General features: G+C 43.9%; 3 protein-coding genes across 3 annotated transcripts; 2 read left to right on the plus strand and 1 right to left on the minus strand.

Annotated features, from left to right (window-relative positions):
• Window positions 1-1,129: 1,129 nt before the first annotated feature.
• Window positions 1,130-8,387, plus strand: LOC101617292 (putative uncharacterized protein ZNRD1-AS1). Its single transcript, XM_045155776.1, has 3 exons — window positions 1,130-1,347; window positions 1,525-1,600; window positions 7,632-8,387. Exons 1-3 carry the CDS (start codon window positions 1,130-1,132, stop codon window positions 8,385-8,387), a joined length of 1,050 nt encoding a protein of 349 aa, XP_045011711.1.
• Window positions 8,388-16,606: 8,219 nt separating this feature from the next.
• Zfp57 (ZFP57 zinc finger protein) lies at window positions 16,607-24,018 on the plus strand. Its single transcript, XM_045157379.1, has 4 exons — window positions 16,607-16,662; window positions 19,728-19,854; window positions 20,768-20,851; window positions 22,856-24,018. The coding sequence occupies exons 2-4, from the start codon at window positions 19,728-19,730 to the stop codon at window positions 24,016-24,018; spliced, it is 1,374 nt and encodes a 457-aa protein (XP_045013314.1). The 5' UTR covers window positions 16,607-16,662.
• Window positions 24,019-24,621: 603 nt separating this feature from the next.
• On the minus strand, window positions 24,622-39,034 carry Mog (myelin oligodendrocyte glycoprotein). Its single transcript, XM_045156058.1, has 8 exons — window positions 38,953-39,034; window positions 37,224-37,571; window positions 31,582-31,695; window positions 29,619-29,639; window positions 27,499-27,519; window positions 25,831-25,947; window positions 25,536-25,560; window positions 24,622-24,649 (listed from the first exon to the last, which is right to left on the minus strand). Exons 1-8 carry the CDS (start codon window positions 39,032-39,034, stop codon window positions 24,622-24,624), a joined length of 756 nt encoding a protein of 251 aa, XP_045011993.1.
• Between the last annotated feature and the right edge of the window lie 24,143 nt (window positions 39,035-63,177).

Raw genomic sequence — 63,177 nt, forward strand, 5'->3', positions numbered from 1 at the left:
CAAGCACCTTTAACTGCTGTGCCTTCTCCCTTGCCACCTCAATTATTCATTTTTTTTCAAGATAGGGTCTCATTCTAGCCCAAGCTGACCTGGAATTCACTATGTAGTTTCAGGGTGGCCTCAAACTCATGATGATCATTCTATCTCTGCCTCCTGAGTCCTGGGATGAAAGGCATGAGTCACTACACCCAGCTTTTTTTGTTTGTTTCAGTTATTGATTTTAAATGAGTTGTTGAAAGACAAAAATTTACTTGTTTAGGGAAAGGCAAAATTACTGTAACAGAGTAGATTAGGAAGAATTTATAGAAAATAAGGGGTTAGCCAGGTATGGTAGCACATGCCTTCAGTTCCAGCATTTGCTTTAAGTTGTAGTACAGCCTGAGGTCAAGTGGTGAATTTCAGGTCAGCATGGGCTAGAATGATACCCTATCTGGAAAAAAAAGAAAAGAATAATAGGTACTTACTTTCAAGAACTGATGACCACTATTTACTGAAAACTTGTGATCTCCTTACATCTCATTTGTATTTGTTATGACCCTGAGACTTTGTCTTGTTTCTCCCTTTTGTCTAATTTTTTTTTTCAAGGTAAGCTTTGACTCTAGCACAGGCTGGTCTTGAACTCATTGCAATTCTCTTACCGCAGCCTCCTGAGTACTGGGATTCAAGGTTTGTGTTGCCATACCCAGTTTATATTCTCCATTTTATAAATTAGGAAACTGACATAGAAGTTAATTGACTTGTCCTGAGTCATACACCAAGGAAGTAGTGTGATTAAGTTCAGATTTATCTATCAGTTGTCAATGCCTGAGGTTTGAACTGTATGTAAATTGTGTAAAAGTTGCAGAGATGTATACCAGACATCTTCAGTGGCTTTAATATGACCTCACAATAAACTCAGGTTAGACCAGTACTGACACATAAAAAAGTTAGTAATCTTCATTTGTGGTGCCATCAGACTGCTTTATAAATAAACCCAGAGTAGCCACAATTTCACACCTAGAGAAGGTCAACAGGGAATTGTCTTGTAATGGATTTAGGGTAAAGGGAGTCTGTCAGCACAGAACAATCTAGTAAAGGAGAAGGTAGTCGCTTAAGAGCAGAATTTCAGAAAGAACATTAGAGAGCAGAGATGCTGTACATGCTGATAGAGACACAGAGAGCCTGGCTGGAGAAATTGCAGAAAGAAGAGCTGAAAAAACTGGAGTCTAGAATTAGTTCAGAAGACTTGGAGACTGAGCCATCTGGCACTGGTGTCACTGGGCAACCCCTTACCAAGGATCCTGTTTCTCCTCTCTGGCAGTCCCAAATCCAAGATTCAGAATGGTTCGAACTGAGTCCACAGGAGAAGTATGCTTTTCCTTCATATGAAAGTAAAGATCCTCCTTTTATGCAGCGGGGACTTCCCATGGGAGAAATGGCCCTTGTTCTCAGCTGAAACAATTTAGTTCTTTGAGCTGGATAATAGGTGAACAGATGTGTTGTCACCTCATAATTCTAATCCATCTTTTTTCTTTTATCTTTCAGATTGGCTTGGGTGAATGCATCTAAAGACCCTAGAATTGATGTAGGTCAACAGTCACCTCTGGAGAAAAGGATCGTGGTAAGTAATCTTCCTACCATAGACTTTAGAACTACTCAGAAAAATAATTATAGGTTTGCCAGGCATGGAGGTCCATGCCTTTAATCCCAGCACTTGGGAGGCAAAGGTAGGAAGATAAACTGTGAGTTTGAGGCCACCCTGAGACTACAGAGTAAATTCCAGTTCAGGCTGGGCAAGAGCAAAACCCTACCTTTAAAAAACAAATGGAGTCATAGATTTAAAATTCTTCTGTCCAAATGACACCTTGAAGTTATATTTGTATATTAGCAATGTTTCCCAGCCCTTTTTACATTTATAGAACACAAGCTCCCAGAAGTACTTATATGCTTATATATGTATATATATAAATTTATTTTACTTTTTATTTCCAGGTAGGGTCTTGCTCTAGCTGAGGCTGACCTGGAATTCACTATGTAGCCTCAGGGTGGCCTTGAATTCATAGCGATCCTCCTCCAAACTCTGCCTCCAGAGTGCTGGGATTAAAGGTGTGCACCACACACCTGGCTTATTTATTTTTCAGGTTTTGTTTGTTTTTGTTTTTCGAGGCAGGGTCTGACTCTAGCTGAGGCTCACCTGGAATTCACTGTGTAATCTCCAGGCAGCCTCGAACTCACGGCAATACTCCTACCTCTGCCTCCTGAGTGCTGGAATTGGAGGTGCCACCACACTGGACAATTTTTCAGTTTTTTAAAGGTAGGGTCTCACTTTGGCCCAAGCTGACCTGGAATTCACTATGCAGTTTTAGGCTGGCCTCAAACTCCTTTCATCCTCTCTCCCCCCACCCTCTCCTCCCTTGTGCCCTCCCAACCCCAACATAGCCTCCTTTCCACTTTCAAACTACATGTTTCTTTTTGTCTTCTCCCTTTTATCACTTCTTATTCTCCTCTCATGGTCTCCTATCTTGAATTATAGCCTATACTCACATACATACATACAGTAATTAATGGAATCCACGTGTGAGAGAGAACATGTGATTTTTGTGTGTCTGAGCTTGGATGACTTCACTTACTGTAATTTTTTCCAATTTCCTCTATTTTCCTGAAATGTTTACAATTTCATGTTTCTTCCCAGCTGAGTACAACTCTACTGTGTATATGTACCACATGTTCATTGTTTAGTCATCAGTTGAAGGATGTCCAGATTGATTCCATTTTCTAGCTATTGGGGTGAGGTGAAATCTCAAAGTGGTTTTAATTTAAATTTCCTTAATGGTTAAGGATATAGAACATTTTATTTTATTTTATGAGAGAGAGAGGGAGGGAGGCAGGCAGATAGAGAGAAAATGGGCATACCAGGGCTTCTAGCCACTGCAAATGAACTCCAGACGCATGTACCACTTGTGCATCTGGCTTTATGTGGATACTGAGGAATTGAGCCTGCATGGGCATGTGCTTTAACCACTAAGCCATCTCTTTCAGCCCAAATATTTATTTATTAGAGAGAGAGAAAGACAGAGATAGAGAATGGGCACACCAGGGCCTCCAGTCACTGCAAACTCTAGACGCATGTGCCACCTAGTGCATCTGGCTTTGTGTGGATACTGGGGAATCAAACATGAATCCTTTGGCTTTGCAGTCAAGGGCCTTAACTGCTAAGCCATCTCTCCAGCCCCTTAAAAAAAAGTATTTGTTGGTCATTTTTGTTTCTTCTTTTGATAACGGTTCATTTTATTAGTCTATTGGTTGACAGGGTTTTTTTTTTTTTTGGTGTTTAGTTTTTAAAGTTCTTTATTCCAGATATGAACCCCTGCCAGTGGAATATCTGGCAAAGATTTTCTTTCTTCAATGGGCTTTCTGTTCATTCTGATGATAGTCTCCTTTACTGTGAAACAACTTTTTAATTTCATGTAATTCCATTTGTAGATCTTGGGAGTATTTGTGTTGCTAGAGTCCTGTTTTGAAAATTTTTACTTATAACTCCCAGTGTATTGTGTATGTTTCCCTTTGGTATTTTCAGCATTTCTTACTTCTCATGATGGTTTTTGATCCATTTTAAATTGGCCTTAGTACATGATAAGAGATGTGGGTCCAATTTCATTCTTCTGTAGGTGGATATCTAGTTTTGCCATCATAATCGATTGAATAGCCTGTCTTTTTTCTAGTATATGTCTCTGATGCCCTTGCCAAAAACTTGGTGGACATAGCTATGTGGGTTTATTTATGGGTCCTGTATTCTATTCCATTGGCCTCTGTGTCTGTTTCTGTGGCAGTACTATGCTGTCTTTGTAACTATTGACCTATAGTTAATTTTAGATCAAGAATTGTGATGCCTCCAGCAGTGTTATATCTACTTTGATTTGCTTTGACTATGCCTGGTCTTTTTTGTTTCCATATGAAATTTTTGGTTGTTTTTCTAGTTCTGAGAAGAATGTCATTTGAACATTGATAGGAATTGCATTGAATCTGTGGATTACTTTTGGTAAAATAGCCATTTTAACAACATTGATTCTGCCAATCCAGGAGCATGGAAGTTTTCTCCAAACATCTGGTATCTTTTGTTTCTTTTCTACAGTGTCTTAAAAGCTTTCTTTGTATAGGTCTTTAACATCCATTGTGAGGCTTATTCTTATGTACTTAGATTTTTTAGAAGTTATAGTGAATGGGATATTTTTCCTAATTTCTTTCTCAGCTAGTTCATTGTTGGAGTATATGAAAGCTACTGAATTTTGTGTGTTGATTTTTTATATTAAACTCTATATTTTCAAACATTTTATTGACACCATCAATAAACAATATACTATGTTCATAATCTCCTCCCACCACCCTCCCCTTTCCCCTTCCCAAATCTTCTTTCCACTCAATACTTTCCTCTTTCTATTTTTTTGTTTGTTTGTTTGTTTGAGGTAGGGTCTTGCTCTAGCCCAGGCTGACCTGGAATTTATTCTGTAGTCTCAGGGTAGCCTCGAACTCATGGCAATCATACTTCTGCCTTCTGAGTGCTGGGATGAAAGGCATATGCCATCACTTCTGGCACTTTCTCCTTTTTGACTAGTCTGTCTTTAATTTTTTTTTAATTTTTTTTTTTTTTTGAGGTAAGGTTTCACTCTAGCTCAAGCTGACCTGGAATTCACTATGTAGTCTCAGGGTGGCCTCGAACTCATGGTGATCCTCCTACCTCTGCCTCCCAAGTGCTGGGATTAAAGGCATGCACCACCATACCTGGCTCTGTCTTTGATTTTGATGTCATCATTTTCCCTATTATGCAGGTCTTATGTAGGTGGCATCAATCTCTGTTCACTTTGTGTCTGGATGAAAGTATTGCAAGCACTCCTCCCCTTCCTTTGGCTCTTACAGTCTTTCCACCACCTCTGAGCCATGGAAGGTGTGATAGAGATGTCTCACTTAGTGATGAACACTCCACTGTCCCTTCTCAGAACGTTAGTGAGTTTTTTTTTTAATTATTTTTTATCCATTTTGAGAGAGACAAGCAGATAGAGACAAAGGGAGAATGGGCACACCAGGGCATCCAGCCACTGCAAACGAACTCCAGAAGTATGTGCTCCCTTATGCATCTAGTTTACGTGGGTACTAGGGAATCAAACCTGGCTCCTTAGGCTTTGCAGGCAAATGCCTTAACTGCTAAGCTACCCATCCAGCTCTTTAGTTTATTTATTTATTTAATCAGAGAGAGAGAGACAGATAGACAGACAGACAGAGACAGAAAGAAAGAATGGGCACATCAAGGCCTCTAGCTACTGCAAATGAACTACAGATGCATGTGCCACCATGTGCATCTGGCTTATGTGGCTTCTGTGGAGTCAAACCTTGGTCCTTAGGTTTCACAGGCAAGTGTCTCAACCACTAAGCCATCTCTTTAGCCCCCTTCAGCTCTTTAGTGAGTTTTGAGTCATCTCAGTGGTCATTGACATCTGAAAAGAGAAGCTTCTATAACCAAAAGGATGATTTCATCCTTTCCTATCTTTACCCTTTTAATATCTTCTATATGTTGGCATTGCCAGGCATGGTGGCCCATGCTTTGAATTCCAGCACTTGGGAGGCAGAGATAGGAGGATCAACATGAGTTTGAGGCCAGCTTACAACTACAGAATTATGTTGGGTTAGCCTGGGCTACAATGAGACCTTACCTTGAAAAATCAAAAAAAAATTTAACACACACACCCTCACACAAATGCATATATTTATTTAGAGGGCAGAATATTGGTGGCCATAATAAATCTATATAGTCAAAAAACAGTAGTAATTCCTTCTCTAGGGTTTATGACCTCCCAAGCCATAGGCTTTTGATTAGGTTTTCAGTACCAGACAGAAATTTTCTCTCATGGAGCAGGCCTTAGGTTCAATCAGATAGCAATTTGTTTCCCTCATAACAAACCTGCTACTATCTTACCAGTTGGTACATTTGGCCTGGCTGGCCAGCAGTAGGGCTTTCAGGGTTCACTGCTGGTTAACACTTTTGATGACCCCACCCCCACACAATATAAACAGTCTGTATAGTTCTTTCCAGCATCTTAATAGATAGCCAACAGAGAGGAGGTTTCCAGCTCAGCTCCAGCTTGATTTCTCAGTATACTATAGCCCAAGTATGTGGAGTCTTCAGCATTAGGGTCTTAATATCTAGTCCTAGTGGGCAATGCTTTAGCAATATTGTGTGTTGATTATTATTCTGCAACATTGCTGAATGTATTTTTTTAATTATTTATTTATTTGAGAGAGAGGGAGAGGCAGATAGAGGATGGGCATGCCAGGGCTGCTAGCCACTATAAACGAACCTGGACACATGTGCCACATTGTGCATCTGGATTTATTTGAGAATTGAACTTGGGTTCTTAGGCTTTGCAGGCAAGTGTCTTAACCATTAAGCCATATCTTCAGCCCTGAATGTATTTTTAAAATATTTTATTTATTTATCTATTAGAGAGAGAGAATGGGTGCACCAGGGCCTCTAGCCACTGCAAATGAACTCCAGATGAAAGTGCCACCTTGCACATCTGGCTTATGTGGGTACTGGGGAATCGAATCTGGGTCCTCAGGCTTTGCTGGCAAATGTCTTAACCACTAAGCAATCTCTCCAGCCCCTGAATGTATTTTTTAAATCTAGGAGTTTTCTTGTAAAATTAATAGGATCATTTAATTACAGAATTATGTTGTTTATAGGGATGATTTCATCCTTTCCTATCTTTACCCCTTTAATATCTTCTCTTGTCTTATTCTAGCTAAGGCTTCTAGAACTATATTGAGTAGAGTGGAGACAATGGGCAACTTTGTCTTGTTCCAGATTTTAGAGGAAAGTTTTTCAGTTTCTCCCCATTCAGAATATTGTTGACTATAGGTTCATCATATAGCCTTTATTATTTTGAGGCATATAATTATATATTTTTGAAACTAGTTATTTATTGGTGATAGGTACTTTATACTTTTATACTTTTGGAGATCTCAGCTTGCCTGTGAGTATGGGGAGTAAAATTAAAATTGTTACTCAATAATTGAATAACTACCTTTTCTTTTCCTTTTGTTTTTATTTTTCGAGGCAGGGTCTCACTCTAGCTCAGGCTGACCTGGAATTCACTATGTTGTCTCAAGGTAGCCTTGAACTGTTGGCAATCCCCCTACCTCTACCTCCCAAGAGATGAGATTAAAGGTGTGTGGCACCATGCCCAGATTATCTTTTCTTTTTTGAGGTAGGGTCTCATGGTAGACCAAGCTGACCTGGAACTCACTCTGTAGGCCCAGGCTGGCCTTTAACTCATGGAAATCTGCCTACCTTTGCCTTCCAAATTCTGGATTAAAGGCATGTGCCACCACACCTTTTCTTATTACCCTTATGTTATTAAGGGTAAGCTCCTGCTTAAATGTATTCAAAGGGAAAAGATGACTGCATTATAAAATTCCTAACCTTGAGCAGGGCATGGTGGCACCACCTTTAATCCCAGCACTTGGGAGGCAGAAGTAGGAGGATTGCCATGTGTTCAAGGCCACCCTAAGACTATATAGTGAATTCTAGGTCAGCATGGGCTAGAGTGAGACCCTACCTCACAAAAAATAAAATAAAATTCCTAACCTCACTTTGACAGAATCTAGGTGGTGTACACACAACAGCAGCAAGACACTTGGTAATTCAAAAATACCACGAGGAGTATAAAACACTCTGTAGGGAGCAAGCTCTTTCTCTAGATTACTGGCTTGCCAAAGCAGAGTCTTATTATAATAAACGAACAGTGGAAATGATGAAAAAAGAAGAGATAGGCAATGAAGTGAAGATGAAAATGGAGGAGAAAACAACACAAAGCATAAAAGGACAAAAACAGTACTATTGGGTACCTGAGAGAGAGAAGAAACAGATAGAAAAGCATGTACATCGAACTGGTCGGGTCAGAGAATTTAGGAACAAAACGTGCAGACTACCACGAGTCCCCAGTGAAACAACACTACCAAAAGTTGTGCCAGAAGAGCATGACGTCCAGAGAGCACAGAGAAGAAATCAGGTAAATGAGAGAGAACAGTTGCAAATTGAAGATCATCATGAGCGCATGATTCGAGGGAGAAAACTTACAGAGCAAAGACTCAAGGATAGAATCTTGAGAAAAAGCCTGAGCCAGCTGCCTCCACTTGAGAAGCGTGAGAGACTAAAGAAAGAGACAAAAGAGTTTGAAAGGGTTGTTGCATACCCACTTTTCCAGCCATGTGGTACAAGTCAGATTAAAGTGAATGTTCTTATGGAAAAGTCTCAGAATGGAAAGGAAGTGATCACAGTTATAAAACCTTATCAAAGAAGATTCTTAACTGTGCCACCTTTTTTGAGAAACCAAATAAGGAAAATAAAGGATTAGTAAAGTTTCAGTACTTCTGTGAATAAAATATCTTTTTTATTTTTATTTTTAATTTTCACTTATTTATTTGACTTTTTATTGACAACTTCCATAATTGTACACAATAAACATTATTTCCTCCCCTCCCTCACTTTTCCCTTCACAGATCCACTCTCCATCATAACCCCTTACCTTCTCTATAAGTCTCTCTTTTATTTTGATGTCATTATCTTCCTATTACAGGGGTCTTTCTTGTGTAGGTAGTACCAGGCACTGCGAGGTCATGGATATAGAAGCCAGTTTGTATAAGAACGATTACATTGTAAGCAGTCCTACCTTTCCTTTGGCTCTTATATTCTTCTTTTTTTTTTTTTTTGTTTATATTTATTTATTTATTTGAGAGCAACAGACAGAGAAAGAGGCAGAGAGAGAGAATGGGCGCGCCAGAGCTTCCAGCCACTGCAGACGAATTCCAGATGCATGTGCCCCTTGTGCATCTGTCTAACGTGTGTCCTGGGGAATCGAGCCTCGAACCGGGGTCCTTAGGCTTCACAGACAAGTGCTTAACCACTAAGCCATGTCTCCAGCCCAGCTCTTATATTCTTTCTGCACCTTTTCTGCAATGGACCCTAAGCCTTGGAAGGTGTGATAGAGATGTCTCAGTGCTGAATGCCCCTCTATCACTTCTTCTCAGCACCATGGTGCCTTTTGAGTCATCCCAGTGGTCACCACCATCTGAAAAGAGAAGTTTCTCTAACCAAAAATGAAAGTAGCATATGGGTATGAACATTAAGAAAAGTGCTTACAGGGAAGTTTGGTGAGCATAATATATGTATTTAGGCAGATAATAGCAGGCATTACTCTCCTAGGGCTCATGACCTCCCCTTCCATAGGCTTTTGACTAGGTTTTCAGTACCAAGTATATATTCCCTCCCATGGAGCAGGCTTCCAGTCCAATTAGCAGTTGGTTTCCTCCATAACAGACATGCCACTACTGCACCTGTTGGCTCATTTGGCCCGGCTGGCCAAACTTAAGGCTTGAAATGTCCACTGTGAAATGTCTCTTAAATGAACATTTTATTTATTTATTTATTTTTGAGGTAGTGTCTCACTCAAGCCCAGACTGGACTGGATACTAGTCTCAGGGTGGCCTCAAACTCATGGCAGTTCTCCCATCTCTGTCTCCTGAGTGCTGGAATTAAAGGTGTGTGCCACCATGTCAGGCTTCTTTTATTTTTTGCCTATCCTGAGTGTGATGAATATTCCTATTTGCATCACATATATAAAGAGGTACAGAATAGTTTTTAGCTTGAAAAGTTGCTTGTTTTTTTTGTTTTTTTGTTTTTTTTGTTTTTTTTAAAGATAGGGTCTCACTCTAGTTTAGGCTGATCTGGAACTCACTTTGTAGCCCCAGGCTGGCCTCAAACTCACAGCAATCCTCCTACCTCTGCCTCCTGAGTGCTGGATTAGAGGCGTGTGCTACCATCCCTGCTTGAGATATTTTTAGTTGCTTAGTTTGTTTGTGTTTATCCGCCCAACCCTGATGCAGAAGGTTCAACCCAGGGCTTTGTGCATGTGCTCTTCCACTGAGCTAAATCCTTAAACCTTTGACTTATTCTATTTAGCATTGAATTTTCTCATTTATAAAGTGAGAACAACATCTCATAGGATTTATGGAGTATTATCATCGTTTTAAGGTGTTAGGATGAGGGCTGGAGAGATGGCTTAGCAGTTAAGGGCTTGCCTGTGAAGCCTAAGGACCCTGGTTCGAGGTTCGTTTCCCCAGGACCCATGTTAGCCAGATGCACAAGGGGGCGCACGCGTCTGGAGTTTGTTTGCAGTGGCTAGAAGCCCTGGTGCGCCCATTCCCTCTCTACTTGTCTTTCTCTTCCTCTCTCTCACTTTCAAATAAATAAATAAAAATGAACAAATAATTTTTTTAAAAAAGGTGTTAGGATGAGCTATTTGATAGAAGTTAGCTTCCCCACTTGGGACTGGTTGGGCAATACTGATAAATAAAAAATCTTTTCATCTGCCAGTCTTTCATTCCCCCTTCTCCAAACCTTCAGTTATCTTGATAATACTACAGTTCAATAGTCTCTTCAGTGGGTGCTTTCATACTTTCACCAGAGAACTACTAAACAAGCCCTAAAATTCTAACTTGTAACACATAATTTATTTTTATGAAAAACTTGATTTGGAGATTCTCTATGTGCTAGGTATTACTTGTGAATTGGGATGAATGAAAAGAAGCTCCTGCTATTGAGCAGTTTACAACTAATAGCATATTACAGCAGATAAAGTAATATAGGGCTATGATAGAGATACAGGTGCTATACAAAGGAATGCCACTAACCTTGCTTACATGAGCAGGAGAAGAAAGGAATGCTTTCTATCACCCACTTAAGGAACACCATCCCTGAATACCAGGGTAAACAAACAAACAAACAAAAAGTCCACATGCACATGCCTTGAGTGTTCAGTTATCAAAGAGCACATATATAAATTTTGTGAGAATTTTAATCACCAAGCTGAATGAAATTTCCTATTTTCCATTCAGTTCATTTTCTTTAGTATCAAAAAGTTGGGAAATAGGGAATTACTATGGGATTTTTTTTATAATCATGGAAAATACTAATAAAAATTAAAAAAAAAAAAAAACAAGAAGTCTGCCAGGACAGACAAGGAATGCCACTCGGGTACAGTGTCCACTAGGCTGGTGAGAAGGATCCAGCTTGCTGTTATGGTTTTAAAGAAGATGTGATAACATGAAGCTTTGAAAACTGATAGTAGGGCTGGTGAGATGGCTTAGTGATTAAGGTGCTTGCCAGTGAAGCCTAAGGACCAGGATCAATTCCCCAGTACCCATGTAAGCCAGATGCATGTGGTGGCGCATGCGACTAGAGTTTGTTTGCAGTAGCTAGAAACCCTGATGCACCCATCCTCTCTCTCTCATAAACAAATAAAATACTAAAAAAAAAAAAGTTGGGAAATAGCCAGCTGTGGTGGCATGTGCCTTTAATCCCAGCACTGTGGAGGTAGAGGTAGGAGGATCACTGAGAGTTCAAGGCCACTCTGAGACTACCTAGTGAATTCCAGGTCAGCCTGGACTAGAGTGAGGCCCAACCTCAAAAAAAAAGTTGGGCCGGGCGTGGTGGCGCATGCCTTTAATCCCAGTACTCGGGAGGCAGAGGTAGGAGGATCGCCGTGAGTTCAAGGCCACCCTGAGACTACAGAGTTAATTCCAGGTCAGCCTGGACCAGAGTGAGACCCTACCTCGAAAAACCAAAAAAAAAAAAAACACAAAAAACAAACAAAAAAAAAAAAGTTGGGAAAGAGTTGGGTATAGTGGTGCATGCCTTTAATCCCAGCAGTCAGGAGGCTGAGGTAGGAGGATTGCCGTGAGTTTGAGGCCAGCCTGGTGCTACAGAGTGAATTCCAAGTCAGCCTGGGCTAGAGTGAGACCCTACCTAAAAAAAAAAAAAAAAAAAAAAAAGTTGGGAAAGTAGTGATTCATAGATGGTAAGCAGGGAACCAGAGAAATGAAAACTCCAGAGTCATGCACCACCATGTAGATTTGTCTTTACATGGGTACTGGGGAATTGAACCTGGGTCCTTAGGCTTCACAGGTAAGTTCCTTAATGCTAAGCCATGTCTCCAGCCTGGATTTCTGAGATTTTGCTAACTGTTGTTTTAAATTCTATTTCTCAGCTTTTCTCTTTCTCTTTTTGGTTTTTCTTTTTCTTTTCTTTTTTTTTTTTTTTTTTTTGTTTGTTTGTTTATTTAAAGGTAGGGTCTTGCCGTAGCCCAGGCTGACCTGGAATTCACTATGTAGTCTCAGGGTAATCTTGAATTTACTGTGATCCTCCTATCTCTGCCTCCCCAGTGCTAGCGCTGGGATTGAAGGTATGTGCCACAACGTCCAGCTGGGGTGTGTGTGTGTGTGTTTTGAGTTAGGCTTTCACTCTAGCCCAGACTGACCTGGAGTTCACTTTGTAGTTCTCAGACTCACAGTAATCCTACCTCAGCCTTCCAAGTGCTGGGATTAAATGTGTGTGTCACCAGACCCTGATATGTTGGGGTTTTTTTTTGGGGGGGGGGTGGGTTGTTTGTTTTTGAGGTGGCATTCCACTCTAGTTCAGGCTGACCTGGAATTCACTGTGTAGTCTCAGGGTGGCCTTGATCCTCCTACCTCTGCCTCCCAAGTGCTGGAACACTCCTGGCTTTAAAAAAAAAAAAAGTTATTTATTTGAGAAAGAGGTAGATAGAAAGAAAATGGGCACACCAGGGCCTCCAGCCACTGCCAACAAACTCCAGATGTGCCACCTTGTGCATATGGCTTATATAGGTCCTGGGAAATTGAACCTGGGTACTTTGGCTTTGCAGACAAGCCCCCCTTCTTTTTTGGAGGTAAGGTCTCACTGTAGCCCAGACGAATCTGGAACTCACTTTGTGGTCATAGGCCGGCCTCAAACTCACAGCCATCATCCTACTTCTGCCTTTCCAGTGCTGGGGTTAAAGGCGTGAACCACACACCCAGCTGCCTTGAATTCATATTCTCTACATAGCCAAGGATATCTTTGATCGCTGGAGTAATAGGTAGGTGCCACAACACCAGGCTAAGTGTTTGGATTTTAACCGAGTTGATTAAAAGAAAAACATGGTGGTGGTACACACAGTTAATCCCAGCACTGAGGAGGCAGAGATAGGAGGATCGCTGTGTGTTCAAGGCTACCCTGAGACTACGTAGCGAATTTCAGGTCAGCTACGGCTAAGTGGAGACCCTACCTCAGAAAAAAAAAATAATAATAACAAAGAGGGACTGAATTCCTGGTGTGGTCTCTGTCTCCCTTACAACTTGTAGCGCAGGCTGGCCTGGAAATCAGTGATCCTGCTACAGTGCTGGGACACACCCACACCGGCTTGACCCATGATCTTTCTTTTCTTTTCTTTTCTTTTCTTTTCTTTTCTTTTCTTTTCTTTTCTTTTCTTTTCTTTTCTTTTCTTTTCTTTCTTTCCTTCCTTCCCTCCCTCCTTCTTACCTTCTTTCTCTCTTTCTTTCATTTTTTGGTTTTCTGAGGTAGAGTCTCTATATCGTCAAGCCTGGCTTTGACATACATTTCTAAGATGTGTGTTTCCATGTCTCCTTAAAAAGGCTGTGAAGTGCTCTTCTTGGGTGCACCAGGTAAGCCCAAAAAGGTTTTTTTGTTTGTTTTGTTTTTCGAGGTAGGGTCTCACTGTAGCTCAGGTTGATCTGTAATATTCTCTATGTAGTTTCAGGAAGCCACTGTGATCTTCCTACCTCTTCCTCCGGAGTGCTGGGATCAAAGGCGTGCGCCACCACGTCCGGCTAAACCCAAAAGTTTTGAGTGCTTTTTTTTTTTTATTTTGGTTTTGAGACCAAGTCCCATTCTATCGTCCACGTTGGCCTGGAGTTCACTACGTAGGCCAGGCTGGTCTAGAACTCACAACAATTCTGCCTCCACCTCCCTAGTGCTGGGACACGCGTAGAGTCACCAAGTCCGGCTGGCGATGTCTTAAACAGAGGTCAGTACTGGACCAGTATCCACGGCAGGACTGAAGCGGCCCAGGCTCCTTTCGAAGCCACCTCCTGACCTGGGCTCAGCACCCAGCAGGGTCACGGGTCGGGGCGGAGCGCTAGCGGGCGGGGCGGCTGGGGCTCCGAGCTGGGCGGAAGCGCTCCCGCGGCGCCGGGGGCCAGTGCGGGACTCGCTTCTGCGCGCTCGGTGGTGCCTCCGCCCGGGAGGCGCGGGCGCCCGGCGGACTCGCTTCTGCGCGCTCGGTGGTGCCTCCGCCCGGGAGGCGCGGGCGCCCGGCGGACTCGGCTTCTGCGCGCTCGGTGGTGCCTCCGCCCGGGAGGCGCGGGCGCGCGGCGGGGAAGGCGCGGCGGGAGGAGCCCCAGGACGGCCGGAGGCTCGGGAAGCGCACGCGGCCGCACCCGGGTATGGCCTCGCGGGGGCACTTCCTACAACCTGGCGGGTGTTTGGGGACATCACCTCGGGATTTTCCTCCTCAGATAACGAGGTCTCACGGAGACCAAGCTAGCCTCGACCTCGCACTGTAGCGGAGGATGGCTGCCTACCGAGCTCGTCCTGCCTCAACCTTCCGAGTGCAAGGGTCCAGGTGTGTGCGGCGGCGCTGCCTGAGGAACCCCGATTAGTGGTGGTGGACCCCGAAAGGGTTTGGTTGCACCTTGAGTGGACTCAGGATTAGGACACGCCGGTGCTTTCTCCTTGGGGATATACCCACGGAAGGGTGGGAACAGGCCAGGGTGAAGATGAGCCCATTGTGAGCCCCTGCCCTGTAACAGCCAAAAGTTTGACTCTACGGCTGCAATCCCAGCACTGAGGCTAGGATAGGATCGCCGTGATTCCGAGGCCATCCATGGACTAGAGGGAGACCCTGCCTCTGTTGGTAGGTGTTTGTAGGTAGGGTCTCACTAACCCAGGCTGACCTGAAATTGGCCTTGAGCTCACGATGATTCTTGTAGCCTCCCGAGTGCTGAGATTAAAGGTGTGTGCTGCTATCTTTAATTTTTATTTATTTATTTATTTGAGACAGAGGGACAGAGAGTGGGCGCCAGGGCCTCTAGCCACTGGAAACGAACTCCAGACACATGTGCCACCATGTGCTTCTGGCTTATATGGGTCCTCGCAGGCAAGCGCCTTAATTGCTAAGCCATCTCTCTAGCCCAAATTTATTTATTTATTTATCTATTTGAGACATGGTCTCACTCATTAGCCCTAGCTAACCTGAAAACGTAAGATCAGGTTGGCCTTGAATTCATGGCATTCCTCCGGTGTTCTGGGATTATAGACTTGTATTGTCATGTTATTTCCCCCAATTTAAGAATCCACAGCAGGGGATTTGACTCCTGCTGAGAACAGGAAGGTCGGGTCCTTGAGGACACTAGTATTGAAGCTATTTGAAGGGTGATTGGCTGAAAATTGATAGACCAATGCCAAATCTCTGAAAGTCTTGAATGGCAGAGAGAAAGGGAGGGAATGAGGTAGGATAGAAGAAAGAAAATCAACATCAGATCCTAGGATACCTTCCTTAGAATCTAGTTAACAAGTTCTTTTTGTTTTTTTGTTTTTTGCTTGCTTGTTTGCTTTTGTTTTTGGTTTTTCTTTTTGGGTTTTTTGTTTGTTTGTTTGTTCATTTTTATTTATTTATTTGAGAGTGACAGAGAGAGAGAGAGAGAGAAAGAGGCAGAGAAAGAGAGAGAATGGGCGCGCCAGGGCTTCCAGCCTCTGTAAACGAACTCCAGACGCGTGCGCCCTTGTGCATCTGGCTAACGTGGGTCCTGGGGAACCGAGCCTCGAACCGGGGGTCCTTAGGCTTCACAGGCAAGCGCTTAACCGCTAAGCCACCTCTCCAGCCCTCTTTTTGGGTTTTTGAGGTAGGGTCTCACTCTAGCTCAGGCTGACCTGGAATTCACTCTCAGCGATCCTCCTACTTCTGCCTCCCGAGGGCTGGGATTAAAGGCGTGCGCCACCACACCCGGTTTAGTTAACAAGTTATTTATTTTTTTTTTTTTTTGAGGTAGGGTCTCACTCTGGTCCAGGCTGACTTGGAATTAACTCTGTCATCTCAGGGTGGCCTTGAACTCATTGCAATTCTCCTACCTCTGCCTCCCAGTACTGGGATTAAATGCGTAGAAGGATCACCTTGAGTTTAAGGTCACCCTGAGACTATATAGAGAATTCCAGGTCTGTCTGGTCAAGACCCTCCCTCCAAAAACAAGAACCAGGTGTGGTGGTGCATGCCTTTAATCCCAAAATTTGGGAGGCAGAGGTAGGAGGGTTGCCGTGAGTTCTAGGCCACCCTGAGACTGTGTAGTGACTTCCAGTTCAGCCCAGGCTAGAGCAAGACCCTACCTCAAAAAAAAACATAAATTTTAAAAAAAGAAAGAGAAAAACAGAAAGTAAATAAGTTGATAAATGCCTTGTTTCTTGCTGGGTTTTTGTTTGTTTTCCTATCCAGGTAGGGTCTCACTCTAGCCTAGGCTGACCAGGGTGGCGCCAAACTCAAACGATCCTCCTACTTCTGCCTCCCTAGTGCTGGGATTAAAGGCGTGTGCCACCATGCCCAGCTCTTGCTGGTATTTATGCTTTCATTATCTTTTGCAAAAACAGTGAGAAGTAAAAAGGCAACTGGTTTTGTCAATAGATTTTGTGTCTCAATGTTTTTCTTAGCACCTGGAGGAAGTGGCTGTCCGCAGGAAGAGGCAGATTTAGCCATCACATCTGAAACTTCAAGCCTGGAGCTCAAAGTGAGTGGTATTGGGTTGTTATCAGTATTGTTTTGTGTGTGCAGAGTAGAGGAAGGTCACTGTTCCGCCCTGTTACCTTGAGACAGAATGTATCACTGAGCCTGGAGCTCACTGTCTTTGTTAGACTAGCTAGTCACCAAGTCCCAAATGATACTCCTGCCTCTGTTCTCTAGGGTTACAGGCATGCACACCCAGTTTTTACATGGGTGCTGGGGATTGAATTTGGGTTCTTGCTTGCACAGCAAGTGCTCTTATCCACTGAGCCGTCTCCTCAGACCTGTGATCAGGGTTTATAAGGCTCTAGCTGTACAGATTATCCCTGATTTAGGTTGGCAGGACCTATTTTGGTTCACTCCAAAGTTATGGGAAAGCCTTTCACATTTAATTGAAATTGTACTTTGGTCTCCCTAAGTATCTATAGGCAGTTTATGGCTCCTAGGTGGGGAGACATTTTCTTAGTGGTGTAGCCACTGGTAAGGATCCAAAGCTCCTGTAAATCCCTCATCTGGGATTTTGTAAGCAACCCTATTTTCCAGGTTAGCATGGGCTACAGTGAGATCCCACCTGGGGAAAAGAAAATTTTTTTAATTAAAAATCTTGTACTTTGGATTTTGAATTTTGACCTTGTCCCTGGGCTAACGATACAGGACAGTCACACTGTTTTCATTGTGCTGGGCAGTGACCTGCAGCTCCTAAGACATCCGTCCAGAAGATCAGAAGGGGAAAGAACACCACAGTGTGCTGTGTTGCCAAGTTACGGTGTTTTGCAGATTTATTGCATTTCTAATGAAATATTTTAAGCTTACTATGAGCACATCCTGTCATAGTCCCATTAGAAGCTGAGTATCTGGCCACAGGTGATGGCACACGCTTTTAATCCCAGCACTCAGGAGGGCAAGGTAGGAATATCACTGTGAGTTCAAGACCAGCCTGAGACTAATTTCAGGTCAACCTGGGCTAGAGCAAGACCCTACCTTGAATAATGATGGAAAAACAAAAACCCCACAAAACAAAAAGAAGCAGCTAAGCCAGAGAATGAAGATTTAAGGTGGTTTGTGACAGATCCAGTCTTGGTTTTCTTACACATGTACATTTATTTTTTTTCTTTTGGTTTTTTGAGGGAGGGTCTTACTGTAGCCCAGGCTGACCTGGAATTCACTATATAGTCTCAGGATGGCCTCTAGTTCCCAGCACCACACCCTGCACATGTGCGCTTTTTTTTTTTTTTAATGTGCCTGCAGAATCATTTCTAGTATTTTATTTATTTATTCATTTAAGAGAGAGAATGGGTATGCTAGGGCCTCTAGCCAGTGCAAACAAGCTCCAGGCGTATGCACTACCTTGTGTATCTGGCTTACGTGGGTCCTGGGGAATCGACCTAGGTCCTAGGCTTCCCAAGCAAGTGGCCTAACCGCTTAGCCACCTCTCCAGCTCACAAGTGCAAGAGTGTCCTTGGAAGCCGGGCGTGGCAAAGTAGGAGGATTGCTGTGACAGCCTGAGACTCCATAGTGAACTCCGGGTCAGCCAGGGCTAAAGTGAGACCCTGCCGAGTGTCCTTGGACCAGTGTGGTGGCGCATTCTAGGAGGCAGAGGTAGGAGGATTGCTGTGTGTTCAAGGCCACCCTGAGATTATATGGTGAATTCCAGGTCCGCCTGTCAGCTTAGGCTAGAGTGAGACCCTACCTGGAAAAAAACTAAAACTCAAACACACTAAAAAAACTCCTTGAAGGAGTGACTTAATGTCTCTATACTTGAGGTCCCGTAAGTGGGTCCAGTGTCATAGGGCACTGCTGAAAGGACTCTGGCACAGAGCAGGGACTTAGTAAGGTAGAGTTAAGGAAGCTCTGATCTGTTACTTTCTCCACTTGTTGGTTATGTGTTGTTTCTCTCTGACCTCAGATTTCTAGAGGTGGGCATCAGCCAGTGGTGGCTAGAAACAGTCTGGAATAGAAGTCAAATACATAGCACTATCTAGCATTACTGGACAGTGGCAACTGAGCTATAGGCGACCAGTTACTTGAACTCTATGTCCCAGGCTTTGAGAGAACCAAGATTGGGTAGTTGTGAAGGAGGAAAATTGGGAAAATAATCAAAGACAGCAGCCTCTTGGAACAGATACATTTGTAACAGGAAGCCATGTTAAACCCTGGAACCCTTACAGGGCTCTCCATTTATCCTGTACCTAGGATGTAGAGAGCCCTAAGAAAGAGACCAGTCATCCCTGGGGACCATATCAGAGAGTGAGTGAAGCTAGAAAGAGATATCACTGAAAATGTGATGCTCCCTGGGGTGGGCAGGGTGGCAGCTGCTCTGCAGGAAGCCAAAAAGAGTGATTACTGGTGGAATGCAATAGTCAGGATGAGAAGATGGAGAGAAGGGGACTGGGCCCTAGACTCCAGGAGGTCTTTCACCCATCCCATTGCCTGAATATCTCAATAACTGAAAAAAAAGAGCTGCAAGATTTTCTCTATCTCCCATACTACCTTGCTTCTTTCATGGAGTACTTTCTGCAATTTGTCAGAATGGCTACCATTTTCCTTTGCTTCCCTTTTGTTGTTGTTGTTTAGTTTTTTTTCAACATAGGGTCTTGTTTTAGTCTAGGCTGGCCTCAAACTCATGGCAGTCCTCCTACCTCTGGTGCCTCTTGAGTGCTGGGGTTAAAGGTGTGTATCACCACCCTGGCTGCTCCCTTTAAAAAAAAAAAAAATATTTATTTATTTGAGAGTGACAGAGAATGGGCACACCAGGGCCTCCAGTCATTGCAAACAAACTCCACACGCATGTGCCACCTTGTGCATCTGGCTTACATGGGACCTGGAGAATTGAACCGCGATCTATAGGCTTCACAGGCAAGCACTTAACTGCTAGGCCATCTCTTCAGACCCTGCTTCCCTTTTTAAATTATATTCAGTCATTTTTTTTCTTCCTTTCTTGCCACAAATGTCTTCATATTTCTCTCTTTCATGGTTTTATTTTTCTCCTGGATTTGAGATTTGAATCTTGAGATTGGATGTCAGTCTATATTTTATATATTTAAATAGTTGGTGTCTGTCCTTCCTTTCCAGATGCCAGTCACCTTTGAGGATGTGGCAGTAAATTTTACCCAGGAAGAATGGGAATGTCTGGATGCCAATCAGAAGGCCCTTTATAAGGATGTTATGTCAGAAACTTTCAAGAACTTGGCATCTGTGGGTAAGAGGCTGTGGTTTCTCTGGTACTCCCTGTCATTCCCCCCTCCCCGCCCCACACACTTTGAGGGTCTGAGAAGGTTTGACTTTAGGCAGGTAGGTAAGCTCACAATTAGCCCCTACTTTTGTATTTTTCAGGTGTGGAAGATCTAGGTCACTAAGTTCAGGGGTGAAATGAAAAACCTAACCAGACATGGTGCCACATGCCTTTAATCCTAGCACTTGGGAGGCAGAGGTAGGAGTATTGCTATGAGTTCAAGGCCACCCTGAGATTACATAATGAATTCCAGGTGAGCCTGGGCTAGAATGAGACCTTACTTCAAAAAATCAAAAAAAGAAAAAAGAAAAGAAATGAAAAATCTGTATGAAGATTTGGGCATGGAGGTGGAGACAAGAGGATTAGGAAATTAAGGTAGTCCTGGACTATATGGAACACTATCTCAACAAAATATAAATAACAGGGGCTGGAGAGGTGGCTTAGTGGTTAAGGTTCTTGCCTATAAAATCTAAAGACCATTCCCTAGTACTCACTTAAAGCCAGATGCACAAGGGGGCACATGTATCTGGAGTTCATGTGCAGCGGCTACAGGTCCTGGAGCACCCATTTTCTCTTCTCTCTCTCTCTCCCCCTGCCTCATTCTCTCCCAAATAACTAAGTGTAATATTTTATTTAAAAAAGCATGCTCTCAGCCGGGTGTGGTGGCACACACCTTTAATCCCAGCACTCAGGAGGCAGAGAAGTAGGAGGATCGCCATGAGTTCGAGGCCACCCTGACACTACATAAGTGAATTCCATGTCAGCCTGGGGTAGAGTGGGACCCTACCTTGTAAAACAAAACAAAATAAAATAAAAAAGCATGCTCTCCCCCACCCACAAAAAGAACACTCATCAGTCATAATATTTTTGCCTGAACCAGATCTGATCACCAAGTTCGAGCAAGAAGAGAGGGAACAGAGGAAAATAGATCTCTCTCTCTCAAACACAACAGGTCTGCTTTCAGGTAAGAATTTCGAATGAAGTTAGGCATGGTGATATTTTACCCTTGTAATCCCAGTACTCAGGGTCTAGTAGCCTCAGCTACATGGTAAGTTCAAGGATAGCCTGGTCTACATGAGACTTTGTTTTACAAAACCAATAATAATGAGAACAAAACAAAATCAGGCCAGGTGTGGTGGTGCATGCCTTTAACTCCAGCATTTGGGAGGCAGAGGTAAGAGGATCACCAAGAGTTCAAGGCTATCCTGTGACTACATAGTGAATTCCAGGTCAGCCTGAGCTAGCATGAGACCCTACCAAAGAAAACCAAAAAGAAAAAGGAGAGGGGAAGGTAAGAAGGACTCACACAGCCCCTGGAAGAATGGAGCTGACCTAGAGGATCAAGGCTTATATATCCTCCTCTCACAGGGCACACCTTTCCATTCTAGTCAGACTTGGGAGTAGAAGATTGAGATCAAAGGAATTGCTAAATCTTTCAAGACACTGGAACGTCTTTAGTTTCCAGGGATTGAGTGATTACATATTGGTTGCTTATGTCAATAATACCATTGATTGGGCTGGAGAGATGGCTTAGTGGTTAAGCACTTTCCTGTGAAGCCTAAGGACCCCGGTTCGAGGCTCGGTTCCCCAGGTCCCACGTTAGCCAGATGCACAAGGGGGCGCACGCGTCTGGAGTTCGTTTGCAGAGGCTGGAGGCCCTGGCACGCCCATTCTCTCTCTCTCCCTCTATCTGTCTTTCTCTCTGTGTCTGTTAATAAATAAAAAGTTAAAAAAAAATAATACCATTGATTAAAAAGTTCTGCTGGGCATGGTGGTATACACGTTTAATCCCAGCCCTTGGGGGGCAGAGGTGGGAAGATCACTGTGAGCTCAAGGCCACTGTGAGACTTCATAGTGGATTCCAGGTCAGCCTGAACTAGAGTGGAACCCTACCTGGAAAAACAAAATAACAACAACAAAAAAACAAGTTCTGAGCCGGAGAAATGGCTTAGCAGTTAAAGTGTTTGCCTGCAAAGCCAAAGGACCTAAGTTCGATTCCCCAGGACCCACTTAAGCCAGATGGCACAAGAGGATGCATGCATCTGGAGTTTGCAGTGGCTGGAGGCCCTGACACACCCGTTCTCTCTCCCTCCCTCCCTCCCCCCCTACTCACTTCTCTCTCTCAAATAAATAAATAAAAATAAAATATTTAGTTGGGCATGGTGGTGCATGTCTTTAATCCCAGCTCTTGGAAGGAAGAAATAGGAGGATCACCATGAGTTCAAGGCCACTCTGAAGACTACATAGTGAATTCCAGGTCATCCTGAACTAGGGTGAGACCCAACCTCAGCCACCCCCCAAAAAATACACACACACACACACACATATATTTTTTAAGTTCGCACAAAAAAGGGAAAATGAAGGCTGGAGAGATGGCTTAGAGGATGAGGTGCTTGCCTACAAAGCCAAAGGAGTCAGGTTTGATTCTCTAGTACTGCATGCATCTGGAAAGTAAATATTTTTAAATTTTTGTTTAATTTGCTTGAAAGAGAGGCAGATAGAGAGAGAATGGATGTGGCAGGGCCTTTAGCCACTGCAAAGGAGCTCCAGAAGCATGTACCACCTTGTGCATGGCTTATGTGAGTCCTGGGGACTTGAACCTTAGTCCTTTGCCTTTGCAGGCAAGTGCCTTAACCAGTAAACCATCCTCCAGCCCAAATTACGTATATATGTATATTCCAGGCTGATCTGGAATTAGTTTCAGGGTGGCCTTGAACTCATGGTGAACTTCCTACCTCTGCCTCCCAAGTGCTGAGATTAAAGGCATGTGCCATTGCACCTGGCTTGTGAAACTTTTATTAGTTTATAACTTGAAAAGTCCAGTTTTTCTTAGTTGTAGCTTGTACGATCTAAGGATGAATATGTTGAGTTGGAAAGGATGGACAGAAAGGTAATTGGTTTCCACTGAACAGAAAGCTTGTAGTGGCATTCTCACAGTGAATAATATGTGTTTCCTCCTTCACTACAGGAGGCAAGAAGGAGAAACATCAAGAACGAGGTCATAATCTGAGATGTAAGGGGAGTCGTGATAACATCTCCCTTACTTGCAGAGGGGCAGGCCAGATCCCACACTCTGTTCCAGCTGGGGCTATGGATAGGACAGTGTCACAAGCTGGGCCACCTTTTTTCTGTCACACCTGTGGCAGGTGTTTCAGTAAGAGCTCCCACCTCCATAGACACCAGCTTGTTCACAGCTCTAAGTGGGCTAATAGCTGCAACCAGTGTGGGAAGTTATTTTGGAGTTCTGAGGCTATCACTTACCACAGGTGCCTGAATCATAGGGAAAGGCCTTTCTGTTGCACACTCTGTGACAAGACCTATTGTGATGCTTCTGGATTGAGCCGTCACCGACGTGTACATATGGGCTATAGGCCTCATTCATGCCCCATGTGTGGAAAGTGCTTCCGGGACCAGTCTGAGGTCAAGCGCCATCAGAAGATACACCAGAATCACAAGCCAGTGGCTGGACACCAGAAACATAGGAAGAGTACAGATATAGCAGCTGGATTCCAGGCACCTATCCTCCCGTGCCAAGAGTCCATCCAGGAACTTGTGGATACGAACCAGGCATCAGTTGCCAGGACCAAGGAACCTATATTTAAAATCAAGAGTTCTAGGACTAGGACCCAGACAGCTAACAATAGAACTTCTTGCCTGGATATCAGATCCAACTCTCCAGTGAAGCATTCAAGGTTCAAAGTCTTCTCTTGTTCCCATTGTCCCTTGACTTTTAGCAAGAAAATCCATCTCTCCAGCCACCAGAAGACCCACTTCATAGAGCAACCCAACCACTGCTTCTATTGTGGCAAGTCCTTTAGGTCATTCTCCCAGCTGGTCAACCACCAACAGACCCACTGGAAGCAGAAAATCTACTGTTGCCCCATCTGTGACCTCTGCTTTGGGGAAAAGGAAGGCCTTCTGGGTCACTGGAGGAGCTATAAAGTCAAAGGACAGGGCACAGGCAGCCCACATCAATGCTGGGTGATCTTGGGACAGTGGCTTGGCTTCTTTCGTGATTCCTCGCAGGTAGGAAGAATTGGAAACATGGAAGAAATGGATCTCTTAGGAACCTCAGAAGAAAAGGGTGATGGGAAAAAACATTCCAGGAAGACAAGGCGAAGCAGGCAGTAAATATGAAGCATAAATAAAAATTTTTGGTTTTTTTTTTTTTTTTGAGGTAGTGTCTTGCTCTAGCATGCTGACCTGGAATTCACTATGTAGTCTTAGGGTGGCCTTGACTTTGCAGTTTATCCTCCTACTTCTACCTCCTGAGTGCTGGGATTAAAGGCATGCACCACCATGCCCAGTTTAAAAGAACTTCCTGGGGGCTGGAGAGATGTCTTAGCAGTTAAGCGCTTGCCTGTGAAGCCTAAGGACCCTGGTTTGAGGTTCAACTCCCCAGCACCCATGTTAGCCAGATGCACAAGGGGGCGCATGCATCTGGAGTTTGTTTTCAGTGGCTGGAGGCCCTGGTGTGCCCATTCTCTCTCTCTCTCTCTCTTTCTCTGTTGCTCTCAAATAAATAAATAAAAATGAACACATTTTTAAAAAAGACCATTCTGGCAGAGGTTTTATATTTTGGTTTTTCCTGAGGACTAGCCTCTGGGGTCAGTGTTGTGTAGAGGGAGAGAGGTGAATGGGTAATGAAGGAAAAAGACAACAAAGAAAAGAACTGTGCACATAGGAACTCATTATTATTAATTAGCACCTATCTTGTTTGCATCTGATAGACCATCAAGTAGTAATTGTTGAATAGTGGATGCTATTGAATATGGTTGGAGAAAATGAGAGGATTGTGAGGGACATAAAGATGTAGAAGTTGAAAGGAAATGAATGTGCTACCCAGTTTAATCCCTCTTACTTTCCAGGGGCCTCCATATGCTGCCAAAGCAAGGTAGCAATACTCTTGTCCCCATCTCCAGGTTTTAGTAGAGGTTCTGGGTCTCCCATTCATGACTAGACTATCTATTATTCATACACGGGTCTCGGATGAGAGACTACCTGTCTTTAGCCAGAGGGGGCTCCTGTGAAAGTCTGAGACAGGAGTAAAAAGATGTAGGAAAGGCAGGAAGATAGCTAAAAAAGGAAATTCAGAGTTTCTGGAAGTACAGATTGGACTGTGACCATAGCAAAGAGGCCAGTGAATATACAACTTGATGGATGAGAGGCAACCCAAGGACTTGTCTCTGGATCAGGCTCTCCCAGGAAGATGCAGCATTACTCAGAAGGGATTTCCTAGAAGAAAGAAAAATAACGAATCTGTCAGTGTTTTCTATCATGAAAACCATTGAACCTGGGAAATGGAAAGCCTTCTGGAGTTAAGTTATCTTTGCCTGCCTCAAGGTTGGTTTTAGGCATGAGGCATATTATAGCTGCTATGGACAATGGGAAGGGGGGATTTTTTTTTTCCCCTGAGGGGTACTGAAGGAATAGCAAGCCAGGCAGCAGGTAGAAGTGGTCCAGAACATGTCGTACCTCTGGGACTGTGATTCTTCAGTAGTCCCCTTCCCCCACCCCACCTCATTCTGGCCTTTTCTGTTTATAAGAAAGAAGAGAGTCTGGGTGACATGGTAGCATATGACTTATGATCCCAGCACTGGGATACGACATAGAATGACTGTCGAGAGAGAGAGAGAGAGAGAACGAACTTACTTAGCTCTTCAAGAAACTGTCCTGCAATGAGAAATTAAGAGAATGGGTAATCAGTAGAAGATTCCTCTTTGATAGCCTCCTTGCTCCATTGACACTTGAATGATGCATCCTCCCACATATCTCAGAGGTTCTGTTCAGTTTCTGTGAGGATCCTTAAGGATGGGCATGGGGACACAATAGGAAGGAAGCCCAACTCTAGGATCTGGAACCCTGGTTCCACCCTTTCCCACTCAGGGCTGCCTTGGTCCCCGCACTGCTTAGTGGACCTTGATGCTCCCCCAACCACTGCACCTGCCAGTCTTCTGTGTAGCCAGTTGTAGCAGATGATCAAGGCAACCAGGGGTCCCAGAACAGGCACGATTACAAACAAGGTTATCTTCCAGCAGGGTACCCTCAGAAAGTGACGATCTGAAGGATTCAACAGAACAAAGTCTGTATGTACATTTATGCCACACCCACTTTCATTTCCCCTCTTCACTATTTTAAATAATTTCTTAATTTTTAAAAAGTTTATTTTTGAGAGAGAGAGAATGGGCATGCCAGGGCCTCTAGCCACTGCAAACAAACTCCAGACACATGCGCCACCTTGTGTATCTGGCTTACATGGGTCCTAGGGAGTTGAACCAAGTCCTTTGGCTTTGCAGACAAATGCCTTAACTGCTAAGCCATCTCTCCAGCCAACCCCCTCTTCAATTTTTTGTTGGAGATAGAATCTTTGCTTGGTTTTGAATGTATAGTAATCTTCCCTTTCTTTGCCTCCAGAGTGTTGATTATCCCTAGCTTTTTTTTTGTTGGGGGGGGCCCTATTTTCAAGGTAGGGTCTTGCCGTGATCCTCCTACCTCTGCTTCCCAAATGCTAGGATTAAAGGGTGCACACCATATCCAATCCTAGCTTTTTTTTTTTTTTTTTCGAGGTAGGGTCTCACTCTAGCTCAGGCTGACCTGGAATTCTCTGTATTCTCAGGGTGGCCTCAAACTCACAGTAATTTTCCTACCCCTGACTCCCAAATGCTGGGATTAAAGGTATGCACTACCATGCCTGGCCTAGCTTTTTAAATATACTACAAATATAAGCAAAAGGCTAGGGATATTGCTCAGTGGTAGAGTTCTTATTTAATGTGATAGTCCCTGGATTCAGTCCTCCAAATTAAAGACTGCGTATGTGAAATCTGCCCAATGCTGAATACTAGAATAGAACTGTTGTTATTTGTGCCCTTTAGGAGGGGAGCAGAACAGGGTCATGTTTGACCTCAAGAGAAAAGGCCATTCAGGAAGAAAACTCCCAATAAGGACCATTACACTGTGCCTAAGGCTATTTTCTGATTTCTACAGAATTTATCCACTTAGTAGAAGGTTCTGAGTATTTAACAAACATTTGTTGGCATTGTCTTTAGGCACTAAGCAACTGTAAGTAAAGGCAGAGACTATCTTTGAGGGATTAAAATTCTAGGGGGCGGGGCATTTGTGGCACATGTGTGTACCAGCATTTGGTGGGTGAAGGCAGGAGGATCACAAGCTCGAGACCATCCTTGGCTATATAACAAGTTAGAAGCCAGCTTGGGCTACTTCAAACCCTGTCTACAAAGATACAATACCAGTGGATTTGGTGGCTGTACTCAAAGAAGCCTTCCATCAAGAGTCAAGTGAGTACTTGGTCTGAACGAGTGATCACTTATGCTGCCTTGGATGTACAATTCAGACTTGTACTTCTGTTCTACTCAACTTTGTTTCACCTCCCCAATTAGACAACTTTACATGTAAAGGATCTGTTTACCTTTTGTAATCCCTAGAAATAAAAGATAATGCAAGGTGCTAATATTAGTGAATCTTGATATAATGCCTGACACGTGTTGTATATCAGGGCTTGCTCTCATCCTGCCCGTCCCACATGCAGAGAAAAAGAAGGGACTCCAAGTGAATAGCAAGTTGACCTGGAGGAGCTGGGCTATGACGACTTACCAAAAGTCCGGTGCAGATTCTCTGAAAGAGGAACAAATGATAATAGACTCAGTAGAACATTCATAGGGGTTACTTTCTCTTCATTTTTAAAAAATTTTAATATGCGATAACAGATTATACTTTTTTTTATTCCCTCTGCCCTGTTCCCTGGGGCCCTCCTCAGTGGGGTTATGGGATTCACTGCGGGGTCATGAAGACCTCACTCAGTCCCAGTGAGGTAGTTGGGGGACCCTGCCTCAGGGTCCCACCCACTCTTTTGCTCTTACAGTCTTTCTGCCTGTCTTCCTCAGTGTTCCTTGAGTCATGGCAGGCTTATTGGTAGTCTGATTTAGTGTTGCTCTTCATGTTTTTGTTTGTTTTTAGCATATGCATTCAGCCAGACATTATACTCCTAGGGCTCATGATTACCCTGTTGTAGGTTTTCAGTATCAGGGATGTATTTCCTCCCATGGAGCGGGCCTCCAGTCCAATTAGAGGGCAGTTGGTTTCCCCCATAACAGATGTGTCACTATTGCACCTGTCGGCTCATTTGGCCTAGCCAGCCATAAAGGCTTGCAGTGTCCTCTGTTGAGTATCCTCACTGGTGATTTCTCTCTCTCCCATTGAACTGCATGCAGCGTAACTTTTTAAAAATTTTTGTTTATTTATTTTTTATTTGAGAGCAACAGACAGAGAAAGAGGCAGAAAAAGAGAGAGAGAAAATGGGTGCGCCAGAGCTTCCAGCCACTGCAAACAAACTGCAGATGCGTGCACCCCCTTGTGCATCTGGCTAATGTGGGTCCTGGGGAATCAAGCCTCGAACCAGGGTCCTTAGGTTTCACAGGCAAGCACTTAACTGCTAAGCCATCAGCATAACTTTTTTTGGCTTTCTGTCAGCTGGTCTACATGGAGGAGGTTTTCAGCTCCACTCCAGCAGGATTTCTCAGTGCAACCCAGGTATGTGGGTTCTTCAGCACCAGGGTCTTACTATCTATTCCTGGTGGGAAACCAAGGACCTCAGCACTGGCCTGTAATGTTTTGGGGGTATCAGGGATCTCCCTGGCCAACAGTTTGTTTTTTGAGGTAGGGTCTCACTCTAGCCCAGGCTGACCTGGAATTCATTATGTATTCTCAGGGTGGCCTCAAGCCCACAGTGATCCTCCTACCTCTGCTTCCCATGCTGGGAGTAAAGGCATGTGCCACCGTGCCTGGCCCCTCATCTTTTTTTTTTTTTTTTTTTCTGAGGTAGGGTCTCACTCTAGCCCAGGATGACCTTGAATTCACTATGGAGGCTCAAGGTGGCCTCGAACTCATGGTAATCCTCCTACCTCTGCCTCCCGGATGCTGGGATTTAAGGTGTGCACCACCACGCCCAGCTTCCTTCATCTTTTATTTAATTACTAAAACATGTTCTAGTCCAGACACAGAGTGAGGCAAGCTGTGAGATTTGTTTTTTCACTTCTCTCCCAAGTGCTGGGATTAAAGATCTGCACAATCACATCCAGCCATGGGTTTAGGTTTAAATAGCAAAGGTCCTGCCTGAAGGGAGCACAGCACTGGACAGGCTGAGATGGCTTGAGGAAGTGACCATTTGGGTTCCCAGAAAGCATCACATCTCCTTTGAACAAGACTGGATGGACTGATAGGACTTCTATGATTGTGGAAAGATGGAATGTAGATTCAGAGCCAGTTTATCTTGAGCTGTTTTTTGCCCCTTACTAGTCATGTATTAGCCACCTCTGTGTCTGACTTTTAACATCCTTGTGACCATCAGGTAGTCAGGTGAAACCATTTTGGAATATACTGTCTACCAGTTTCTACCAACACAGAGGCCAAGACTCATCAGACAGCACCTGAAGTCTGTAGCAGAGATTGACCACTTGGTTGTAACTTGCTACCTGATGTCTCCATTAATTGAAAAGTGCTGGTTTATGATCTGATGCTCTGTAACTATAAAAATTTCATGAAATTGCAAATGTGCTGAAACGTGAAATTTGGGATAACCTAAATCTGTGTTTCTGGACCATGATCATTCATGGTTGGCTCCAAAATAAACTGTCATTCCCTTTGAGGTGAGAGTTGTGTGTAGTTATTTCAAAAGTTCAAATGGGAATTAGGGAGGGAGGGTGACTGGAACTCACCAATTTCTGCTCGAAGTTTTCCTAAAACAGAAAAAGGCAATTGTGTTAGTTTTTGTTGTGACACTGAAATGGGAACCTACACACTCAGCATGCTGGGCCTTCGTGCAGGCAATTTCTGTGCCTGCTAGGTGCGTCCTTAAGAGTGGGAGGAGCACTGGACTTAAAATAAGAATTCGGGGTTCTTTACATGGCTTCTATCTTTTAAAAAAATCTTTTGTTTATTAGACACAGGGAGAGAAAATGGACACGCCAGAGCCTCTAGCCATTGCAAATGAACTCCAGACACATGTGCCACCATGTGCATCTGGCTTACATGGGACCTGGAGAATTGAATCTGGGTCCTTAGGCTTCGCAGGCAAGTGCCTTAACTGCTAAGCCATCTCTCCAGCCCTTCTTTTATTTATTTTTTAGTGAGAGAAAGCGATTTGGCACACCAGGGCCTCAGCCACTGTAATTGAACTTCAGGTGCTTGTGCCACCTAGTGGGCATGTACGACTCTGTGCTTGCCTCACCTTTGTCTTGCTTACGTGGGATCTGAAGATTGAACATGGGTGCTTAGGCTTCTCAGGCAAGAAGTGCCTTAACTGCTAAGCCATCTCTTCAGCCCACATGGCTTCTATCTTAATTCAGTAGCAAACTAATGCAAGAGCCTGCATGTGAGGGCAATCTGGCTACAACATCTGTCAACACTGATCTAGCTGGCTAGTTAGGTGTCCCTTTTAGCTCCATATGGGTTGTGTCACTTCCAGAGATGGGCTTTGGATTGGTTACCTTGGCAGACAACCTTTGCCATTAGAGAACTGTTCTTCAGTTCAGTGTATATGTCTGCTGGATGTGGTGGTGCACACCTTTAATTCCAGCACTTGGGAGGCAGAGGTAGGAGGATTGCCATGAGTTTCAGGCTACCTTGAGACTACATAGTGAATTCCAGGTCAGCCTGTGCTAGAGCAAGACCCTACCTCAAAATAAACAAACAAACAAACAAAAAAGTACACAAGTAGCTGCAATCCCCTGCTAGAGCCTCTGAACAAACTCAGAAATATGAAGCCTTCTTTAGAATTGATCCTCAGCAACCAGTAGTGCTTTAAATAAACCATTATAAAATTTTTGTTGTGTAATCCCAGCACTTGGGAAGCCAAGGTAGGAGGATTGCTGTGAGTTTGAGACCACCTTGACACTACAGGGTGCCAGGTCAGCCTGAACTAGAGCAAAACCCTTCCTTGAAAAAACAAAAAATAACAATAAAGTGTCAAATTGTTTAGACTTGAATGACTACAGAACACTTTCTCCCAGCTGCATTAAGCTGCTAGGTCCAAGGGCCTGAGCTCTGCCAGTCAGTTGCAATAAGTCTGATTCCTGGCCACAGTTGCCTCCTGTAAAGTGGGGCTATTAATGTCAGTTTTACTTCAGGAAGATGCCAGTATCCATGTGAAAATGTTCAGTAAAATCTAAAACTTGCGCTGGGCATGGTGGCACATGCCCTTGATCCCAGCACTTGGGAGGCAGAGGTAGGAGAATCACTGTGAGTTCAAGGCCAGCCTGAGACTACATAATGAATTCCAGTCAGCCTGTACTAGAGTGAGACCCTACCTCGAAAAACCTAAAAAAATAAATAAAAATGGGCTGGAGAGATGGCTTAGCGGTTAAGCGCTTGCCTGTGAAGCCTAAGGACCCCAGTTCGAGGCTCGGTTCCCCAGGTCCCACGTTAGCCAGATGCACAAGGGGGCGCACGCGTCTGGAGTTCATTTGCAGAGGCTGGAAGCCCTGGCGCACCCATTCTCTCTCTCCCTCTATCTGTCTTTCTCTCTGTGTCTGTCGCTATCAAATAAATAAATAAATAATTTAAAAAAAAATAAATAAAAATGAAACTTGTTTTGGCATTTTGAACCCAGAAGTCTCTTAAATGTTAACTGACCCAAGTTGCAGGACAAGGGATCTTGATGGGCCCAGACACTGCCCGTACCTCTCAGTCTGTGCTGCAGGAAGAGGTAGACAAGGCCTACAGTGATCTGCAGGAGGAGCACAGGCAACACGGCGATGAGAACCAGCACTCCAGGGTTGATCCAGTAGAAGGGATCTGAAACGTAAAAGGGCATCACCCAGCCTGCTTCCTGTGGCTCCATGAGTCAGTTCAATAAGGGAGCTCAAAGAATAAGAAGTAGTCAAAGATGGTGACACCAGCATGGTGCTGCACAGCTGTGATCCCAGCCAGGCCTGTCTGGCTAGACAATATGCTTCTACAAGAGGGGGCGTTAAAGCGCTTGCCTGTGAAACCTAAGGACCCAGGTTCAATTCCCCAGAACCCACATAAGCCAGATGCACAATGTAGCACATGCCTCTAGAGTTCGTTCGCAGTGGCTACAGGCCCTGGTGTGCCCATTCTCTCTCAAATAAATAAATTAATTTTAAAAGGGGGGGTGGGCTAGAGAGATGGCTCAGCAGCTAAAAGTACTTGCTTGCAAAGCCTAAGAGCCTGGGCTTGGTTCCCCAGCACACAAATAAAAACAGACATAGACAGTGGCACATGTGTCTGAAGTTTGTATTTGCAATACTGAGAGGCCCTGGCATGACCATTTTCCCGTATTTTCTCTCTCTCTCTCTCTCTGTCAAATAAATAAATAATAGGCCAGGTGTGATGGTATATTCCTTTAATCCCAGCACTTGGGAGGCAGATGTAGGAGGACTGTGAGTTTGAAGCCAGCCTGAGTCTACATAGTGAATTCCAGGTCAGCCTGGGCTACAGCAAGACCCTACCTTAAGAAACCAAAAATGAATAAATAAGATAAATGAATAAACAAAAAACAAAAATGACGAATTGATAACCAAGCCGAGCAAACATTAACAGTGAAATGTGTTTGTTTCCAGAAAGGGCTGGTGATTATATTGGTGTTTTGGAACATAGTCTTTTTTGGTTTTTCAAAGTAGGGTCTCACTCTAGCTCAGGCTGACCTGGAATTCACTATGTAGTCTCAGGCTGGCCCCAACTCAAGGTGATTCTCCTACCTCTGCCTCCCAAGTGCCACCATGCCCAGCTCTTGGAACATGATCTTAAGTAGCTCTAGCTGGCCTTGAACTCACTATTGTGATGGAGATTGACCTTGATCCTTCTGAATGTTATAGTCTGGCTCTTTCAAATGTTTTCAAAATTATGAGTTAAAAGGAGTAGAGACTAGTAATAAAACCACAAAAAAGCCAGGTGTGGTGGCATATGCCTTTAATCCCAGCACTCTGGAGGCAGAGGTAGGAAGATTGCCTCATTGTGAGTTCAAGGCTACCCTGAGACTACGTAGTCCATGTCAGCCTGGGCTAGAGTGAGACCCTACCTCAAAAAAAAACAAAAACAAAACAACAAAAAAAAAAAAAGAAAAAGAAAAAAGAGCTGGGCGTGGTGGCACATGCCTTTAATCCCAGCACTCTGGGAGGTAGAGGTAGGAGGATTGCCATGAGGTCAAGGCCACCCTGAGACTTGGTAGTGAATTCCAGGCCAGACTGGGCTAGAGTGAAACCCTACCTTGAAAATCAAGACCAAAAAAAAAAAAAAAAAAAAGAAAGAAAGAAAAAAAGAAAGAGGATATTCACTCGAAATTTAGAAAAATATTGTCATCTAAACATGTTTCAGTAACCTGGTACTTGGAGCTATAATGTGATCCCAGGCTGACCTGGAATTCACTATGGAGGCTCAGGGTGGCCCTGAACTCACGGCAATAGTCCTACCTCTGCCTTCCAAGTGCTGGGATCAAAGGTATGTGCCACCACATCCAGCTTTTTGATGTTTTGGGACAGGGTTTCCCTCTGTAAACCCAGGGTGGATTTGAACTCATGGTGGATCTTTTTTGTTTTTTGATTTTTTTCCAGGCAGTGTGTCACACCCAGGCTGGCCTGGAATTCACTATGAGTCTCAGGGTGGCCTTGAACTCACTGTAGCTCTGCCTCTGGAGTGCATGTGCCACCAGGCTTGCTTTATGGAGGTTCTTCTGACTTCAGCCTCCTGAGTACTGGGATAGAGGCTATAGAGTGATTCTTTGATTATTTGTGTGGTCTCTCGTTTTAAATTTTTTTAAAAAAGTATTTTGTTTATTTGAGAGAGAGAGAGAGAGAGTGGGCACTCTAGAGTCTCTAGCCACTGCAAAGGAACTCCACTGCATGCGCCACCTTGTGCATCTGGCTTTATGTAGGTATTAGGGAATCAAACCCTGGTCCTTAGGCTTTGCGCCTTAACTGCTGAGTCCTCTCTTTAGCCATTGTGGTTTCTTATTACAGCCTTAGGCATCAAATCAGGACCTGACTGGAAGAGTTTGGAATGTAGAAACCAGCTCAAAGAAAAACTTTCTACCCTTAGGCAAAAGTTTCAGTCTTTTTTTTCACCTTTTATCTTTGGCCTCAGGAGAAATCTATACTGAAGCTCCCCCACCCCTGTGTGTGTGTGTGTGTGTGTGTGTGTGTGTGTGTGTGTGTGTGTGTGTAAAAATTCCCCAGTTAAAAACCAGCTGTCTGAAGAACATTCTGTGACAGCTATTTTCATGTCTCTACAATCCTCTAGAAATAGCGCTTTGTTATTCGTATACAATGCCATCTTCTGGCCCCAGCATGGTAATAGTCACCCCCACTTCAGATACAAAAGTGCTGAATTGTCTGATGTTTGCTCTTCAGGGGTGAGGAGGAACAACAGGAAAGAACTGTACACAGTCCTCTCAGAATTTTTTTTTTTTTTTTTTTTTTTTTTTGGTTTTTCAAGGTAAGGTCTCTAGTTCAGGCTGACTTGTAATTCACTATGTAGTCTTAGGGTGGCCTTGAACTCACAGTGATCCTCCTACCTCTGCCTCCTGAGTGCTGGGATTAAAGGTGTGTGCCACCATGCCCAGCTACAGATCATTCTTATTCCCCTACACCTCACCCTCCTGTAACCCAGGCTACCTTTGAACCCTTCATTCTTCCTAGTGCTGGGATTATTGTGTGCTTCACCACAGCATTTCCACTCAAATACAGACCTTCAGCTCTCTAGCAACACCGGATGTTTATTTTGCAGTTTTGCTGTCTCCATTTCTCATCTTTCCTATTTTATTCTTTTAGAACATTTTCTTTGGGGCTGGAGAGATGGCTCAGCAGTTAGGGCATTTGCCTGTAAAGGCTAATGATCCAGGTTCTATTCCCCAGTGCCCACTTAAAGTCAGATGCACAAAGTGGGTCATGTATTTGGAATCTTTTCCAGTGGCTGGAGGCCCTGGCATGCCCATTCTCTCTATGTCTCTTCTAATTCTCTCTGCTTTCAAATAAATAAAAATAACTTAAAAATTATTTTCTAGCTGGGTGTAGTAGTGCATGCCTTATCTCAAAAAAATCTATCTATCTATCTAAATTTTGTTTTATTTTGGTTATTTGTATTTGGTTGGAAGACACTTCTAGTCTCCCTCTTCCATCAAAGTGATGCATATTGATTTTCTTATGGCTATCATTTCATGCATCTATGTATATGGAGAGAGTGAGTGTACATGTACATATATATGAGTGAGTGTGCATATGTATGCACGCAAACATGGGGTCGTGGTTTTGTTCTCTACATTCTGTGTCTTGCTTTTATCACTAAACAATTTCTTATGGAATGTATCTAAGCCATGCGGTACGTCTTGCTAGAACAATTGATTTAGGGGCGTAGTAGCTTATTTTGTAGCCAGTGTGCCAGACGCTGAGACTGGAAGACTGCTGAGTTCATTGCTTGAGACCCTATCTCAGAATTTTAAGAGCTGGGGCTGGGAAGATGTGTTCAGCTGTTTAGCAGTTAAAGGCATTTGTTTACAAAACCTACAAGCCTGGCCTGGGCTCAGTGCCTCAGCCACCCACTTACAATCAAGCAGGCATTCCTTTCTAGCAACAAGAGCCCCCGACACCGCTGACCCAAACACGCATAAATAAATAAGTGGATAAATAAAAATTGTTAAGTGTTCTCCATGGGTCTTGGGAAATAGCTTAGTGGTGAAAGGCACTTGCTTGCAAAGCTTGATTGCCTGGGTTCAGTTCTCCAGGACCCAGGTAAAGCCAGATGCACAAAGTGGCAAATGCATTTGGAATTCTTTTGCAATAGCAGGAGGCCCTGGTATGCCCATACTCTCTGTCTCTCTCTCTCAAATAAATAAATATATTTTTTTTCCCCTAAGGTAGGGTCTCACTCTAGGTCTAGCTAGCCTTGCACTCAGCAATCCTCCTACCTCTGCTCCCAAGTTCTGGAATCGAAGGTGTGCTCCACCACATCTGGATAATATTATTTTTTAAAGCTGACAATAGCTGGGTATGGTGGTACATACCTTTAATCCTAGCACTTGGGAGGCAGAGGTAGGAGGATCATGTGACAACAGAGGATATCTGACAACAGAGATCAATGATAAAACATTTGTCTAGTGTACACAGGACTCTGAGTTCAATTTCCAGTACTGAACAAATCTTAAATTGGGCATGGTGGCACACACTTTTAATCCCTGCTCTTGGGAAGCTGAGGTAGGAGGATTGCTGTGAGTTCAAGGCCAGCCCAGGCTACTTAGTGAGTTCCAAGACAGTCTGAGACAGAATGAGATTCTGCTTTAAAAAAAAAAAAAAAAGGTGGGTGTGGTGCCACATGCCTTTTTAATCCCAGCACTCAGGAGGCCAAGGTAGGAGGATCACTGTGAGTTTGAGGTCAGCCTGAGACTATAGTAAATTCCAGATCAGCCTGGGCTAGAGGGAGATGCAACTTTGAAAAACCAAAATGGCTGGAGAAATGGCTTAGTGGTTAAGGTTCGATTTCCCAGAAACTATGTAAAACCAGATGTACAAGGTGGCCTATGCATCTGGAGTTTTATTGCAGTCGCCTATAGAGGCCCTGGTGTGCCCATTCACTCTCCCTCTATCTGCCTTTTTTGGAAGTAAAAATTAATATATAAAATATTTTTAAAAATTTAATGACTGCATAGTATTCACTCTATAGATGTCCTCTCTCTCTCTTTTTTAGTCTCAGGGTGGCCTTGAATTAGTGGTGATCCTCCTACCTCTGTCTCCCAAGTGCTGGGATTAAAGGCATTTGCCACGACCAGCTACTTTTTTTTTTTTTTTTTTTTCATTTTGGTTTTTAGAGGTTGGGTCTCACTCTAGCCCAGGTTGACCTGGAATTCATTCTGTAGTCTCAAGGTGGTACCAAACTCACATCAATTCTGCTACCTCTGCCTCCTGAGTGCTGGAATTAAAGGTGTGCACCACCACACAACTGCCTAGATGTCATCTCTTATTTAGTCCCTCAATGGGCATTTTTTGCTTTTTTTGAGGTAGGGTCTCACTCTAGCCCAGGCTGACCTGCAATTCACTATGTAGTCTCAGGCTGGCCTTGAACTCACAGCAATCCTCTTATCTCTGCCTCCCCAGTGCTGGGATTAAAGACATGCTCCACTATACCCGGCTTTAGTGGATCTTTGATTCCCCACTGCAAGTAATGAAGCAGCAGACAGCCATAAGCTAGAATTCCTGGTCCTATAGAATTGATCCCAGGACTGAAGGATCTCATCTTGATTGAATAATTGATGGTTGAAAGGGACATATTGGCCACCCCATAGCTCATACCTCATGCTACATAGCACAATTTACCTTCCACTTTCAGTTCCATTGCTGTCTCCTCTTGGTAAGAATGATCTCGAAAGAAACAGGTGAATCCTCCTTCATCCGAGAACCTGACATTTCGGATCCTCAGGGTCACCTTTCCTTCACCAATAGTTTCTTTCAGCAGCTCTGTCCGGCCTCGATATTCAGGTGCCTGTTCTGCATCTTGATCTTTGCCATTTCGGTAAAGATGAACCACCCTAGAGAAGGGAGGACGGTACCATCCCACCTCCATGCCAGTGGCATTCTTGGCAGGAGATATGCGACATGGCAATTCCGCTTCATCCCCAACCAGAGCCCGGATGGGGTGTCCTGGTCCTATCACTCTGAACTGTCCTGTCCAAGACACCAAGAAGAAACTGAGGGTCAGAAGGGTCCTTGACAAGTGCACCATATGAAGGCTTACTTCAAAACAGGGGAAAGGGAGGTTGTTTAATTTTATTTTTTTTAATTTTTAAAAATTTTATTTTGATTTATTTATTTGAGAGAGACTGATAGAGAGAATGGGCATGCCAGAGCCTCCAACTGCTGCCAACAAACTTCAGACACATGCTCCACCTTGTGCATCTGGCTTATGTGGGTCCTGGGGAATTGAACCTGGATCCTTTGGCTTTGCAGGCAAATGCCTTAACCACTAACCCATCTCGCCAGCCTTTATTTGTTTTTGAAACAGAGTTCTCTCAGTAGTCCTCTTGCCTACACCTCCCAACTACTAGGATTATAGATATTTTCTGCCATATACAGCCTAGGACATTCAATTTTTATTTATTTTTGGGTTTTTGTGATAGGGTCTCACTGTAGCCCAGGTTGGCTTAAAATTCACTATGTAGTCTCAGGGTGGCCTCAAACTCATGGCCATCCTCCTACCTCTGCCTCCCAAGGGCTGGGTTTAAAGGGATGTGCCACCATGCCCAGCTAACACTCAATTTTTAAATGGAATTAAAAAATGTTGGTGTAAAGCTGAAGAGATGGCTTAGCAGTTAAGGCACATACCTGTGAAGCCTAAGGACCCAGGTTCGATTCTCCAAGTCCCATGTAAACCAGATGCACATGGTGGCATATGCATCTGGAATTCGTTTGCAGTGGCTAGAGGCCCTGGCGTGCCCATTCTCATTCTCTATCTCTCCCTCTATCTCTAGTAAATAAATAAAAATAAATAAATAAATGTTGGTGGAGTTAAAATTGTTTTTAACTTAACTTTCAGCATATATGCATATATGTGTGTGTGTGTGTGTGTGTGTGTGTGTGTGTGTGTGTGTGTGTATCCCCTAGTTAAAGAGGTGGGACTCTGGCTTTAGTTTAACTCAAACACTGATTGAGATTTACCAAAAACAAGTATTTGATCTAACATGCAAAACACCTCTCATTTAACTCTGACAGCAACTCTAAGAGGTTATTATTTTGTCCCTATTTGAGAGGTGAAAAAGCAAAGCTAGGGCTGAGGACATAGCTCAATGTTAGGGCCTGTGCTTAGCTTACACAAGGCCCTGGGCTTGATCCCCAGTACTATGGGTGCGTGTGTTTTGGGGTGGTGTGTGTGGAATTTGGATTCTGTTCTTCAAGGAACAAGGAAGTTTTCTGAGAAGGGAAACTATGTCTGCAAATCTAGGTGTAGAAAGAAAATTCATACAACTATTTGAGGATGCTTGAAAGTGAGTGCAGGAAATTCCTCTTTCTGCTCTTAGATCTCTGCAAGATAGCATAAAAGACAGCTTACCTGCATAGCTAGAAGACAGCTGGAGGAGGAGGAGGAAGGACAGCAGGAAGCTGTGCACAACGGAGCTCCACAAGGTGGCCATCTCCACAGTTACTGGGGACAGAGTCCCCAGGGCTGGGTTAAGCCAAGCATAGGCCCTTGGGCTGCATGTTCCCTACCCTAAGTAGCTCGAAGGGAGGATCTGGGAGGGCACTTCTGCCTGTGCTCTGCCACAGCTGTGACCTTAGGAACAGCCCCACGTCACCCTTGCCAGGCACTTACACAAAAGGGCTACAGACCCATGGATGACCAGGGTTTGCCTTCCCCACCCCCTCAAAGCAATGGAGCAGTGGCTGCCTGGTACTGGACTTTTCTCCCTTTCCCAAGGCCCAGGGACCTAGACTCAGGGAAGGCACATTGGGACTGGTCAGTGAGGGATTAGAGGGGCTTGTTTGTGGAGTCTGTAAGCTTCCTTCATTCCTCTCGCTGCTAAAAACTAGCCAGTGGAGAGTGACTATTGTGGTTTCTTTCTTTTTTCTTCTTGGTTTTCACTCTGGCCCAGGCTGACCTGGAATTCACTGTGTAGTCTCAGAGTGGCCAGGAACTCACGGGATCCTTCTATCTCTGCTTCCCACCTTTGCCTCCCAAGTGCTGGAATTAAAGGCATGTGCTAGAGTCTTTTGGCTATAGCAATTTGTCCTTGAGAACAATGGAGTCTTTCCTGGTGCTTGTGTGGGCTTTTTTTTTTTGTTTTTAAACTTTTATTTGAGAGAGAAAGAAGAGAAGAGAAGAGAGACAGAGAGAGAGAGAGGCGCATTAGGGCCTCTAGCCACTGCAAATGAACTCCAGATGCATTTGCCACCCTGAGCATCTGGCTTACTTGGATCCTAGGGCAGAAGTTCGGTGCTAGATGCTCATGATCATACACAATTTCCACCGAATTAGTGGCCTTCAGGTTATTGTGGATGAAATCCATGGACCACAGAGGGTGAGGCTTAATAAGATTTTATTATAGAGTTTAAGAGAATGAAAGGACACACGGGAGCCATAGACTGTTACTAGAAAATTTTCAGTGTCAGGGATGGGATACTTTCAGTGAGTTGTTGGCCAGGGAGGTCCCTGATGCCCCCAAACATTACAGGCCATTGCCGAGTCCCTTGGTTTCCCACCAGAAATAGATGTTAAGACTCTATTGCTAAAGACTCCACATACTTGGGTTGCAAGGTCACTGAGAAACCCTGCTGGAGCTGAGCTGAAAACCTCCTCCATGTACACCAGCTGACCGAAGGCTGGAAAAAGCCACATCACACACATTTCAATGGGAGAGAAAGAAATCACCAGTGAAGATAGCCAATAGTGGTCACTGCAAGCCTTATATTTGGCCAGCCAGGCCAAATGAACCAATGTGTGTAATAGTGGCACGTCTGTTATGGGGAAAACCAACTGCCCTCTAATTTGACTGGAGGCCTGCTCCATGGGAGGGAATACATCCGTGATACTGAAAATCTACTACAGGGGTAGTCATGAGCCCTAGGAATGTAACATCTGTTACTGTCTGGCTAAAAGTACTTACTGTGCTCACCTAACTGCCCAGTAACCACTTCTCTCAACGTTCATACCCATATATTACTGCTACTCTCACTTTGGTTAGAGAAGCTTCTCTTTTCAGATGGCAGTGACCTTGGGACGACTCAGAAGGCACCATGGTGCTAAGAAGTGACAGAGGAGTGCTCAACACTGAAATATCTCTATCACATCTTCCATGGCTCCGGGTCCATTGCGGAAGATGTGGCAGAAAGAATGTAAGAGCCAAAGGAAAGGTAGGACTCCTTACAACGTGCTCCCCCCAGATACAAAATGGACTGGATATCCATGACCTCAGAGTGCCTGACACTACCTACACAAGACCATCATAATAGGAAGAAAAGATGATGACACCAAAATAAAAGAGAGACTGATTGAGAGGGGGAGGGGATATGATGGAGAGTGGAGTTTCAAAGGGGAAAGTGGGAGGAGAGATAGAATTACCATGGGATATTGTTTATAATTATGGAAGTTTTCAATAAAAAATATTTTGAAAAAAATCCAGGCGTGGTAGCACATGCCTTTAATCCCAGCACTCAGGAGGCAGAGGTAGGAGGATCGCTGTGAGTTCGAGGCCACCTGAGAATCCTTAGTGAATTCCAGGTCAGCCTGGGCTACAGTGAGACCCTACCTCAAAAAAAAAAAAATATATATATATATATACATACATACATATATATATATATATATATATATATATATATATATATATATATATATATATACGTTTTGAAAAAATTAAAAGAAAAAGAAATGAAAGGAGGCAAAGCTCCTGTACAGCAGGAGGAGTTCCCAAAAAAGGGGAATTTAGGAAAGAAATTAAAGCATAAAACTCCCAAATTGGGAGGGTTATGAGCAGGTAATCCACATGGTGACCTGGATCAGAGTTTCTTGTAACCTTGGAGATGTAAATTAGGCATTGAGTTGGAGTGAACTTTATTGGTTGTTTAGATGGATATAGAAGACTTTGATTGGTTGATGGGTTAGGGAGAACACAGACTTAAAATAGTAGGCTTTGGTTTGGAGAGATGGGTCAGTGGTTAAGGTATTTTACCTGTAAAGCCCAAGGACACAGGTTCAGTTCCCCAGTGCCCACATAAAGCCAAATGCACAAAGTGGCACGTGCATCTGGAGTTTGTTTATAGCAGCTTGAAGGCCCTGGCATGCCATTTCTGTCTCTTCTCTCTCTCTCTTTCTCTCTCTCTCTCTTTCTGCTTGCATATAAATTATATATATTTTAAAGGCTTTACTGAGCGGGGCATGGTGGCACACACCTTTAATCACAGCATTTGGGAGGCTGAGGTAGGAGGATCACCATGAGTTCAAGGCTGCCCTGAGACTATATAGTAAAATTCCTGGTCACCCTGGCTAGAGTGAAACCCTACCTCAAAAATAAATAAATAAATAAATAAACAAATAAATAAATAAATAAAATAAAATAAAATAAAATAAAATAAAATAAAAATGTACTGTGAAATGGGAGGGGAAGCAGCAGCAGCTCTCTGGTCCCTACCCAAAGAGAGAGAGAGAGTGGTAAAGCATTACCATTTCCCTCCAGGACATCCGCAAGGCCATTAGAGGAATATATAATAGGCTTTATTAAACAGAATTCAGAGATACAGTACAGGCAAAGACATGAGATAAGAGAGAAAGCATCTATTAACATGGGTGGGAGCCCACAAAAGTGGGAACTCACGTGAGGGCCAAATTCAGAGGGTTAGAGTACGCTCTGGCTGTCTCCATCCATAATTAAGTGTGTCCCAGGGGCATTTCTGTTCCCTGTGGCTGCTGTGCGCTGGAGTTGATGAAGCACTGTGAGTTTGTGGGCAGGTCCTTCCTCTTTCTGCTGTTCTGGAATTCTTCAGGACTTGAATTAGTACTAACTTCAGTGTGTTTGGATGACTGGTTGATTGTGAGAATGAAAAGAAAACTCTTTATGACACAGAAGTTAGAATTGGAGACATACCTGGGAAATAATTGTCCCGTCACCAGGATGCTGACTTTCAACTATGGGTTTTCTTACCCTGTCATTTCCTGTGGAATCAATAAATTTATGTTCCAAGGAAATGATGTTTTCATATTATCTGAAATCAATTACAGACCAATGTTGGATATCACCTATATATTCCAGGTGGTTTGCTTTGTGAATCTGTCAATACCTGGAGTGAAAGCCCTCAAGTAACAAAAGAAGGACCACAACCACCAACTTTTTCACAAAGTAAAAAATGTGAACTTAATTTCAACACTTAGAGTAAGAACCAACTACCTATGAACCACTGTACCAGTGATGCCCATGTTAAGACTTCCTTTCTTTCATGAGATCCAGGAGCAGGTAGTTTATGCTTTTCTGAGACCCTGTTTGAATTTTCATGCTTATCTCATAATTAGTGACATCTGTTACCTGCCGTCTGGAAGTTTTGAATTAAAATTTATATATATAGTGCCCCAGGTTGAGCTGATTGATTGTCTATTGAAAGTTTAGCAGTAACAGGAGATCTTTTGTGTTAAGGACAGGCTGAGCACAGACTCAGTGGTGAGCTGCCCTGGCCCACCACGATGTCTGTAGATGAATTCCCAGAGCCCCAGTCTATTCCCAGTCAACTTTGTCTCGGCCTCCAAGCCAACTATACAGCTTCTAACTTTCTTAACTATGTAAGTCCCAGAGGTGGGGATTTCTCCTCACGGGGACGGTCAGTACAGTTCCCAAGCCAGGTGTCAAGTATGGTTTCTAGGAAAGGGAAATAAGAAAATCCAGACCCTTCCTTTTGGCATTTCTGTCCTCTAGCAAGGTGGCAGCTGACAACAACTGCTTTAGAAAAAAGAAAAGAAAAGAAAAAGTTCAAGGACATTTCCTGCTTTTAAAAAAATGTTTCATTTGTTTGAGAGAGAGAGAATGAAGGAGAATGGGCGCACCAGGGCCTCTAGCCACTGTAACTACACTCCAGACACATGTGCCACCATGTGCATCTGGCTTACGTGGGTTCTGGGGAAATCAAACCTGGTTCCTTAGGTTTTGCAGTCAAGCATTTGAACCGCTAAGCCATCTCTCCAGCCCTAGTTATTTTTTTTTTTTTTTCTTCAGAGGTAGGGTTTCACTCTAGCTCAAGCTGACCTGAAATTCATCTCAAGGTGGCATTGAACTCTACTTCTGCCTCCTGAGTGCTAGGATTTTAGACATGTGCCACCAAGCCCAGCTTCAGCCCTAGTTTTACTCTTTTGAGAAACCTATACATGATTTCCATAATGGCTATAGCAGTTTAACAATTAATACGGATGCCTTATACTCCACATTCTCACTTTCTCCATCTCCCAACTTCTGGGATTACAGGAGTGTACCACTATACCTGGCTAATGTCACACTCCTTTGCCCCGGCCAGCGGGGAGTTGAACAAGGACCCAAGGGGAAGTTAACCTGAATGGGAGGCAAACAGACACCAGAAGGAGACCATGCTAGGTGTTTGTCAAGGCCTCGAGATTTATTCAGGCAGACATGGTTTATATATAGAAGATAGAACCTTTCTTTTTGACAATGTTTACATGCCTAAAGTCAGTTTCACCAGGGTTAATCCAGGTTAATCCCTCTATCAGGCGCCCACTCGCCTAGGTTGTATGCTAAGCAATGCTTTGGGATCAAGATTAGGAGATTAGAGATCACCCTAGCTCCCAAGGTCAAAGAGCAGCTGCAGATCACGAGATCTTCTTTGTATTAAGAAATAAGAGAACACCCTTAGCTCTCAAGGTCAAAGAGCAGCTGCAGCTCCCAACATCTCCTCCCTTCTTTTATAGGAAAAGAGGGGAAGGTCCGCTATTCAGCAGTGGGCTGCAATGCCTTTGTTTCTTCATCAGATACCAGCAGCATAGGGAAGTATTCAGCCAAGTGTATGATCCCTTGGTAGTTGAATATTAGGTGAGGAAGTAGAAACTTAACTTGCTATATGGCGGTTTCTGTAAACATGGCTGAGGTTAGGCTCATAGCTCCCAGCACTCCTTAAGCATAGAGATACTTGGTAAGTGTGGACCTTCCCATGAGCCGGGGCTCTGCTGATAGACATGTATGCCTAACCTCTCCTTTTCTCTTCTCCAAAGCTTGAAACTGGATTGAGGGAAGCTAAACTGGTAGGTTCAAGAAGAAGGACCAAACTTGAGCCTAGGATCCAGGTCCTCAGCCCCTTCTTTTCTTTACTTTTTTGTATTTGTTTTTTTGAGGTAGGGTCTCACTCTACCCAGACTGACATGGAACTCACTCTATATTCTCAGGGTAGCCTTGAACTCACGGCGATCCTCCTACCTGTGCTAGGATTAAAGGCGTGTGCCACCATGCCTGGCTTTTTTCTTTTCTTTTTAATTTGTTTTGTTCATTTTATTTATTTATTTGCAAGTGATAGAGAGAAAAAGAGGCAGAGAGAGAGAGAATGGGCATGCCAGGGCCTCAAGCCACTGTGAACAAACTCCAGACACATGCGCCCCTTGTGCATCTGCTAACGTGGGTGCTGGGGAATAGAGTCTCTAACTGGGGTCCTTAGGATTCACAGGCATGTGCTTAACTGTTAAGCCATCTCTCCAGCCCTTCTTTTCTTTTTTTTAACTTTTGTTTTTTTTTTTTTTTCCTCAAGGTAGGGTCTCACTCTAGCCCAGGCTGACCTGGAATTCACTATGTAGTCTCAGGGTGGCCTTGAACTCACAGTGATCCTCCTACCTCTGCTTCCCGAGTGCTGGGATTAAAGGCATGCGCCACCACGCCTGGCCCTTCTTTTTTTTTTTCTTGCCAGAGCCTGCTGGCTGAAATGGTTTGAGCCTGATGGGGAGTGAGGATTAAAGAAAGGCAAAAGAAAAGAGTGAAAGCAAGGGCTCCAGTCCAGGTCTGAAGCGCTGTTTATTCCTCAGCAGTCCTTTTTAATATGTTCTTGCAAACAATTTGCCTATATACAAAAATATCATAACCTTCACACAAGTTTCTATCAAAACAACTTCTTTCTGTTACAGAGTTATGCACCTCGACCACTTCTCAGTACAAAAGATTATTCCAAGGTTGGGAGAGAAACAAACCCTCTGCTCCCAGCAATACAAGCACAAAGGTTCAAGGAACAGCCAGCTCTTGCCAGCAACACTGAATGTACACAATCTTGCTTATGTGCAGGTGCAAAAGTCTTGTTGCCACACAGTCCAATGCTCCGGGTTCAAGGCCAGCCCAATGGCCCCTGGCATTTTCTTTTCTTTTCTTTCCTTTCCTCTTCTCTTCTTTCTTCCTTCCTTCCTTCCTTTCTTTTCTTTCTCATTCCTTCCTCCCTCTTTCTTGGCAGGGCCCTCAAACTCATAGTGATCCTTTTATCTCAACCTCCTGAGTGCTGGCCTTAAATGTATACACCACCATACCTGAATGCATTTCTTATCCCACCATAGTTTATTTTTTATTAAGTTTAGGGAGACTTTGTTAGATTAAGAGAAGGAAAGGGATAGGCATGGTAGCATATGCCTTTGATCACAGGGCTCAAGAGGCAGAGGTTCCTTTGGCTTTGCAGACAAATGCCTTAACCACGAAGCCATCCCTTCAGACCCTCTTTTGCTTTTTTTTTTTTTTTTTTTTTGATGCGGGGTCTCACTCTAGCTCTAGCTGACTTGGATCTCACTCTGTAGCCCCAAACTCACAACAATTTTCCTACCTCAACCTCCCCAGTGCTAGGGTTGAAGGCATGCAGCTGGAAATAAATGCCTATCCGGCTCTAAGTGGGCAGCTGGGGAATTGAACTCAGGCTGATAGGCTTTGCAAGCAGGCAGGCATCTTTAATGGCTGAGTCATCTTCCAGTTCTCTTCATCTTCTTCATGCCTGTTTTGGCTCTTACATTCTTTCTGCCACCTCTTCCACAATGGCCCCTGAATCTTGGAAGGTGTGATAGAGATATTTCAGTGCTGAATACTCTTCCATCACTTTTGCCTTTTGGGTCATCCCAGTGGTCACCACCATCTGAAAAGAGAAGCTTCACAAAATTGAGAGTAGCATTAATATATGGGTGTGAACGGTAAGTACAGTGCTTACAGCAGCCCTGTATTCTTTAATTCACCAATATTTTTGTGCTTTATATAAAAAATTACTGCTGGGCATGGTGGCTCATGACTTTAATCCCAGCACTCTGAGGCTGAGGTAGGAAGATTGCCATGTATTTGAGGCCAGCCTGGAGCTACAGATTGAATTCCAGGTCACTCAGCTAGAGTGAGATCCTACCTTGAACCACCCCTGTGCTGCTTCCCCCAAAAGAGAAAATCATAGCTGCTGAGTCAAGTGAGCCAGTCACTTAGGCATGTTCCCTTCTGGCTTCAGAAATAGGAATTTGTGCTGATTATTGTTGTTGTTTTTTTTTTTTTTTTTTTTTTTTTTTGAGGTAGGGTCTTGCTCTAGCCCAGGCTGACATGGAATTCATTACGTAGTCTCAGGGTGGCCTCGAACTCACGGCGATCCTCCTACCTCTGCCTCTGCTGGGATTAAAGGTGTGCTCCGCCACGCCAAGAAAATTTGTGCTGATTTTAACCAAAATGCTATTTGCTGTCCCAAGGATGAGGCATTAAGCTGGTGTGTATGTGTGTGTGTAGTGGAGAGAGAACAGTTGGACAGATTTTATCCCAATGCAAAGAATTTCTTCATCTAAGCTGTCTGGCCACAGTGAGAATCCATGTAGGCATGAACTTTCCTTTCTGAGATGTTCATGGCAGCATAGAACAGAAGTACCCTGACTTTTTCCTTGCCCTTTTTTTTTTTTTTTTCCTGAGGTTAAGGTCTCATTCTAGCTCAGGCTGACCTGGTATTAACTATGTATTCTCTGGGTGGTCTCCAATTCACTGCGATTCTCCTACCTCTACCTCCCCAGTGCTGAGATTAAAGCTGTGCACCACCATGCCCAGCTTCTTGCACATCTTTTAAAAAAGTATTTTATTTGTTTAAGAGAGAGAGGGAAAGGGGTTGAGAGAGAGAGAATGCGCACTCCAGGCATATGCACCACCTTGTACATCTGGCTTTACATGGGTCCTGGGGAATTGAACCTAGGTCCTTAGGCTTTAAGGGCAAGGGCCTTGTCTGCCAAGCCATCACTCCAGCCTTTGTACTTCTTTTTCTCCTTCTCCCGCCTTGCTTGCATTTCCCTGTCACCTTGGCTGCAGGTTCATGCAAAAGAGGAATGGGAAGAGGTTCTTTCTCTGCCCAGTAACAGCTGATGTCCGTGGCTGCACCACTGTGAATTGGTTGCCAGGAGCCTTTGGGGCAGAGAATCAGCCAGAGGTGCTTGCAAGAGGAGCTGATGACAACAGCTCCATAGACAAAGCCTTTCTTGCCTTTCTGCTTCAGATCCTCTGCTTTTGGTTACCTATTTTTCTAGACTGACTTGTCTTTGTTACCTTCTGGCCTGGACGCAGCGGCCATTTTGGCCCCTGGCCCCTGGGTTGGAAGGCCCCGCCTGCGATGTCTGGTGTTTTGTAGTTATGATATCCCCAACTGGGTCTGTTTTCCTAACAGAGAAACTATATGGAGGGATGATTATGTGGCCTAGGATTTTTGAGCTCTTTCAAGGCTGATGATATAGTTATTCCAGTATAGCCTTCCCAGCATCATACATGATATTCTAGAAGTGTGGGGGTGGAGCGGAATCTCAGATGTAAATTCTAGGTCTAACCCTTGCTCCCTTCCCAGATGACTGAAGAACACCTCATACACGAGCCAAATTGGCCTGTCCAGTTTTGTAAGCCTGAACAGATAGTTTACAGATAACTCAACTTCTTTATTTGTGAAATATGGACTATACCATTCAGCTCATGAGGTTGACTGAGGACTCAATGAGACAAGGTAAGTAAGTGCTAAGGCCGGGGCATGGCTCTCAGAAAAACATCAGAGGGAGGGAATTACCATGGGATATATTTTATAATCATGGAAAATGTTAATAAAAATTAAAAAAAAAAAAAAGAAAGAAAAACATCAGCTATGCAGCTCCTGTGCAGTGTTAGCCTATCAGGGAAAGTCTTTGTCATTTCTCTTCCTTCCCCAAGACACAAATTATAAGGAATATATAACAAAATTATGGAAAGAATGAATAACAAGGTGCTGGGGATGTATGTTGGTAGTATGCTTGGTAACATGCATGAAGCCCTGGTTGAAATTCCCAGCACCAGTTTAACACCAGATGTGGTGACAGGCACCTGTAATCTAGAACTTGGCAGATGAAAGCAGGAGGCCCAAGAATTTTGTTTTTCTTTTCAATTTTTTTTTATTAACAACTTCCATGATTATAAACAATGTCCCATGGTAATGCCCTCCCTCCCCCCATTTCCTCTTTGAAACTCCATTCTCCATCATATCCCCTCCCCTCTCAATCAGTCTCTCTTTTATTTTGATGTCATCATCTTTTCCTCCTATTATGATGGTCTTGTGTAGGTAGTGTCAGGCACTCTGAGGTCATGGATATCCAGTCCATTTTGTATCTGGGGGGAGCACATTGTAAGGAGTCCTACCCTTCCTTTGGCTCTTACATTCTTTCTGCCACCTCTTCCACAATAGACCCTGAGCCTTGGAAGTTGTGATAGAGATATTGCAGTGCTGAGCACTTCTGTCACTTCTTTTCAGCACCATGATACCTTCTGAGTCATCCCAAGGTCACTGCCATCTGAAAAGAGAAGATTCTCTACCAAAAGTGAGAGTGGCATTAATATTAAGTGTGAACACTAACAGAAGTGCTTACTGGGAAGTTTGATAAGCATAGTATATACATTTAGACAGACAGTAGCAGACATTACACCCCTAGGGCTCATTACTACCCCTGTTTTAAGTTTTCAGTATCAGGAATGTATTCCTCCCATGGAGTGGGTCTCCAGTTAGAGGGCAGTTTGTTTCCATCATAACAGACTAGTCACTTTTGCACCCGTTGGCTCATTTGGCCTGGCTGGCCAAATATAAGGCTTGTGGTGTCCACTGTTGAGTATCTTCACTGGTGATTTCTCTTTCTCCCATTGAACTGCATGCAGAATGGCTTCTTCCAGCTTTCTGTCAGCTGGTCTACACGGAGGAGGTTATCAACTCAGTTCCAGCAGGATTTCTCAGTGCCTTGCAGCCCAGGTATGTGGAGTCTTCAGCAGTGGGGTCTTACCATCTGTTCCTGGGAGGAGGCCCAATAATTTAAAGTTCTTGGCTTCTTGTCTGATGTACAAGATTCTCAGATCAGCCTGGACTACTTGAGGCCTTGTCTTATGTAAAGAAATAAAATAGCCAGGTGTGGTGGCACATGCCTTTAATAACAGCGCTTGGGAGGCAGAGGTGAGAGGATTGTGTGAATTCAAGGCCACCCTAGACTACAGAGTGAATTCTAGGTCATCCTTGGTTAGAGCTCTCAAAACAAAACAAAACAAAACAAAACAAAACAAAACAAAACAAAAATGAGTGACAAATTCCCACTTTTACATTCCCTTTCAGGCTGTGGTTTCACTCTAAAAGTATCTTCTTGTATCCTAAACCCTTACACTTTACATTTTCACTTGTTCTAGATCAGGTTAGTAGTTTTCAGCTTTAATCCCCCCTTCTTTTTATTTATTTATTTTTTTACTTGCAGTGCTTCCCCTATCACAGACTTAACATCCCCCATCAACCTACTTTTATTTTATTTTTTTAATTTTCTGAGAGGACCTCCCTCACACCCAGGCTGACCTGGAATTCACTATGTAGTCTCAGGGTGGTTTCAAACTTACAGAGATCCTCCTACCTCTGCCAACCAAGTGCTGGCATCAGAAGCATATGCTTCGCCTCCACACCCATCTGCTTGATATATATATATATGTGTGTGTGTGTGTGTCTGTGTGTGTGTGTGTGTGTATCCTTATTTTCATTTATTTATTAGAGACAGAGACAGAGAGTATGGGCACTCAGGATCTCTAGCCACTGCAAACGAACTCCAGATGCACGTGCCACGTTGTGCATCTGGCTTACATGGGACCTGGAGAATAGAACCTGAGTCCCTAGGCTTTGCAGGCAAGTGTCCTAACTGCTAAGCTATCTCTCCAGCCCCTGTTTGATATATTTTGATAGAGAACATATGGATCTCAAAATAAGGATTTTTAAAAGTTACAAAACAAGGCTGGAGAGATGGCTTAGGAGTTGAGCCCTTGCCTGTGAAGCCTAAGGACCCCGGTTTGAGGCTCGATTCCCCAGGACCCATGTTAGCCAGATGCACAAGGGGGCACACACGTCTGGAGTTTTTTTTGCAGTGGCTGGAGGCCCTGGCGCGCCCATTCTCTCTCTCTGTCTCTCCCTCCCTCTCACTCTCTCTTTGCCTTTCTTTCTGTGTCTGTCACTCTCAAATAAATAGATGAACAAAAAAATAAAATAAAAGTTACAAAACAAAGCTGGGTGCGATGGTGCACACCTTTAATCCTAGCACTTGAGAGGCAGAGGTAGGAAGGAGTTGCCATGAGTTCGAGGCCATCCTGAGACTACATAGTGAATTCCAGGTTAGCATGGACTAGAGTGAGACTCTACCTCAAAAAAAAGTTACAAAATAGGTCTGGAGAGATGGTGTAGTGGTTAAGGCACTTGCCTGCAAAGCCAAAGTGTGGTAGAAAAGAAGCTAAAAGTTGAACTGATTTATGGAGTTACCCTAAGAGTTAATTGCTGAGGAGCTAAATGTACCTTTGTCAGCAGATGGAAAAATCCCAGAAAGAACTGTCCATAAAGGGCCCAGTGGGACTATAAGAAGGAATACAGTTTAGGCTAAAACAAGGTAAAACAGAATTCATTGTTAGAGTGGCCTAACTACAGTAATGACTGATATGCAAATTGACATGCCTTGTTTGTTCACTCACCCCTCCTCCCCTTGGCTATGAAAACTACAAAATGGAAACAAAATCTCAGCCCAGGTCCAGAGCCTCTTTGGAGCGCTGCCTCAAGCTCTTTGGTCTCCAGGAAAATAAACTCCTCAACTTTCACTCATACTGGTGTTGGAGTGATCTTTCGCTCTTTAAAAATAAATAAATAAATAAATAAATAAATAAATATATATATATATATATATATATATATATTTGAGCATGTTGTAATATGTTTTATATATCTCCTCATCTAAATGCTCAGTTACCAGAAATGAAGAAATCTCACCCTTGGGTGATAAGCCCCCCTCCCCCTGTGCTGCCAGTAACTGATAAAGAAACAGAGATTAGCCAGTAACTCTGTGATCTTTGGCCTGATTACACCCCCTTCCCCCTACCACCTTATATAAACCTACATGTAAGAATAAACTCTTGAGGCCTTGACCAGAAACTCCGCTTGGTCTCCTTCCTTGTGTCTGTTTCCTCTTCCCATTCAGGTTAACTTCCCCTCAGGTCCTTGTTCAAGTCCCCTCTGTCAGGGGCATGTAACTTCCATAATTGTAAACAATATCCCATGGTAATCCTCTCCCTCCCCCACTTTCCCCTTTGCAACTCCACTCTCCATCATATCCCCTCCTCCTCTCAGTCTTTCTTTTATTTTGTTGTCATCATCTTTTCCTCCTATTATTATGGTCTTGGGTGGGTAGTGTCAGGCACTGTGAGGTCATGGATATCCAGGCCATTTTGTGTCTGGGGGGAGCATGTTGTAAGAAGTCCTACTCTTTCTTTGGCTCTTACATTCTTTCTGCCACCTCTTCCACAATGGACCCTGAGCCTTGGAAGGTGTGACAGAGATATTTCAGTGCTGAGCACTCCTGTCACTTCTTTTCAGCACCTTGATGTCTTCTGAGGCATCCCAAGGTCACTGCCATCTGAAAAGAGGAGATTCTCTACCCAAAGTGAGAGTAGCATTAGTATAAAGGTCTGAACATTAAGAGAAGTGCTTACTGGGCAGTTTGATGAGCATAGTAAACACATTTAGCCAGTCAGCAGCAGATATTACACTCCTAGGGCTCATGACTACCCCTGTTATAGGTTTACCGTATCAGGGATATATTCCCTCCCATGGAGCTGGCCTCCAATCAAATTAGAAAGTGGTTGGTTTCCCCTATAACAGACATGCCACTATTGTACCCATTGGCTCATTTGACCTGGCTGGCAAAATATAAAGCTTGCAGTATCCACTGTAGAGTATCTTCACTGGTGATTTCTTTCTCTCCCATTGAACTGCAAACTTTCAGTCAGCTGGTCTACATGGATGAGGTTTTCAGCTCAGCTCCAGCAGGGTTTCTCAGTGACCTTGCAGCCCAAGTATGTGGAGTATTCAGTAATAGGGTCTTACCATCTACTCCTGGTGGGAAACCAAGGGCCTTGGCAATGACCTGTAATGTTTGGGGGGCATCAGGGACCTCCCTGGCCAACAACTCACTGAATGGTATCTCATCTCTGGCACTGAAAATTTTCTAGTAACAATCTATAGCTCCTGTGTGTTCCATTGTCCAAAAAAGTAGGTTTCCATATGACTTATTTATATTCTGTTAGATTTTTAAAAAATTGTTTTATTTATTTATTTGAAAGTGACAGACAGAGAAAGAGGGAGAGAGAGAGAGAGAGAGAGAGAGAGAGAGAGAGAGAGAGAGAGAGAATGGGTGTGCCAGGGCCTCCAGCCACTGCATAGGAACTCCAGATGTGTGCGCCCCCTTGTGCATCTGGCTAACATGGATCCTGGGGAATTGAGCCTCAAACTGGGGTCCTTAGGCTTCACAGGCAAGCGCTTAACCACTAAGCCATCTCTCCAGCCCTTCTGTTAGATTTTGATTAGCCCTCCCTCCACCTTTCCTTACTCAATCTCTTCCCTGACCTCACTTAGGCCTTTTCACCCCCATTAATCTGTTCTTCTACCTACATATATAGAATATCATCCTATTAGGTCCCCCTTCCCTCCCTTTCTCTTCCATTACAGTGATCTTTCCTGAGGGTTTCTGCAACAAGAGGACCCAGGTTAAATTCCCCTAGGACCCATGTAAGCCAGATGCACAGTGGTGCATGTGTCCAGATTTCTTTTGCAGTGGCTGGAGGCCCTGGCAAGCACATTCTCTGTCTTTCTCAAGTAAATAAAAATTTAAAAAAAATATATATATTTTAAGGTAGGGTCTCACTCTAGTCCAGGATGACTTAGAATTCACTAATGTAGTTTAAGGCCATCCTCCTACCTCTGCCTCCCTACTGCTGGAATTAAAGTTGTGTGCCACCATGCCTGGCTAAAAACATTTATTTTTATGAGACTTTAGTAAATGAAGAAAATGCCAAGAAGTGGCCTGGATTTCAGATACGTAGTTCCTTAAAAATCCGTGCAATTCATAGCAAATCACCATGACCTATAGTTGCCAAATCATTGTATAAGAAGTCTTTTCATGACCCAAAATGTAGATGGCATAAAACTACAATCCAGTACTCGTTACTTCTGTTTCAGGGTTTTATCTCTTTTTTATGTTGCCAGGTTAAAGAACTCACAAGTCTTTTCCCCTAACCCTTTCATTCAGTCTTCCTCAGGGAAAGTCAATGAAACATGAAGAGAATATAAATCACTAATTTACAGCTTCAAGTTAAAAAAAATTGTTTTCCCATTATAGCTATTGAATTCAAACTAGTTTCATCTGGAAAGAAAATGAAAGATAACAGAAAATGCATTGGATCACGTTGTTTTAAAAGTGGTATATCTGGGCTGGAGAGATGGCTTAGCGGTTAAGCGCTTGCCTGTGAAGCCTAAGGACCCCGGTTCGAGGCTCGGTTCCCCAGGTCCCACGTTAGCCAGATGCACAAGGGGGCGCACGCGTCTGGAGTTCGTTTGCAGAGGCTGGAAGCCCTGGCGCGCCCATTCTCTCTCTCTCCCTCTATCTGTCTTTCTCTCTGTGTCTGTCGCTCTCAAATAAATAAATAAAAAATTAAAAAAAAAAAAAAGTGGTATATCTTGGAGGCATGCTGTTTGTGATTGGTTTCAATGTTTCTGCCCAGCACATTTAAAATTTCATGCTATGATATAATTTAATACTGCCAGCAAAAATAGACCTGATTTCATTGGCCTACACAAAATTGAGCAGGTCCCCCCAACTCCCCTGAACGTAGAAAGAAAAGAGAGGAACACATCTTTGAGAGAAAAAGACTTTAACAAAATCCAAGCATCTTCATATTAAAAATGTATCAGGGTTCATGCATACTTTGCAGTTAACTAGAGGATTTCACACTACCTGGCGTAATTTGAGTACATCTTTAGATTGTAACATTTCTGATTGAATATGCTTCTTTTTTAAATCCATGCAATGTGTTGCCTTTAAAACAAAACAAAACAACAACAACAACAGGAAAAAAAAAAGACTATAACAGTGAGTGAGGTGGTTCATCCCTAAGAAATCAAAGAAAAGCCACAGGATCTTACCCGTCTAGTGTTTTGTGTGGCTGGATATCTAAGGGGTTTCTTTTGTTTTGTTTTTCTGTTGCAAGGCCAATTTACCCATTATTGGAAATGCTAAGCAAGTGGAATTTACTGTTTTGTTAATAAAATATTTCTTAATACAAAAAAAACATTTATTTTATTTTATTTTATTTTTCTTTATTTATTTGAGAGAGTGAGAAATAGGCAGGGGGAGGGAGAGAGAGACAGAAAGAGTGAGTATGCCAGGGCCTCTAGCCACTGCTAACAAACTCCAGATGTGTGTGCCCCTTGTGCAGCTGGCTTATGTGGGTACTGGGGAGTTGAACCTGGGTCTTTTGGCTTTGTAGGCAAGCACCTCAACCACTAAGCCATTTCTCCAGCCCCTAAAAACATTTTTTAAAAAGTTATAAAACAAGCTGGGTGTGGTGGCACCAGCCTTTAAATCCCAGCATTCAGGAGGTAGAGGTAGGAGGATGGCTGTGAGTCCAAGATCAGCCTGAGACTACAGAGTGAATTCCAGGTCAGAGAGACCCTACCTTAAAACAAAACAAAACAAAGTTACAAAGCAAACATGAAAAAGCACTTTCTCCACAGACCTGCAACTTTTCTGAATTTAGGACTACCTTGTAAGTAGTGCCACCTAGTGGTCAAATGAAGTTATTGAGCTGTGAGTGATGGTGTAAAACTAATCCTAACCACCACTTACTTTGTGTTCTATGGCTATAGACCTCTAGAATTTGGGGCAAGGTCACTTTAGGGAAATGCTGGCGAAAGGCTAACAAATTCAGGGACATTTGTGTGGTGCATTTTTCAGACATTTAATTTTGATTTAATATTTTTGTATGTGATGTGCATGCATGTGTGTAAGTGATTTTTTTTCCTTAGCTGGAGTCTTGCTCTAGTCCAGGTTGACAAGGCATTCACTCTGTAGTCTCAGAGTGGCCTCAAACTCATGGTGATCCTCCTACCTCTCAGTCTCCCAAGTGCTGGAATTAAAGGCCTGTTCCACCACTCAGGGCCTGGCCCTTGCAAGTGATTCCCCCCCACCCCCAGGTAAGGTCTCATCCTAGCTCATGCTAGCCTGGAATTCACTATGTAGTCTCAGGTGGCCTCAAACTCACAGTGATCTTCCTACCTCTGCCTCCTAAGCGCTTGGATTAAAGGCATGTGCCACCATATGTAAGTGATTATAAAAATTATTTATTTATTTATTTGAGAGAGAGAAAGAGGTAGATAAATAGAAAAAAGGACATCACACACACACACACACACACACACACACACACACACACACAGAGGGGGGGGGGGAGACAGGAAGAGAATGGGTACGCCAGGGTCTCCAGCCACTGCTAATGAACTCCAAACACATGATTGTGCATCTGGCTTTACTTCAGTACTGGGGAATTGAACCTGGGTCCTTTGGTTTTGTTGGCCAGCACCTTAACTGCTAAGCCATCTCTCCAGCCCTGTAAGTGATTATATGTGTGTGTGTTGGGAGTCACAGCTGCTCTTTGACCTTGGGAACTAAGGGTGTTCTCTTATCTCTTAATACAAAGGAGATCTCGTGATCTGCAGCTGCTCTTTGACCTTGGGAGCTAGGGTGATCTCTAATCTCCTAACCTCTTGATCCTAAAGTATTGTTTAGTATATAGCCTAGATAAAGTAAGTTCCTGATCCTAAAACATTGTGGCTCACGCTTTTATTTTTTATTTATTTATTTTTTTAAAAAATAACTTTTTTTAAAAATTTTATTTATTTATTTATTTGAGAGTGACAGACACAGATAGAAAGACAGATAGAGGGAGAGAGAGAATGGGCACGCCAGGGCTTCCAGCCTCTGCAAACGAACTCCAGACGCGTGCGCCCCCTTGTGCATCTGGCTAACGTGGGACCTGGGGAACCGAGCCTCGAACCGGGGTCCTTAGGCTTCACAGGCAAGCGCTTAACCGCTAAGCCATCTCTCCAGCCCAGTGGCTCACGCTTTTAATCCTGGCACTTGGGAGAGGAACACCATGAGTTCAAGGGCACCCTGAAACTACATAGTGAATTCCAGGTCAGCCTGAGCTAGAGTGAGACCCTACCTCAACAAACAAACAAACAACAACAACAACAACAACAAAAAATATATATTATATAATTTATAATTTATAAATTTATTTTCAAGTAAGAGAGAGAGGTAGGGAGAAGATAGAGAGTAGAGAGAATGGGCACACCAGGGTCTCCAGCTGCTGCAAAAAACTCTAGTTGCATGTACCACTTTGTGCATCTGGCTTTATGTGGAAATGGCGAATTGAACTCAGGTCATTAGGCTTTGCAGACAAGCTCCTTGACTGCTGAGCCATCTCTCCAGCCCCACAGCCCTCTTTTTACATTTTTATTTTGAGACAGTGTTACTAAGTTGAACTTAAGATCCTCCTGCCTTCTAAGTAACTGGAGTTACAGATCTGATATTCTATAATTATTTTATTTTTATTTATGTTTTAGAATATTTCATTTATTTGAGAGATACAGGGTAAGATAGAGTGAGTATGGGCACATTAGGGCGTCTAGCCACTGCAAATGAGCCCCAAATGCATGTGCCATGTTGTGCATCTGGCTTTATGTGGGTACTGGGGAATCCAATCCAGGCTGCCAAGCTTTGCAAGCAAGTACCATTAACCACTGAGCCATTGCTCCAGCCCCTCTATCATTATTTGAATTACCACTGAGATAATGAAAAAAAGAAAGAAAGAAAGAAAAAGAAAAAGAAATGTAACCAGGAAGCAGGGCTGGAGCATTGTGGATGAGGGGCAGAAGGACTAGAGACCTGGGATGGAGACCAGCTCTGTGATTTATGGGCTGTGTGACCTTGGGAAGATCCTTTAAACTCTCTCAGCTCCAGGTAGGAGGATTGCATGAGTTCAGTTCAAGGATAGCCCAGGCTAGAGTGAGTCTGTACCTCAAAAAATTAAAAAAAAAAAAAAAAGTCAGGTGTGGTGGCACTGATCTTTAAGCCCAGCAGAGGTAGGAGGATCACTGAGTCTGAGGCCAGCCTGAGACTACAGAGTGATTTCCAGGTCAGTCTGGGCTCCTCAGAATAAATAAGTAAATAAATGAATAGTTGGACGTGGTGGCATATGCCTGTAATCCCAGCCTCAGGAGGCAGAGGTAGGAGGATTACTGTGAGATTGAGTCCAGTCTGAGAGACTGCATAGTGAATTCCAGGTCAGCCTGAGTTAGAGTGAGACCCTACCTTGAAAAATCAGCATAAATAAATGAATTAGGAGAGGGAGTCTGGGCACGTAGCTCAGTGGGGGAGTCCTTGTTCAGTCTGTACAAGTTGCTGGAGTTCCAACCCCAGCAGACACACACAACAGTGTGTCAGTCTACGGTCCTTTGCTCTACTAGCTGAGCTACTGAAGAGCACTCCCCCCCCCCCCAAAATAGGGTCTCTCTCTAAACCAGGCTGACCTGGAATTCACTATGTAGTCTCACAGGCTGGCCCTGAACTCACAGTGATTCTCCTACCTCTGTCTCCTGAGTGCTGGGATTAAAGGCATGCTCCACTATGCCATGCCACACACACACAATGTAACGGAAACTATGCAGTACTAAGGTATTCTGTTTCAGAATTTAAGTGTAACAATGAGTCATGCCATGTTTAGAACTCCAGAGTGTTTGGTTTGGAAAGACAGGAAAGGAAGAGTAAATGAAGCAGGTGTTTGTTTATTCTCAATTGCTAAAAGCAGAGTTGGCGTCACACATGTTCCTCGCTATTGCCTCTGCTAGGATCCAAATGGTTTATGGACAGGACTAGATCTGTCTAGCCTGATGGGATAGGGTCATGGATATGGAGTTGGTCAAGTTTACAGACATGGCCTGTGTGGGATTCTTGCTGGCAGTTTTATGGTGTTTCCAAAAATAGATTTTCTAGTCTCTTGCTTCAAAATTTCTTTTTTAAAAAAAATACATTTATTTTTATTTATTTATGAAAGAGAGAGAGAGAAAGTGGGCATGCCAGGGCCTCTAGCCACTGAAAACAAACTCCAGACACATGCACCACCATGTGTATCTGGCTTACCTGGGACCTGGAGAAGAATCAAACTTGGGTCCTTAGGTTTTGCAGGCATGTGCCTCTTCTGCATTAGACCCTGAGCCTTGGAAAGTGTGATCGTGATGTTACTCAGTACTCCAGTCACTTCTTTCCAGCACTATGATACTTTCTGAGTCGTCCCAAGGTCACTGCCATCTGGAAAGTTTTTTTTTTTTTAAGAAAACACTTTTATTTATTTATTTGAGAGAGGGAAAGAGGGAGAGAAGTAAAGAGAGAGAGAGGGAGAGAAAGAGAGAGGGAGAGAGAGAGAGACAGAGAGAATGGGCATGCCAGGGCTTCCAGCCACAGCAAATGAACTACAGATGTATGTACTACCTTGTGCATCTGACTTATGTGGATATTGGGGAATTGAACCTGGGTCCTTTGGCTTTTTAGGCAAGCATCTTAACTGCTAAGCCATCTCTCCAGGCCTCCAGCCCCCCTTTTAAAAATCATTTTATTCGGGCATGGTGGCATATGCCTTTAATCCCCAGCACTTGGGAGGCAGAAGTAGGAGGATCGCCATGAGTTTGAGGCCACCCTGAGACTACATAGTGAATTCCAGGTCAGCCTGGGCTGGAATGAGACCCTACCTTGAAAAAACCATGTTCAGTTTACTTATTTGCAAGGAGAGAGAGAGAAAGAGAAAGAGAGAGAGAGAGAGAGAGAGAGAGAGAGAGAGAGAGAGAAATGAATGGGTGCACCAGGGTCTGTAGCCACTGCAAATGAACTCCCGATGCATGAATGTACCACTTTGTACATTTGGCTTTACATGGGTACTGGGGAATTAAACTGAGGTCATTGGGCATTGCAGGCAAGCACCTTAACTGCTGAGCCATCTCTCCAGCCCAGAAGTTTTTGTATTTGATGTGGAATGAAAAGAAAGATGTCTGGGCTGGAGGTGTGGTTCAGTATGCTTACTTAACAAGTATGTGAGGCCGTGGAATCATTCCCACCAGTGTCTGCCCTTCAAAACACATTGTTTATGGGAAGGTTAGAGTTAGCATACTCAAAAAGTGTGGTTGAATGAAGGATATTAATAAATATCCTGAGGACTATGGACCAGGATTCCTTGAAGGATGAAAGCATTGAGGAGAAAGCTATAGTTACTGGTGAATTTAAGAGGTGAGCAGGGACTGGAGAGATGGCTTAGTGGTTAAGGTGTTTATCTACAAAGCCAAAGGACCCATGTTTGATTACTCAGGATGGATGTAAGCCAGATGCACAAGGAGGTGCATGTGTCTGGAGTTTGTTTGCAGTGGGGTGGAGGCCCTGGTGTGCCCCTTCTCTCCCTATGTGTGTTTTTCTTTCAAGTAAATAAAATTAGATTCAAAATGAATATTTTAAAAAAGGGGTGAAAAGTTTATCTAGAGCCGCTGGATAAGGATCTTGAGAGGTGGACTGTGACTCCCGAGAGATTCCACTGTAGCAGAAACCTGATGAGTCTAGGGAGAAGTTCTGTTAGCCCAGTCATGACCAGATCACACGACAGCACTGAGAGGGAGGCGATCAGACTGTAGACCAGGCAAAATGAACTCCTCTCCCTCAGACAGTCTAGAAACTTCGCATTCTCATTGTGCTCTTGCTGGTGTTGAGTACATGGTAGTGTCACATCTCCTCCTCCTCCTCCTTTTTCTTCTGAGGCAGGGTCTCACTCCAGCTCAGGCTAACCTGGAACTCTGATCCTTCTACCTCAGCCTTCCAAGTGCTGGGATAAAGGCATGCACCATCACGCTGGGCCACTTCTTATTTTTTATTTGTGTGTGTGTGCACGCTGACCTGAAATTCACTCTGTATGTAGTCCCAGGCTGGTTTCAACTCCTACCTCTGCCTCCCAAATCCTGGGATTAAGGGTGTGCACCATCACACCTGGCCTGGGTACCACCTTCATTCGTTCTTTCTCTCCCTCCCTCCCTCCTTCCCATTCCTCCCCCCTCCTCTATGGTTTCACTGTAGCCCAGGCTGACCTGGAATTCACTATATCATCTCAGGGTGGCCTTGAACTCATAGTGATCCTCCTACCTCTGCCTCCTGAGTGCTGGGATACATTCGTAACTTTGTGCATCTGGCTTTATGTGGGTACTGGGGAAACAAACCCATGCCATCAGGCTTTCCAAACTCTTTTTTTAACCCCTGAGCCATTTTTCCACGCCCCACATTCCTTTATTCAGTTGTTGAGGAGACAGGCCACTCAGAGGAGGGTGGCTATAATTTCCAGTGGTTAAATTTTTTTCACTCACATTTTTATTTTATTTTATTTATGATAGAGAGAGAGAGAGAGAGAGAGAGAGAGAGAATATGAATGAGCCCACCAGGGCTTCTAGCCATTGCAAAAGAACTCCAGATACACACGCTACCTTGTGCATCTGGCTTTACGCAGGTAGTGGCGAGTTGAACCCGGGCCCTTAGGCTTTGCAGGCCAGTGACTCAACCGCTCATCCATGTCTTCCAGCTCGCCTTTCTTTCCTTTTAAAAAAATTACTTTATTTTATTTATTTGAGAGAAAGAGGCAGATAGGTAGATAGAGAAAATGGGTGTGCCAGAAACTCTGCAAATGAACTCCAGAAGCATGCACCATTTTGTGCAGGACATGGGTCTTGAGGAATTGAACCTGAGTCCTTTGGCTTTGTAGGCAAACTCCTTAACCACTGAGCCATCTTTTCTTTTGCTTTTTTTTTTTTTTTTGATGTAAGGTCTCACTCTAGCCCAGGCTGCCTCCAGAATGCTGGGATTAAATGTATGCACCACCACACCAGGCTTCCTTTTTACTCGTTTCTGGTCATTTTCCAGCGAAGTGGTTCTCAACCTCTCTTTAGGGAACATTCTGAAATGGTGGTGGGTGGGAGTGCTGTTGGCATTTATGGGTATGGAGAAGTACAAGCTACTCTTCAAAGCAGACTGCACGATGAAGAGCTGTCCCTTATCCAGATTCTCAACAGTCCCCTAGGACACTCATGTAAGTGAAAATTTTTGTTTAATTATCAGAGCCTAGAACTTAATAATTCTTTTAAAAATGGTCTAAATTAGCAATGAACTTTCTAGGAACACTACTATTGTTCTAAGTTTGGGAAGACTAACTTTGCTACCAAGAGTTGTCACCATTTCATGAAGCCACGTCATTGGTGGCAACATGATGGAGGTAGTTTAGTCATTCACTGGCTCTGCACCTTTATCAGCTTGTGCTTGTGGCAATTCCACTTCTGTGATTTTTATGGACGGGTGCAATACCTGCCTGCTTCGAAGAAAGCTGGGCCAGTTGATAGCATCTATGAATGTCAATTCATGTTGGTTAAAGTGTCATTATAAAATTTTATTATAAGTAAGGCTTCAAAGTTGGGCGCCTGGGTTGTAATGAGTCTCAGTATTTTTCTTCTTACCTTTGTGGGGGGGAACTAGCCAAAAGGGAGCTTTTCTCTCCTTCCCTTTTTTTCTCGGAGGGCTAACCTTTTCTCCCTGCTTGTCTTTGACCCCATCATCATCGTCATCATCGTCAAAGACAGTCGCAGAGCAGTGACCTTTGTTGTCTCACCTCCCTCAGCCTGGAGCTTCTGGGGCTGTCAAAAGCCTGCAGGTCACCCTGAATTGCTCCTTAGTCAAGAACTGCTAAATGCTAGCTCTTTCGGAACGTGAGAGACACTTGCGCAAGCACGCCTTGAGGTTCTCTTATGTTCTCATCAGCAACCACCCCTCTCCCCGCTTTTATGTGTGTGTAATTCAGTTTCTTCCTTTGATGCCTCCCTGTGGATCTTTTGCTTCCCCTCACCGTGGTGGAGGCACAGCCTCCCTGGGTTCCCGTTTCTCTTTTTCACCCCACTCTTCTTGCTCTTTGGTGGGTCCCCGCGGTTCCCCTTGTGAGCCTAGCTTTTCTCTCCCATGGTCTATTTTCCCGGTCTTTTGCCTTTTCCTCCATACTCTAGCCAGAGATCCAGGGCTGCCTTCTCTCGGTGCAACCGTCCTTGTCCACCTTCATCCAGGCCCCGGTCTGCGAGCCAGCTCCTTCGCCTTTGGCTCGGGTCGCCTCGCTCCACGCCGTCTCCGCAGTCTCTAAGGGGCAGGGCTCAGTGCCACCTCCGGGCGGCCCACCACATCGCGCCGTGGGCGGTCTAGGGCGGGGCCCGGATCCGGGGAGGCTCCCGGGGCTCGGGTTGTGGGAGGCGCCCTCTCCCGGTCTCCCCCTCCCTTCCCCCGCCCTGTCTTCCCCTGCACCCTCCTTTCTCCCTCCGCCCGAGCTTCCCCGGTCCCCGGCGCCGCCTCCTTCCCTCCCGG

Source organism: Jaculus jaculus, chromosome 8 (assembly GCF_020740685.1).
Source record: "Jaculus jaculus isolate mJacJac1 chromosome 8, mJacJac1.mat.Y.cur, whole genome shotgun sequence".
Classification (NCBI taxonomy): Eukaryota; Metazoa; Chordata; class Mammalia; order Rodentia; family Dipodidae; genus Jaculus; species Jaculus jaculus.

Coding starts and splice junctions, on each gene's coding strand:
- Zfp57 (XM_045157379.1), top strand. CDS start 19,728: ATGCCAGTCACCTTTGAGGATGTGGCAGTAAATTTTACCCAGGAAGAA. Junction 19,855..20,767: donor CAAGAACTTGGCATCTGTGG/GTAAGAGGCTGT, acceptor TGCCTGAACCAG/ATCTGATCACCAAGTTCGAG. Junction 20,852..22,855: donor CACAACAGGTCTGCTTTCAG/GTAAGAATTTCG, acceptor CCTTCACTACAG/GAGGCAAGAAGGAGAAACAT.
- LOC101617292 (XM_045155776.1), top strand. CDS start 1,130: ATGCTGTACATGCTGATAGAGACACAGAGAGCCTGGCTGGAGAAATTG. Junction 1,348..1,524: donor GAACTGAGTCCACAGGAGAA/GTATGCTTTTCC, acceptor TTTATCTTTCAG/ATTGGCTTGGGTGAATGCAT. Junction 1,601..7,631: donor CTCTGGAGAAAAGGATCGTG/GTAAGTAATCTT, acceptor TCACTTTGACAG/AATCTAGGTGGTGTACACAC.
- Mog (XM_045156058.1), bottom strand. CDS start 39,034: ATGGCCACCTTGTGGAGCTCCGTTGTGCACAGCTTCCTGCTGTCCTTC. Junction 27,520..29,618: donor AAAACTTCGAGCAGAAATTG/GTGAGTTCCAGT, acceptor TTCCTCTTTCAG/AGAATCTGCACCGGACTTTT. Junction 24,650..25,535: donor TTTCTTGAAGAGCTAAGTAA/GTTCGTTCTCTC, acceptor CATATTCAATAG/CATCCACTATTCAACAATTA.